The sequence below is a fragment of the Otolemur garnettii genome, unplaced genomic scaffold, assembly GCF_000181295.1.
Source record: "Otolemur garnettii isolate 467f Iridium unplaced genomic scaffold, OtoGar3 scaffold00042, whole genome shotgun sequence".
NCBI classification, from domain to species: Eukaryota; Metazoa; Chordata; class Mammalia; order Primates; family Galagidae; genus Otolemur; species Otolemur garnettii.
The window spans coordinates 12,755,353-12,827,441 of record NW_003852437.1 but is presented as its reverse complement, the minus strand read 5'-3'; positions in this window follow the sequence as shown (position 1 = coordinate 12,827,441).

Here is a 72,089-nt window from a genome sequence, read left to right as displayed (position 1 = left end):
GGGACAGAAGTGGCACTTTAAGAGGGAGATAAAATTAGGAGATGTGAAGGCGCTAACACAGGGAATGGGATAACACTCCCATACTGTTCTATGATTTAGGGAGCTCAAGATTTTATTCAATCGTTTCCCCCATCTTTTCCTCGAGAGTGAATAATTTTGGTAAAAGAAAGCATCTAATGTAGTCTGGCTTTTCACATCCCCCTTCTATGTTTGGAAGAGGGAGACATGATGTCCAGTCCATTGTTTAGGCAAGTCCTAGAAATACACTACAGGAATGAAATAATGCCTGTGTTCTAGGACTGTACTGGATTCCTGACACGTAAAGTCTTTTAAAAAGTAACACGTAAAAGGTCACTGTTGACGTCATCTGAGGAGATGCATATAGTGTGCTTGAAGATCATTCAGTTAACTTGGAGAATCTGCCAGTGAATTAGGCCAATGAAATAATCCCACTATTAACTGTGGTTGTATGAAAGTCTTGTTTCTGTCTCCCTTTGTCTCCCACTCCAGAGATTAATCCGTCTAGGTGATCAGTCAAACAATACATCCTTGTGTTTCTAAAAAAAAAAGAAACCTGTATATTTTATATATTCAGCCATTACTTTATTCCTTCTGACATTCAATGTTTGATGTTCTTTGTTGTTGTTGTTTTTCAATTTAAGCTATAGAGATGTCTCTCTTTTTTTCTTTCAAAGGAAACTTCAGGGAAGCTGTGATATGAAACAGAGTAAGTACTCTGGTTGAAATGCAGTGGGGTGGGGAGACCCAGAGTCACCCTCCCCACTCCTTTTTGATGCCCTTGAACATCTCTAAGAAACTTCTAGAACTAAAGAATACAGTGAATGATAAAGCAATTGCTCTGCTTGTGGCTGTGGTATCTGCTTGGATGTCAGATTGGTGGCTCAAACTTTCATGTTCACGGAAGAACACCTGTCCTCTTCTCCCCTCCCAGCTCCTGTATTTCTCTTTTCCATAAACAGCACCCTACACCATCTTGGGAATAACGACCCATAATCCTGAAGTAGAGAAAATTTGGAAGACCATAGATCAAGTGCCTGTACTATTTCAAATGCTGTGTTATGGCCATACATCAAACTGATTTTCAACTTGATCCTTCTGATAAAATTTAAGCTGATTGAGTAGCCTAAAGTAAAAGAAGAGTAGTTTATAAAATCCCCTCTTATGATAATGGTGAGATTTGGGTATAATTATGCTCCTATTGGCAGGAGAGGGGAGGAAAATCTTAAAGACACTATGAAGAAAATAAAGAACTTTAATGCATTTAAAAAAAAAGTGTCCCCTTGTCTTCTAAAAATAATTCTTCTATCAGATTTTAAAAGCAAATGTGGAATTTACTTTAAATATTTGGTTGGTCCATCAAAGTCTAAAAGAGCCATCACAACGTTCTAAACCACAGGTCTTTTTGTCAGTGCCATGTCAAGTCTGGTGTGATTGTTTTGGCTAAACAATGACAACAGTGGGTATCATTTTATATTACTATCCCCATTTTACAGAGGAAGAAACTGAGGCTTGAACATGTCCATGATCTTCCCCAAGCCCACTAGCCAGCAAGTGACAGAGCCTGGCAACCCCACGGAGATGGGTCCTGGTTGCTCTGCACCCCCCGTGCTTACTCACATCATATTCTCCATGGTTACCCTCTGGGTTGAGCTGGATCTGCACCTATTTAATTAGTTTTTATTTCTTAATCCTCCCTTCTAGAAAACTACAGAAAATTGGTATTTTTCCACTATTCAGTCTTTGTATTGCTGGCCCCCTTACAAGGATTTGGCCAGTGACAGGAAATTGACAAGTTATAAAGGAATAAATCTGAGATGGAGCCCATGAAACATGTACATTTCAAGTTATTCGTTCTATGATTTCTTTAAAAAAAAAATAAGAGGAGTAATAGTGGCCTAATAACATCCTCTGGATTAAAGGATTTAAAGTCATGCTGAACCGAGATGTTTTTCTCTGCTAATTCTGGCAAAAATTTTTATTTGATAATAGGAGGGACATAGAAGAGCTATTCCTGTCTCATCAGGCAGGGGCATTTGGGGGGATGTATTTGTGACTCAATAGTGGCCTGATTAACATTTCTATCTAAGGATATCTTGGAGCATTAAATTAAAAAAAAGGATAAACCACTTTGGCTCTAGCAAAGTGGGTGAGGGAGGAAATAGTTGAATTACATCAAATTGCTGGTTGGTTTTTTCCCCCCACTGAATTCAACCATCTATGGCTTTTACTTCCCTAAATCTGTTCCTGTGCATCGTCAGAGCCATATTTAGGAATTGAATCCATTTTTCATCTTGAGGCTCTTGATTCCTGATTCATCTCAGTCCACACAGGCTGGCAGGAAGCCACTTACACACACAGGCCGTGCTGCAAATGTTGCTGAGTAAATTAGATGTTTGGAGCGCCAAACACGTTTTCCCCATACAAATTGCATTACAGATGATGATTTGTTATCCAGTCCAGTGAGCAACTGGCTGTGTAGACACCATCCAGGTGAATGATGATATTAAGAGACTGATAGACATGAAGCCACCTGTCTAACTGTCTCCATGGAAAAGCGAATGGGAGGTGAAGGACCTGGAGCACGTTGCCCAGCACAGGCTGACAGAGCCCCCCGATTCTCACTGTGTGGGGCTTCAGGCACCTGCAGGAGCTGTGCCAGCGGAAACAACATGCTCCTTTGAAGTTTCTGCACTTGGCAACAAGAGCACCAGTCTGTCCCAAAGCACTGAAGTTACTACAGGGGTGATGCTCACTCCAGGCCCAGACAGAGGGAGGGTGTCGTGGCAGAGATGCTGAGGATGTGGCTTTTCATCCAGGCAGGCTGCCCATATCCCAGTGATGGCAGGGGAGAGGCCACCTCAGGTCAACTCAGGATTCTGCCCCTGATGAGGAGGGGATGCCAATATGGAAAGCAACCAGCAGTCGCCAACCCTACACGTGGATTAAAATTACACACACTTAACTCAGGGGGCAACTAAAGTTCTAACGAAGAAAACTGAACACCTTACGGATATTTCCTTTTAATAGTGGTGGGACGCGAACAGGACATATACGTGTCTGCCACTTGTATTAGGAAAGGCCCTCCACTGCCGCTCGGAACCGATTTGTTTAGGATTCAGCTCTTCCTCTACTCTCATTTAAAAACAAAAGAAAAGAGCTGGACTATTCCTAACTTGCAGGCATTTTCTGATGAAAATCACTTCATGTTCTTGGTGCAAGCAAACCAGACCTGACAGATGACCTCAACAGAACTTGTCACCCCCCACCCCACCATTTGGGCCTGGAAGGGAAGGGGTAAATTGACTTATTACAAAATAGGAGCATTTAATTTTTAATTTTCCCATGACATTCTCTGTAGCTGATGTTTCCATATTAGAATATTCTACCACTGGGAGAATATTCTAGTGGGAGAAGTGGGGGTGAGAGGTAAGAAATAATAGTAGGTTTCTGGCTTGAGCATTTGGGCAGATAGAGGAGAAAGTGGAAATTAGTCCAATGGTAGACATTTAGCTCATGGTACCTATTGGCCTTCTGATTTTTAAATTGTTCTTTCCTAAGTGCCCAAGGAAGCAAGAAAAGCCTCATCTTTCTCTGCTGACTTCTAATAAAATGATTTGTTTTGTAAAATTTGAATTTGGTCAAAGTCTATAATCAGAAGGCCACATATGGCCCCAAGGCTGCAGGTTCCCCACTGACTGTCAAGATAACTGGAGTTACTTTGCAAGTCATAGAAGATAAACTTCAAAGTCTGGTGCAGATACGATTGCCCAGAAAAAGAGAGTAAAGGGCAGAGGACAGAACCTGGACATATTATGTACTTTAAGCATTGTTCCTGCCAATGAATCACCTGAGGATCTTACTACAGTACAGAGGCTGCTTCAGTACAAGCGGGTAAGGCCCAAATTCTGCTTTTACACTAGGAGCTCCCAGGGCTCTGATGCAGCTTGGGACCCTGGGAGCCCCTGGACTACACTTCAAGCCATATGAATTTGGGGAACAGTAAATACAAAAAAAACAGGGAACCTGACTTAGGGAAGAATTAGAGATGTAAGAAGGAAAAACAATGAAAGCCAACCCAGAGACTGGGGATGCGGAAGATGAAGAAGTTTTCAGTAAGGACGTGCTCACCCGGGGAGTCCATCATTATCACAGAAACCACACAAACGCCATAATCAAGAATGTGGAAATCCCAACAGATCAAAATCCTGAAAATTTAATTCTGAAAAAAAAAATGATTTAATATCACAGGGACCCTTGTAAGATACACTGATTTACTAGGCGTAGAGTATAAATGTCTTAACACGATAACTAAGAAAATGCCGTGAAGGCTATGTTAACCAGTTTGATGAAAACATTTCAAATTGTATATGAAACCAGCACATTGGACCCCATGATTGCATTAATGTACACAGCTATGATTTAATAAAAGAAAATTATTTAGTAAACCTTTATTTATATTTTAAAAGGAAATTTATTTGAGCAACATATAAAAACATGACAGAACCCTCCACAGGTCACTTTACACAATAACATTGATATTTTTGTGACCGTGGTCATGTGGCTGTAACAGTTACAAGTTATAAGCAGATGAACATCATTCAGAAAGAGGTCAAAAAGGGAAAAGTATTAACACATACCACTGCTTGGTAACTGTGCCCACCCAGCCTTATAACTGTGCTCTTCTGGAACACTGTAACGAGAAACCTAAATTCTCTGATGATATTGATCAAAGATCAAGGTAACTCACTAATACATATAGCAAAGAGCCAAGACCTCGAGAAATTTTATTTTTCAATGCAGATGTACCAAAAGGCCATCTGTTCGTTACTGAGGACGTTTCAACATTCTTTACGTCTATGCACAATGCTTACATACAAAGTCAGTGTTGTATCATAGTAATGCACTTTTGCGGATTCAAATTTGCAAATGCTACATAAAGCAAACTAGAACTTTCTGAAAGGCTCTGCACAATTTCTACCTCCAGTATTAGAATTCATGCAAAAATGAAATATACAGCAAACTATAAAAAATAATGCTGACAATTTATCATCTGTAACTTCACTGGCAGCTTCAGGCAAACACGGCCTTAATGCATTCAAAGTTCCTGGAATGTCATCAGCTAGAAGGAATGCCAAGGCAGGCGAAGGATGCATTTTAAACTGAAGTGCTTATCGTTGTCATATTACAGGGCCAATCCACTCATCTGAATTATCTGCAAAATGCATTAGACTAAATAGAAAAAACAAACTTTTTTGATAACACCTTAAAATTTACTTTTAGAAGCCTTGATTTATACCTAATTCCAAATCTGTCATTATTTGGCAATTCAATTGAAATCCATTTTCTTCCACAAAATCCATCAATTTTTTTTTTTTTTTTTGAGACAGAGTCTTGCTTGGTTGTCCTTGGCAGAGGGTCATAGCGTCATAGCTCACAGCAACCTCAAACTCTTGGACTCAAGCAATTCTCTTGCCTCAGCCTCCTAAGTAGCTGGGACTACAGGCGCCCACCACAACACCCAGCTATTTTTAGAGACAAGGTCTCGCTCTGCCTCAGGCTGGTCTCCAACCCATGAGCTCAAGCAATCCATCCACCTTGGTCTCCCACAGTACTGGGATTACCGGCGTGAGCCAACTACACCTGGCCCTCCACAAACTTTTGAAGCACTTATAAAGTGCTTCACTTTTTTCCAGTCATTCCTATAGAAACAGGTAAACAAATTCTAGAATTTTCTAATTCCACAGGGCTATAGTTGGTTTGGAAAAAAAAAAAAAAGGACACTTTTGAAGTTTTATCCATTAGCCAAAGTGAATCATGTGCTAGTTTTTCTATGTTAGATTTATTGATAAATGTAAACAGTCTCTCTCTCTTTCTTTCTCTATATATATTCTAGTTAAATCATAGCTGTGTACATTAATGCAATCATGGGGTTCAATGTGCTGGTTTTATATACAATTTGAAATGCTTTCATCAAACTGGTCAACATAGCCTTCATGGCATTTTCTTAGTTACTGGGTTAAGACATTTATTTTTTGACAGCCCAATCCCTAATCAAGAATAGTTCACCACTTAATATGTTTTGTTAACATGAGAGAAACCTCAGTACTAGCAAGTGTGCTGGTTCAGAAGGTCGGGCATTGAGCCTGTCAAATTCTTTTCATTCTCTGACAAGGGGCATTTTTTGAAGACAACATAGCACTATAAAAAGGCAGAAGTTGGACATGATTGAATAATTTGGCAGGAGAGATTTTCTTGTATTTTTTTCCTTGTGTTTTTACTGTTATCTTCAAAATACTGGCTGCCCTTGAATTTGGAGAGTAGTTGTAGCCTACAATTTCATAAGTGTATCCTGCCCGGTTGAAAGTCTGGCTATTGCTTGGCCATCAGAATTGATTTTCTGCTCTCACAGCACCAATAAAACTTAGCTTTAAAATTTTTGTCTTTTACTATTAAGTAGCCTCATGTGGTTAACTCACCACAGCCGTTTTGAGAGGGAACAATTTCATAGATCTCTTCCATTGTGTTGTAAGAAATACACAGAGAAAGTGTGAAAGCTGTCGGGATCAAATGGAGTCACTAACGCTAAGAAATCCTGATAAACAGAGCCAGGAAAGGCCATGAAGAAAGTATTCTCATGCTTGTATGTCTGATACTGAAAAAGAGTGTATACAAATCTTGAGCAAAGACTATCACAACCTTGCACAAAAAATACTTCTCCAGTACATTTGTCCAGAAACTACTTGTTTGACCTTCACACTTGTTATTGATCACTGTAGCCAAGGGTTAATATTTTAAAACAATTATGCAATCCTCCTCATTTTTTTTCCTTGAAAAACCTTTGTATTCCTTTACTTTCCTGCTATGCCTACAGATTATGATGGCATGCATATTCCTGTTGAGATGGTCTATTCCTGAGAAAGCATCTTTGCTTTAGGGAGTCTCTCTCTGTTATCTAGGTTGACAAAGGAATAATACTTGGCTTCCCCATCAGGGTTCTCCAGAGAGACACAACAAATAGACATATGAGAGAGGATTTATTAGGGGAACTGGTTCACCTGATTATGGTGGCTGAGCAGTCCCATGCCAGGCTATCTAAAAGCTCGAGATCCTAGAATGACACCAGTACAGCTTAGGCCAAAAGCCTCAGGACCTAGAAGGCCACTGGTGTTAAATTCCATAATTCAAAGCCTGGCAAGCCTAGAATTCTGATGCCCAAGGTAACAGAGATCATGTTCCATTTCTCAGAGATCAATTCCCCCATCTGTATTTGTGCTGATTGATTATGCCCACCAACACTGAAGGCAGACCTTTCCCACCTAACCTACTCAGACTCAAACGTCGCCTCTGGAAACACCCTCACAGACATACCCAACATCAAGCTTTCCCGGGTTTCTAGGTATTCCTTAATCCAGTTAGGATGACAACTAAAATTATGTAATAATCCACAAGTCCTCTTGGCAAACTGATAGCCATTGCATCTCCTTAAACCATAATTAATTTCTAAACAAAGACAAAACAAGGTGATATTTCCACCTAACATGATGCAACTATCCTATGGTTATGATTCTTGGAATTTTAGACCTTAAAGATTTTGATCTTTCAGGATTTCAAAATTTGAGATTATGGCATTTGGAATTGTATCCTTCAGGGAATGATCTAAACCCAATCACATGCCTCAAAGAGGGTTGAGACTAAAGAAAACTGAGCTTGGCAATTTAAAAAGCCATGTGGGGCAGGACCTGTGGCTCAGTGGGTAGGGCACTGGCCCCATATACCGAAGGTGGCAGGTTCGAACTCAGCCCCGGCCAAACTGCAACAAAAACATAGCCGGGTGTTGTGGTGGGCACCTGTAGACCCAACTACTCCAGAGGCTGAGGCAAGAGAATCGTCTAAGCCCAAGAGCTGGAGGTTGTTGTGAGCTGTGATGCCACAGCATTCTACTGAGGGTGACAAAGTGAGACTCAGTTTCTGGAAAAAAAAAAAGCCATGTGATGATCTTTATAAGTGTAGTTTGAAAATCTGAAGGCAGACTTTAATCTTTTGAAGAATTAGGGAAGTGAAGATAGTGAATCTGGATCTGATATGTCTTTAAGAAGGAGAAATGCAGTAGGGGCCTCAGCATCACCGCAGAGGTTCCTCAAAACCTAGTCTTCTATTGGTAAGGTCCCAAGTGGCACTTTGCAATTGTCCTTATTAAAGGGTGTTTGTACCTTGAACAAAAAGGTTTAAGAGTATCAAAGCACTTAACTTCTTTAATGCACACTTCTCAGGTTTTAAGGTGAAGGTTCAAACCAAAAGAATCATGATAAATCTTTATGAAGTCGAAACCTACGTGTCATGCTCATAAAATTACAACTAATTTGTGTACATACGTCTATAAAATGAAGGAAATGTAAAAATGAAAACAGCTGCATTATTATTATGAGACTAAAGTGAATTTCAAAATTTTCTTAATTAAAAGAAAGAAATCATATATCCATATGTATTCTTCATTTTAAAAATATTTAACAAATATTTTGATATACAGTAAAAAGAACCTAAGAAACTCACTGGCTTCTCAACTACTTGATACCAACTATCTTGGTACACCAATGATTCCTTTCCTCTTCCAAGTAAACATGGGAATCATAGAATACTAAGCATATTCTGGGATGATATATATGGACTCATTTGTTTCAGACAATATTATTTCTTTCTATATTTATTTATTGCCAAGAAAATAAAGTTAAAGGCTATATTTATAAAAGAGTGAATGTCCTTACTTGATAAATGCAGACAACTCACATTACAATTTGCTCTTGGAGTCCTTCCCTTCCCCATCCAGTTATTAAAATATAATGCATTTCTGATTTTCTCCCACTCAGAAAGCCATATTTGGAATTCAATTAATGAACCAAGCAAATCTGCAAAACTGGTTTCAAGTGCATAAGGAAAAAACACTTTGGCACCATTATATTCACAACGGATACTATTTTTATTCAGACACAATGGGACAAATGTTTCTCTCTGAATTATATCTGAAGGTAAATTATTTAAGTAATTTTCTTAATGATTGGAAAATGGTATTTGTGAAGCCGTTTATTTAATCACTGACAATTTAATGGAGGCCACCGCAATCTCTATCTACTCTGTTCTGTTAAAACTAAAAGCCTAAAGAGACATGTGTTCCTGAGATCCTAAATGTCTTCGAGAAATTGAATCTGACTCAGAGTGCCTTCCACAGAGAAGTGGAAGAAGCACACAGCACCTTCGCCTACAGCCTGTTTCTCCCAGCTACAGACATGTCATTGTTCATAAAGTACCGTTAAATATGGCAAAAGGTCAAAACAAAAGTGCCTGCTTTGACAAGGTTCTGACCTAAATTTCTGCCCAGGACACTGCAGAGAGTACTATTTTACTTCCACTTTTCTATTATGTATAGAAAATTGTTATCAGTAAAAACTGAAGGAAAACACTGACAACAAAATAAAGCAATAAATCAGCTGTGAAACAGAGTTCCTCTTACCGTATACTTCCCCCAGTTTAGTTTTGTCATTTCTTGAATCTTTGTTAATTGGTAAGTGAATAATGGCATATCATCAATGCTTTTATGATTGGAGACCCAGAAATCATTGACTGCTGTCCCTGAGTCCCACCTTCAAGACATATCCAACTTTGCACTCCCTCTTGCTCTGTCCCCATCTCAAGCACCCTCCTCCCAGGCAGCCCTAGCTTAGTGTTCTAAGATTAATTTTTTTTTTTGCATTTTTTGGCTGGGGCTGGATTTGAACCCACCACCTCCAGTATATGGGGTCAGTGCCCTACTCCTTTGAGCCATAGGCACTGCCCTATGTTCCCATTATTTCCTTGGTCTTTCACAAGGCATTATTGCAAAATTTTCTCCTCCCTCTCTGTCATGTGTTTTACCACTATTCAGAGTTCTCAACATCTTTTTTCTTCTATATCTATTCTTATATAGGGAAGGGGCTTCCAATTATATATATGTTGTGCTCCCCAGTGAGTTTCAGACACATCTTGCATGTCTGTGAACTGGGAAGAAGGGTATGCCTAAAATTTATGCAGATGAAGACCTGAGAAACCTCCAGCCTCCAGGAGAAGAGTTAAGAGTGACAATGATTTCATTGTTGGAGAAGAGAGACAGTTTAACATAGCATTTATCTCTCAGCCTAATCTCCTGTAGACCTGTTCCTGTTTGAGCCTTATGGTGGAAAGTAATACTCAAGATAAGAATCCAAAAAGATATTTTGCTGAGAGTTTTGCTAGGGAACAAGCAGCAGTGGTTTTGTACTTATTTAACATCCAATGGGTGTCTCTTAATCTATTTAGATTGCTTTTACAAATTACATAGACAGAGTGACTTATAAACAACAGAAATTTATTTCTCACAGTTCTAGAGGTTGGAAGTCCAAGATCAGGGTGCCAGCATGTCAGGTTCTGGTGAGAACCCTCCTTTGGCTTGTAGGCTGCCAACTTCTTGTATCCTTACATGACAGAAAGAGTGCTAGCTAGCTCTCTGGCCTCTTCTCTTATAATAGCACTAATCTCATTCATAAGGGCTCCACCATTATGACCTAATCACCTCCCAAAGGCCCGTCCTCCAAATACCATCATATTGAGATTAGGGTTGGGAACACAAACAGACAGAGGTACTCTCCAACATGTCACACCAGAACATCATCTCCTGCAGCATTTATGGGCTCCAGTATTTCCACAAAGGCAGTTCTCAATAGAAGAGGGTCACCCTCCTGTGAGTAGCAAAAATGCCTGACAAGTCATACAATACTAAGTGCAGGGGATCTTGATAGAGAGAGAAATACCTGGCACAATGAAGTTGTAGAAAAAGAAGATAAGAATCAAGGAGGACACATGGAAACTGGGCAGTACCTATGCAATTCCCCTTGAGGACTACCAGAAATAGTTGGAAGGACAGGGAATCAACTTCACAGAGGTTTAAAACCAAGGGGGAAAAAGCCAGGAAAGTTATATATTTCAGTTCTCATAAGAGTGATTTTCATCTTGTACAATTAATATATTTTGGAACCAAAATTCGCTTGGGTTCTGAAAAGGTATGTAGAAGTAAATTTCATCATACTTGGATTTTAAGTACAGCACATTTGCAATTCTAGGAAAAAATGCTGGATTCCCAATTGCTATATTTACCAAACTCAAAGACAGCAAAAGTAACAGGAATATTATCTAGAGTGATAAATAAGGTTTAGATATAAGCAAATAGTATATTTACTTCATTTTAGGTAACTACTCAAATTTGCATTTGTGCCTAACAATAAATCTATTATTTATCTGATAAATATCAACTATATGTGTATCTATCTTTCTGACTTAAATTCTCATTGGCACCCCAAATTTCCTAATATTCTTAGTATGGTAGTTTTCATCAAAAGTTAGGTCTATTTACATTTGAATATTTATGCTTTGGATCCCATCTGAAATGAGAAATTATAGCAAAATAAATATTAACATGCAATATCATCTCTGAGAGAAAAGTGATATTTTCTTGAAAATATTAATAGTTTCTTCAAATATGCCACTTTATTGGCTAGAAAAACAATATGGATTCATCACGCCTATGTAGACTACAAATCTGAAAATATTGTAGCTTTATTTACCATATAGCCAGATGATTGTACTAAAAAACAAAAGTCACAGGAATCATAAAGATCCTTCCCATTGTACCTCCTTATTTCACAAACAGAAAGCTAGGAGGGCTCATAATTAACCAGCAGCAGATCCACTGTTAGAATCTTGGCTTCCTAAATGCCAACTCAAAGCAGTTCCCACCCAACTAGAAAGTCTTTGGACTTTTCCAACACCAGTCTCTGGTATGACATTTTAAATGTTTTTCCCTAGACTCAAAGAAGGAACTAGGTTATCCTTCTAAAAGTCCATCTCCTTCTTACTATTCTGCCCAATATTAAACACTATCTTAAGGCTCTTCTTAGCTACTAAGTACCTCTTCTTAGCTACTAAGATAATACCAGGAATAACTATATTCAAATATGCAGGAAAGTGAAGCACACACTACAACTCTTCATGGGAACTGGGTGCTCATTCTTTCCCATCACTACTGTCCATGTTTGAGGTTCTATCTTAACTGCATATGGCCCCCAACTTACAATGGATCCACTTGGGATTTTTCAACTTTATGATGGTGCAGATGTGAAGACCTTTCAGTAGAAACTGTACTTTGAGAACCCATACAACCATACTGATTTTTCTTTCAGTATAGTATTTAATCAGTTATAAGATATGCAAAGCTTTATTACAAAATAAGCTTTGCATTAGATGGTCACCCTTGCCATACTCTGTTCTTGCCATAGTAACCAAGTTAAGCCAACCATGTATCATTCAAGAAAAAATTCCTTCCATTCCTCTACTCAGAAAAAAATGGACCTTCTTCACCTTCATTCTAAAACTCTACTTCATAGGTAAGTCAAGTCTGCAAATCTCTAATGTTACATAGTAAGTAGGAAGGGATTTCCGTATGTTAACACGAAGAGTGTAGAAAACTAACTTCTAGTTTTGATCATCATGCCCACACCAAATGTCTAGGAAAGTGACCAAGTACATGATTTCAAAATCATTAGTTGTAAAGAGGGGAAATTAGAGAAGCAAAGCATAAAGCAGCTAATAATATGACAGCAGGGGAGGAAGAGCCCAAGGAAAGGCTAGGATGAATTTTGACAAAGCCTCCCCATATGGCTGGTGAGCAAGTGCTTACATGGGAAACCCATATCAGATTCCACACATACTCCATGGAGCACTAGGAGTGAGTCCTTGCTGGCTTGGAAAAGCTTCCATTGCTTTTCTTTTCATTCTACAACAGAAAGGGAAGAAGACACTGCCACAGAGTGCCTCGGGCATCTCTGAGTTGGTACAGGAGATTTATCAGATGGTTTATTACTGTGGCCGAACTTCCCACCAAGACCAGTTCTGCAGGTGGTATTTCCAACACAGCAAACACTGAGGTTGGTTGACATTCCAAGCTCAATTCTCACTCAAGCAGGCACAGCCTTCTGCATTGTCTATGAGCCAGAGTTCAATTTCCTACTACTCAGAGATGTCTGAATTCTTATTTTTGACATTTGCTACTTCCTTCCAAACTTTACATATGTGGATGCCATTTTAATTCTTTCGGCAGTTTATTGGCTTCTGAAAATTGGTACTTAAGGTAATTTCCTCATTTTAAGAGCAACAAACAACAAAAAAAAGGTACTCTCAAATGAATACTTCGTAGCCAGATTCAGTCAAATGGGCTTTGAGAACTCCATGATGCCAGATGCCTTATCACTTGGAGAATATGGATATGTATGATTTATAAGCTCTGCTATCTGTGAATTGTGGTTATCCCCTGGCAGAGACATCACAATGATATTTTTTAGTGGAGTAGTCAAGGAAAGCTATAAAGAATAAAGGAAGGTATCTATCTGAAGATCACAGCAGAGAGAGTGCTGGAAAGGACTTTTAGAGGTCAAACCATGAAGGTAATAAGGGAAACCCAGATTACATAGGTCCTTATTCTTAGAGCCTTCCTGCCCATCATCCTTTAAACACATGCAACAGCCAACAGGCCGTGGAGGGAACCTCAGAAACACACACAGACACTAATGTGTGGAAGTCCTGGCAGCAGCAAGACCAGGTTAGGCTTTAGTCAGACCATTTTAATCTCAATGGAAAAGGTCTTTACTGTTTTTTGGATTTTTTTTTCCTTCTCAGTAACATAACATATTCACACCAACTGAACAGGAAACAGACAAGTTCAGTACAAGTTCGGCTTCCACCCCACCTCTTCCCACTGCAGTTTGTTTTAAGACAGGCTGTAGTACCTAAAGTTAGTTTCACATTACAACCCCACACACTTCGGCCTAATCATCAAGTAAGGTCAGCAGACAGTGTATAAAACATGAAATACAAATCAGAATTCTTTTGTATGCATTGCCAGGAGCTCTAATCATAGCAAATTATACCTCTTGGGATGGTAATCTCTGCCTCACCTCTGCTGCCTGCCCCAGATGGCCGGTAGGTGGAGAGCACAGGCCCAGACCTTCTACATCACGGTGTGAGTATGCTCATCACATCCTCAGTGACAAACAGTCCCAAGTGACAGTGTGACAGCAAAAGCAGATGGGAGTCATAGTTTTAGTCATTTCTCATATTTTTCCATTTTTTTAAACAAGCCAAGAAGACTGGTGACATTTGAAATAAGATGTCAGTGGCCAGCAGGGATCTCACTTGAAAGGAAGTAAGCATCTTAGTGCGTCTACTGAGTCATCTATTGAGGAAGGATGTCATTCCAGTGAGCGAACAAGGGTGAGGGAGTCCAGCTGGACACGACAAATGTCAGACTAGACTAGTCATACACGCAGGAATCAGAAATGGCAGTGATGTACAAGGAAGACTGCGGATATTTATACTTAATGAGACCACAGCAGCATTTCCAAGTTTCCTGGTGCAAAAATGGATTTCCATGATCAATTACATTTGAGGAAAACTGGTTAGCTGCAGATTGATTTCTTTGTGCAGGATTTCTTAGAGTCTTTGGTATGCTCTTACACATTTGAAAAAACCAAGAGGCAATTTTACCTTGAAACTCTTTTATTATGGATATTTATTAACAACTCTGGGTCATGTGCTCTATTTGATAAATTTTAGACTAGATAAGATAATTTGTACCTTGCATGCTTTCTATTCAAGGTGAGGCTTTAAGAAAATAATTCATGACTTTTTTTTTTCAGTTCCATTATTTTTAGCTACAACTACTTAGTTGTTAATAATAATATGTACTAAATGACAAAGCAGGTTGCATTAGAAAAACTGAACAAAAAATGGAAAATTATATGAAGCCACTAAACTTTGGTTTTAATAATTGACCAGGAAACTATCATCTAAGTGAGGTCAATACTTCCAAAAACAGTAATGTCTGGAAAGTACTGCAGTTAGTTAGGTAAAGATTTGTAGATATGAGAGAACCTACAAAAAATTGAGATTTTAATTTGTCTAATCAACTTACATGTACCTTCAGAAAAATTAAGTATTTGATAAACGATTACAAACAAGAATGTATTTGCTTTATTCTACTAGTCCCAATAATAGCTCCCTCCTCATTAGTTCATATGTCAAGTCATTTAGGTGGTCACTGGTACCTCATTTCAAGTATCAGCAGATCCAGTCTTCTTGGTTTATTTTTAAAAATGTAACAACGCAGGAAGAAAAATATGAGGTTCCATGAATACCCTGGGTAACGTGAATTTTAAATCTTGAAATCCACAAAAGGAAATTTGAAAAAAAAGCAAACTTTAAATGATAATTAATTTTTCTCTTGCAAAAAAATAAGAAATATTTTTAACTTTCTTAGCAAAGAAATATTTTCTTTTTTTTTTTTTGAGACAGAGCCTCAAGCTATCCCCCTAGGTAGAGTGCCATGGCATCACAGCTCATAGCAACCTCCAACTCCTAGGCTCAAGCGAGTCTCCTGCCTCAGCCTCCCAAGTAGGCTGCCACAAGCCTCCCAAGTAGGCACCTGCCACAATGCCCAGCCATCTTTTAGTTGCAGCCATCATTGTTGTTTGGCGGGCCCGGGCTGGATTCGAACCCGCCACCTTAGGTGTATGTGGCTGGCGCCTCAGCCACCTGAGCCACAGGCACCGAGCCGCAAAGAAATATTTTCAGAAATATTTCTGAACTGGACACAGTGGCTCACATCTGTAAACCCAGCACTTTGGGGGACTGAGGCAGGAGGATCACTCGAGGCTAGGAATTTGAGACCAGAAACGGAGAGCAAATATTTTTCAGAAGTCTTTTACTATTTGATGGATGCTGCAGACTGAGATTAAATAAGCCTTTAATGTAAGCATTGTTCCCTGAAAAACTTATGTACACTTTTAAATTTTTGATTAGGCAAATTTGCTGCATCTCTTTGAAATATAAATATGCTTATACATATAGTTACCAGTTCAAAGGTGTGGAATTAAGGGTAGAGAACAAGAATAGCTGCTATGAATTAGAGGCTTTTGCTATTGGCATCAAAGAAAATCTTTAAGAATGTTTCCAATTCATTTCATGGTAACTTGGAATGGCAAGGCCTAGCTATCTTAAATGTACACGTATGTACAGTACATTTAGATTTGGTTGGCTTTTATGTTTGTTTTTGCGATTTTGCTATTACAGAAATGTTTTAACAAATATATCTGTACATACTGCACCTATTTCAATGTTTCTGAGTATGTCTACATGATAAATTCCTAAAAGAACTACTAGTTCAGCGTATGTGCCATTTTAAGTTAGCTAGCTATCATTAAAAACTATCTTTTGAAAAGGTTGTACCAATTTGCACCAGGACCAGCTTCACTTAAAAGGGTTTGATTTTCTCCACATATATCTATTTCTGGACTCCTGTCTGTTCCACCCGCAAATGCCATGTTATTAAATTACTGTGGCACTGCGGCTGGTTTTGTATTTTCTAGGGCTAGTTTTCTTTCCTTATTTCTTTTTCTTCTGAATTATCCTAGCAATTCTTTTTTTTTTTTTTTTTTTTTTTTGACAGAGCCTCAAGCTGTCCCCCTGGGTAGAGTTACGTGGCATTACAGCTCACAGCAACCTCCAATTCCTGGGCTCAAGCGAGTCTCCCGCCTCCGCCTCCTAAGTAGCTGGGACCACAGGCACCCGCCACAATGCCCAGCTATTTTTTGGTTGCAGCCATCATTGTTGTTTGACGGGCCCGGGCTGGATTCAAACCCGCCACCTTAGGTGTATGTGGCTGGCACCTTAGCAACCTGAGCCACAGGCACTGAACCTATCCTAGCAATTCTTGAAAGCCTTTTTTTTTTCATATAAACATTACAATTCGTTTGAATAGATCTAAAAATTTAGGAAGAACTTATGTTTTTATGATATGGAAGTTCTACTCTTTATTATCTTACCTTTCAGGAGAAAAGGAACAGAAAAGCAACTCTTTCCCATGTAGCAGTTTGGCCTTAATTGTTTAGCCAGACAGCTTTGGCAGATTACATTGAAAACTCACATTTCAATGGTACAAATCTTAGAGTCCCGGGATGCAAGAGGAACTACTGGCCCTTTTGAATCATTCTGTGGGATTTTAGTGGATTTCTTTTAGTCTTTAATTGCTTGAATTCCAACGTGAAGCACTGAGAAGGCGTCGAGTGCAGCAAGATGATGGAGGGAGAGATTATTTTCTATTGCACTCTCAGAGATAGAAGTATTTTTTTTCCTTCTCCATCCTAAGACAATAGTCAAGCTTGAGATCCAAGTCTGATCTGCTCTATCACAAGACTGTAATTCATGACTTTGGTGCTCAGGGGTGAAAACAGATGATGTGAAGGCCCCTGGTAACAAGTCTTCACTCAGGCTTTGTTTGGAAATCTAAACTGGTTAAAAAAGGCTAGTGCTGAGGGTTTAGGTAGCCAGGAAAGAACCTGCCCTACCATGGAAAGGATGCGTATTATTAGGCAGTGAAGGGATCAATGTGGGGAGGGTTTTTCCTTCTGTAACAAAGATTCCCCCCATTTCCATGTTTCACTTGATAGGAGAACAGTTGTCGGATATCTTAGCCCCCCATTTTCTGTAAAGCAGAGACCAGGGCAAAGATTAAGGTGGTAAAACTTTATTTGGGAGATGCAAGCTTAGGCCAGTGCAGGTAAGGTCTGATAATTAAGTTCATGAACTCATCCGAGAAAAAGTGCTGCGTCCCGCATTGCTGAACATCACTACTGCCAGGGGATGGCAAGGGGACTACTTCCAAGGGAACTGCAGTAATAATTCAGCAAGGAGGTGTGCGGCATTTTTTCTAGGATGAGTTCACAAACTTAATTGTCTAACCTGGTACATTCACTTGGTGTGATGATGTTCTCCAGTATGACTGGTGAGCAGGAACCGTACCTTAGAGCAGTTCACAAGAGTAAAAGAGACAAAAGCTAAAAAAAGAAAACAAAACAGGTGCTTTATCCTGTTCACCCCACTTGGACCCAACGCTGCTGAACATCTGCATCTACCACCATCCAGCCAGCTGGTGGCACTCAGGAAATCAAACCCCACATCCTGTCAGATGGTGCATCATTCAAGCCTGAAACCGAGGGGCAATGAGGCTCAGGCCAGGCACCAGCCAAGCAAAGCAAAGGAGGAGGCAATGGAGAGAACCTGAAAAGTTAGGCAAGGTTTAGGTCCCATAAAGTGAATGCAAAACCTGAAAACAGCAATGCTAAAGACAGTTACTTCCAACCTTCAAAGTCCCATGTTTTCTACAGGTCCTTGTACGATCTTCCAGATCCCAAACCTGACATCTTAGAGAACGGAGACCCAGAGCCATAGCTAACTTGGTATTTTGAAAGTAAAGCAATGTAGCATCTCTTCCTATTAAGAGTTAGGAAGGAAAATCCTACCTGCTATACTATGGAGAATAGAGTGTAATCATACAGCACATAGCAACTGCTCACTTTAAATTTCTTTCAAATTCTCATTAACTTTCCTAAAATTGTGTACGAACAGTAACAATTTTGTTGACATTTCTCCCTTTGAATTTGGAGGAAGGGAGTAAAAATATCACGAAAAGAACTTGACTGATGTCAGCTGTCCTCCCCACCTTCATGTAACTTTGAGCTGTTACCTCTGCTGTGTACAGAGAAGTGACTTAGATCATACTCCACGGAGACTTTAATATATGCCAGATATTGTGTAAAACACTCTCACTTATATTACCTTATTTGCCCTTCATAACAATCTCCTGTGGTAGGATTACTTGCCTACCCTTGATAGAATCTAAATGTAGAAACTGGGCTCCGAGAGAAATTGAGTAGCTCAAAGTCATCCCGCTGGTAAATGGTGCAGACAGATCATAGAGAAAAGGGAGAAGGAAGAGGAGGAGAAAAAGGGCCAAAAGTAAGAAGTCTTCACTGGCTACAAAAATATTAAAGAATAAGACCTCCATAGCTTACTTTTATTTACCCACTATGAACCTAAGGAGAGCTTCACTGATTTAATAATAATTTTGCATCCATTATAGGGTTAATTGGATGGGACTCTTTCCTGTCAGTGAGATATCAGCATTTAAGAAAAATAGAATTAGCATTAACTCACCAATTTTCCTAATACTCTGGAGTCATGAAGAAGTGTGTCATCCGGAGAGGTCAAATAAAGATCACAACCAGTCTCAGGAATTACAATCTTGGATCAAATTCATTTGATCAAGTTGAATGTTCTCTCTTTGCTGCAGATAAATCGGGTAAGTGAAAAAAGTCTCATCTTTTCAGCATGCCTCCCAATTGTTCGATATTTCTTGTACACGTACTTTGCATCATATTGTGAACGCTATTGCAGAGATTCATCATTATTGGCTATGATGCTGAACGGGGGTGTTTTCTTCTTCTACATTTGTCTAAGAAGGGCAGTCACAAACATATGAATGGATCTGAGCACAAAATGGAACCATTATTAATATTTAGCACGACTAGAGAAGCCCCATCTGCTTAATTACCTGCCATCATTTTTGTGTCACAACTTTAATGTGGCACAGTCGCTAGAGTGGTTTTTTTTATAATTTTAGAAAAAATGTCTTCCACTGTGATAAAAATGTCTTAGAATGCACTTAGAGAGATGATCTTAAGGGTAGTGCCTTTGACCTTTCAGAAAGAGCAAAAAAGCCTTTCCATTTTTATAAGTCTGGAAAAAGAAGTGCATTATTTGTCTGCACAAACTGTATTCCACTTCCTGCTCAGCCGTGGAAGGTTTTGAAGAAACACAGGCAGATGTGCACGAATGCGGCAAATACAACAGACTGCTCTGTCCTGAATCCATAGGAAGTGTAGTTCTTATTCGCTTGAAACGGTTTTCACCAAATGTCAAGCGTATATAGAAAACTCAACTCCGATCTGGTTCCTGGATCCTGGTGTGTTTGTGATAAATCAAGGCATCTGTTTTCTCCTCTCTAAATTTTCTGAGGACAATTTATTATGAATGGTATGAAAGCAGAGAATGTGAAAAAACAAAGACAGTGAAAATTTGAAAAAACAGATTCAAAAATCTCTCTTTAATATTTCCTCTATGGGCTAGCCAGAGAGATTCTTCTACAATACAAATCCAATCACAGTGCTCTCCTGGCTCAAGCCATTGGACGAGTGCCCATTGCTCCTGTCTCATCAGCACCCAAGCTTAGTTTGGGCCACGTGGTCTCAATATTCCAGCCACCCAGCTTACCCGACACTCCCGAATGCACTGTGTTCTTTCTTCCCTATGCTATTTCCCCCTCTTGCCTTCACTTGTTGAATCTTGCTTCTCCTGCAAGAGCTCACATATTTCAGTCTCCAGAATGTCCTGCCTGAAGTTCCTTCCTACATGCTTTGATGGGATCCTCTGTGAAACGACCACTCTCTTAACTGTTTACTTCTCACTCTTCTATAACGTCTCTTGAAGCCAAGAACCAGAACTCATACCAGGTTATATTCCTAGGGCCTGGGTTACTGCTTGAAATACAATGCCCTTCCGTTTGTTAAGTAAATGAACGAAAAAAAACCCCTTACTATCCTCAAACTACCTGTAAGTGATTATTATGTGACAGAATAATTTGTTGAATTTTTATTGGTCTGGGACAGACTAATGATAGGTGATTTTCCATCTCCTTTCTGGCAGATGCTATAGATTGATTGGCTTGATGTCCACATCATGATGAAGGCTGAGTATGTCATTGGCCAGACTCCCCTGGAGTGAAGCACAGCTAGGTACGTGACCTTGAGAAGTTACTATACTTTTCTGTGCTGAGGTCCCTCATCTGTCTGTACAATGAAGATGCTAATAAATCCTTCCTCATGGTGTTGTTGTGAGGATGAAACGTTCATAAAGCATAAATGATGCTTAGCACCAGGCCTGGTGTGTAGTAAAACACCATAAATGTTTACCACTGTAATTTGTGTTCCTCACACACAATTGACTGTCAATAAGTCTTATTTTATTTGGATGTTTTTATCTGGGCAAATACTACCTTTTCTCCTTGCTTCCTCTCCAGTGAGATGAGTTTGCTCTAAAATAGATTGTAAAAGGTGTCCAGAGAGCTACGCACTTGTGCTCACCCATAATGAAAGAAAGCAGGTGGGAGATGGGTGTTGAGGATGGCACACAGTGGATACGAAGAGCAGGGAAGGAGCATGTGCCAAAACATTTTCCAAAAGAGCAGCTGAGGGGTACTGAAGGTGGGCAAGGGAACTAAATGGAAAACAAGCTGACACAAAGCATTGCATGCTCTTCCCTTTTGCCAACGGTTTCAGCTCCCGGAGAGGAGCTACCCCTCAAGAAGACTTAAACCTTTGTTTCTTTTCTTTTCTTTTCTTTTTTTTTTTTTGTTTATAAACACAGGATCTCACTCTTGCTCAGGCTGCTCTCAAATTCTTGAGCTCAAGCAATCCACCTGCCTCAGCCTCCCAAAGTGCTAGGAATATAGGTGTGAGCCACCATGCCCAGCTAAGCCTTTTTATATTGCCAAGCCAATTCCAGGCATGGATAGAAGCAAACCAGAGTAACAGCTGGCCTCCAATCTCACCATGGAAGTAGCTAAAAGAATCCTATCAAGGGACCCAGTGCACCACTGTCTAATTAAGCTGAGCCACTTAGGGGTGCACTTGGCTGCATGGGAACAAAAACTACCTAGACTGGCCGGAACCCACAGTAGACTATGAATCTCATGTCACAAGGATGCTCAGAGTGAACAGCCCAGGGATGAGATAACAGTTCAGGGAACCAAGCACCTTCTGTGTCGTGTTTTAGCACCTTTAACACAGGGCCTTTTCTTTATGATCACAAGATGGCTCTAGCACCTTCAGACGTAGGTTATAATTCCAGACAGTTAACAGGGGAAAAGGAGGAAGAGCAAAAAACAAAAGACATATGCCAGCTGAGCTTCCCCCCTTTCATTAGAAAAAGGAGGGCTTTATTTCTTGGAAACTCCACCTACTAGATTTCCTCTTACATTTTATTGGCTACAATTAGGTTACTTAGTCATTCTTAGCTACAAGTAATTCTAGGCACATTGCCCCTTAAAGGCATGACAATCTTTTACTAAAAAATAGGGGGGGTAATAGATATAGCATAGGAAACTAGCCTGTTCACCACCTGCCTCCCAGTCAATAAAGTAAATCAAGCTTTACCAGCACATGCTGAAACATATAACGTATGTTTTGTTTGGTGATAGCTGAAGTTAGATTAATTAGATTAAGATCTATAGGCTGACAGCAAGACAAAAAATTGTATATTGCTTAGAAAGTAGTTCAGTCTAACCTTTCTTTCCCTTCTATTCTTTGGTCTCACTTCCATCTCTTGTTCTTTACCCCCAAAGAATGCCATAATTAGCACTCAAAAACTCTACTACCTCTGAGTCATAAATACTTTCCACATCCATTTCTATGTTGTGCTGTTTTTCAAGTCAGCAACTGTCAAGTTTTTCTACTAATCTTATCAGATGTTATTCACAACACATTTCTATGTTAAATTTATCACATTATTTCACAATTTCTCTTTCCTTTCCACCATTACTATTTTGATTGGGTAAATTTGCCCAATCTTTAGGTCCCTGGAGATTCTAGATTACAGCCTATCACAATTACTCCTTTGTCCTCCCAAGAGCTCTAGAATACAAGACGGCTTGGTATAGAGGATGCACAGATTATATTGAGGAAATCTCCAAAAGTAAAAATACTGTGTCGATTTGAAAAGAAGCGAAAAAACATGAAAGCCAGCAAGTTTCCTATGTATAGACCTGTATCTAATTCAAAATATTTGTACAAAGCCATCTAAGAGATATTCAAAATATAAGCAAAAGAAATAGCCTTAGATATCCAAGGCTCTAAATTGTTTAAAACGAGAAAATATCCAGAACGTTCAAAGCCAGGATTCTTACAATAAAAATTGCCCTTGGAATTGGAAAGTCAAGACAACATCTTGAAAACAGGAGAAAGGCGTGATGCAATCTGCTGCGGTAAGAGAAAGATCTAGTAGTTAACCCTTGTAACATGGGCCACTGATCAGTTCCCCAAATCATTAACTTCTGCCGAGTTTCCCATTCAAATTAGATTTTCTCAATTTCAGGGATCATCCAGTGGGCTCCAAGGGCTTCTTTATACAATCATTAAAATTATTCATTAGGTAAAGGAGTGATGGCCCCATAGTAATTTGATCAGGATTTTAGCTTAGATGAGGGAATATATTTAATCATTGTTCCAAGTTAGTTCGATTAATACAGAAAATAAATTGTTGATAAAAAGGCAAAGCAGCCAGGCCCCATGGCTCATGCTTGTACTCCCAGCATGAGTACAGGGAGGCTGAGGCGGGTGGATTGCCTGAGCTTACAGGTTTGAGACCTGCCTGAGCCACAGTGAGACCTCATCTCTAAAAACAGTCGGGCTTCGTGGCGGGCACCTGTAGTCCCAGCTACTCAAGAGGCTGAGGCAAGAGAATCACTTAAGCCCGGGATTTTGAGGTTGCTATGAGCTATGACCCCACAGCACTCTACCAAGGTGGCAAAGAGAGACTTTGTTTAAAAAAAAAGACAAAGCAACCTATATAAGCATAGTTTGAGACTCAGACAGAAATGATGAAACCACTCGCACCACTTTATTCAGTATCTAACACAATAAGCAGGTCCTACAGCACCAGCAAAGGTGTGTCTGCCCTCGTGCCTCTGTGAACAAAGAATTAGTTATTCTTTCAGCTGCTGCTGTTGTTTATTAACCTCTGAATATTCTTTTGAATTGCTGAGTACAATGTTCTTAGTTTCTCATTCCAGAATCTGCAGGCAAAGTATATCTACTTTGAAAACATAATGAGTCTATTTCCAGGACCAGTTAAAGAAAACTAATGACACATTTGTCCAGACTGCACACCAGTATGGCTGGTTGAAACCAGCAAGGAGGAAATCAAAGAGCTTACTCTGTTAATAAAAGCAGAGGGGAATGGTGAGAACTGCTAATGTGCCATGAACTCATTGGAAAGAATACATTGAACGGGATCAAAGAAAAGCCCATCAGCAGGAATAAAACTCCAGAATCCTTTTTAACTGGCTGAAAAAAATAAGCATACTAGTAGATGCAAATGATAGAAATTCTTCTTGCCCACTACCAGATTTTCTTTCTAAAAAGCAACAAGCCAGGCACAATGGCTCAGGCCTGTAGTCCTAGCACTCTGGGAGGCTGAGGCGGGTGGATTGCTTGAACTCAGAAGTTTGAGACCAGCCTGAGCAAGAGCAACACCACTCGATCTCTATTAAAAATAGAAAAAATAGACCATTGTGATGGATGCCTGTAGTCCTACCTACTCAGGAGGCTGAGGCAAGAGGATCACTTGAGCCGGAGAGACTGAGGTTGCTGTGAACTCAGATAATACCATAGCATTCTACTTTCAGACTCTGTTGCAAAAATTAAAAAATAAAAAGCAACAGTTTACACCGTAAACCACATATCAACATCAGGTCTGTGCCGCCATGCTACTGATGTGCTCACGTGGTAACAGAGATAATGTTGGCTGCGTTTCTCAGCCTCCCTCCTAGTAAGGCAGAACCTGGTGGCTGAGTCCTCACCAGTGGGGCCGTGAGTTGCAGGGGTGCGTCCCTGCTGGTCCAAGGCAATTAAAGTGCTTGTGAGCTCTCCATCCTCCCTGCTGTCTGTGTGGCTAGAAACAGAGGTCTCCAAGATGACAGAGTTTGAAGGAAAGGCCCCGAGGAGACCTGCCCGACTTCTCTCTCATGTACCAAGTGTAGGACAGAACTGAGCATTTAGGCTTAAACTTATCTGAGTGCGTCCTCACATTTCTCTTCATTTAGAGTAATGAATGTTGGGTCACAGGGGTAAAAGTGGAAATCCCCCCCTCCTTTTTAGAAAAAGATTAAAAGAGTCTATCAATTTGACTAGTGAGAAAATAGACTAAATGCTCTTTGCCTTAAGATGATTAAACAATAATAAATTTTCCATATGACTGGTCATATAGAAAACATTGGTACATAAGTTCACTCAGCAAGTATCAATTAAGTGCCTTCTGGGTGTCAACCATTGTTCTAGGCATTTGAGCACATATCAGAGAACAAAGCCAATTAAAGAGCCTTGCCCTCATGGACTATACATTTTCTCCAATCACCGAATTATCTTAAATTAATTCCCTTATTTTTTCTCCTGATTAAATATTTCTAAAGACAAGCTATTTTTCCAATAATTCCAGTGTTTGGGCTTAGCATGATCTTTATCAGATGACATTAACCTCCCCTTCCCTAGCTCTAAAAAGAAAACTTGCTAAATATGTGTGCCTCTTGATTTTCTATGGACTCAGAGCTTTGGTGGCTAGAATTGTTTACGTTCAGTGACCCAAAAGCCTTTGAAAGAGAGTCTTATACATGGATCACTGGGTCCCCTTAGGGATTCTTGTTCCCAAAGGTGAGGTTCTCATACATTAACATGACTAAGAAAATGAAAACACCAAAGGAGTAAGTCTCTGGTTGCACTATGTAAAGAAAGTCCAAACTATTAGTTTGGACTAATGCCTCACAATAGCAAGGGTGTTGCCAGTCACTGGTTTTGTTTTGAAACCTTTGATACCTCCAGGAAACCTGGACAAGCTGAAGTGGCTTGAGGTTTCCTTGTTCAGCTCTGACCCCTCGAGCATCCTCCCTCGCTTTCCCAAGTCCTCCCTGGTAGGAGGTCTACAGTTGCAGTGAAGAGTCCTGGGCTAATCCGTAATCTCCTAAAGGATCCCAGAATTCCCTAATCAGATGAGGCTCTGAACTCATCTTGAAATAGCACCTGCTATCCATGTTTTCAAGATCTGGGGTAAAAACTCTGGGGAGATACTCATCTGAGTGGTTTCAAGGTAATGAGGCTCTTTTGAGCAGCGCTGACCTAAACCTGGCTCCTGGAACTGGAAGGGAGTTGCTTCCGCGCTGACCATGAGGCCCTTTTGCATAAGAGACAATGGGAGCAAGGTCTGGGGTCTTCACCAGCATCCCTTAGCACAGGGGTTGCTCAGGGGACTCAGTGATGTGATATCTCATTTTAAATGAGGGATAAAGAATCACTATCAGGCTTTCCAATTGGAAAAGCTCTGTAGGAAATTGAAACAAGAGTGTGGTGGACCAGTTTTGTGATTTCCTTATGGGTGTTTTAAAGCAAGAAAAGGAAGCTCTTTCTTATTGTAAAATACTACTCTGCATATTACTATCAAACCTGTCAGGTCACATTTTAATGTTCTCAATACCGTCCTCATGTTTCCTATAGTAAGAAGTAACATACTGTTACCAAGCTTGTAACATCCTGTTACCAAGCTTGAGTGTCTGTTCTGTTACAATATGGAAGGATTAACATTATTTGGTGGGTGAGTTCACTCATATGAAATGGGGCTGCTTATTAAGCTTCAGATTCGTAGGCCTCCTCTGGACCTCCAATGCCAAGTCCTCAGAGGCGTCTGATTGTGTATTTACTCTACATTAAAGATCACGAGAATGGAAGAGAGCATCAGAGCTGTCACCACAACAGATAACCGTGAGTTGGGGACATGATGTTCTGAGGCATGGTGACTTTATATTTGTAAGCTTAATATTAAAATTAGTAGGCATTTGAGTGCGTGTGTGTGTGTGCATGCACTTTCCTGGGGATTGGGAGAAAGTGAATGTTAAAGGCCATGCTTTCCCAAACCGTGCAGAATAGCTAGAATTAAAGGTGAAGTATGCTATGCTGTATTAGTAAGCATATTATATGAGATGGCATAAGTAAGACTCCCGGCTGAATAAATGATTGCAGCCGTCATTTGGATAGTAGCCATCATTTTTATTAATGATGATAGTAGCCATCATTTATTCAGCCAGGAGTCTTATTTACCCTATCTCATTTAAACATTTTTCTCACTTCTTAGATAAATAAACAGAAGCTCAGAGGTCATATAAGCCATCAACCCTGAAGGACCTATTGACAGGGCTGACAATTGGCCGGGCTGGTAATTGAATGTTGGTCTTTCTGACATTATAGCCAATACGCTTTCAAATATACTACAAATCCCCCCATTCCAAGCTCATGAGAGTCGAGATAATTCCTATTAAAAAGAACACAAAATCGGGCAATTGGATGGTTGCTTTAGGTCTCGACTTTTGGTGAGAAGTTGAAGGCAATGGTCACCATGTGAGGCTGAGTGCCTGGCAAAGGGCCCAGCTAGTAGGAAAGGGGTAAGTAGACACTACATTATAAGGTATCCAGACAGGAGAGCCAAAGTGACTGAAATAAATGAAACTTGAGGCATTGGCGCTGTGGCCTAACTCACCAAAAGTCAAGGATGCCAACCTGAGGCCCTTCTAACCATCTTAGGAAAGCATCTTGTTCTCTCCTGAGGAGAAGCCTGTACTCACAGACCTTCCCTGGGAATGCACGGGTGTAACAGGGCGCCTCTGGTCTGGATTCCAGCACTCTAAGTGGAACCTAAACCTGCCAACAGGCCCTGACAATGAAGGACTCCTAGCAACAAAGTAGCACAGCTGACTCCATTTATAAAGCCCTATTTAAAGTAACCCTTCCCCTTCCCTTCTCCTTGGCTTCAAGGTGAAAAGAGAGCCAAGATCCCACACAGAAGATATCTATTATTTCCCAGAGGCCATGAGGAGCTCGGATGTCAGCAGGGGTTTCAACAGAACAAATTAATTATCCTCATCTCCCTGCTGGGTTCAGAACAAACTAGGAACCGTACCCAGGGTTCAAATGAAGGATCAGAAGATCAGGTTCATGGCTAGTGGAGCTGGAAAAATATTTAGACCCAGCCCCCAAGTAGCTTCCAAATATGCAGCCGCCCCAAGTCCACTGATTTCCAGACCCGTCTGTCATAGGTCCAGCTGTAGGTTTCTGTCCCCACCAGGCAGAAACTGCTCGGAAGGTTTGCCAAATGGATCTGAGGACCACCACCTCTAGGCAGGGAAGCTGCAAAGGATGAGGGCAAGAGAGGTGGCCGCATGCAAAAGGGGGCCTCTGCCTCCCTCACTCCCTCCATGGGAGAGTCACAGATGAAGAGATGTCACATTCTTGCTATCTCATCACTGAGACAAACCAGTCTTCCTCCTGTGGTGTGGAGTAAGTGGTGGTAGAAGGAGCTGAGGTTCAGTGTCTTGTTTACCGTATACCCCTGGGCAACATGATCACCTATAAACTTCTTAGAAATATGGAATCTCAGGCCTCAGCCTTACTGAATCACAATCAGCATCTAACAAAAATCCCCAAGTGCTGGGTGTGCACGTGGACGTTTGGGAAGCAATGCTTTAGTGGAAGTCCCGTCACTGAAATCCCAGGACAAAGCCAAAAAATTTCCCCAAAAGAACCGTGAATAAGGTTGTCTGTGGGGACTAAAGGCTGTCTGCAACGTTCCATACAGAAGTTTCCCTCAATATGAGTGGTGCAGGATTTTAGCAAACATTGGTATGTAAAACCACAGCTATAATAATTATATCAAACCAAGTAAATTAGATAAATTTATGGTCTGCTTTTAGTGAGCCTTTGTCAAGGTGAATACAAAATTGATACATATATAAAAATAAAACAGGAAGAACGCAATTAGAATGTGACTCAGATTATACTTTGTCACTTCAAAGGCCTCAGTTCCAAACATTCCAAGAAATGAGAATCACCATTCAATGAAGGGATTTCAATGACAAATCCCTTGTGGTATTTTATCACATTCAGAATTCTTGTTGTCCACTTCTAGCCTCAGGGAATGGTCACCACATGGTCTTTGTTTTATAGGTGGTTTCGAGTTCAAAATACAAGTCCAGAAAGAACTCTCTTGATGACAAGTTCAGTGCTTATTGACAGATTTTTTTCATGTGTTAAACTCCAGTTATTTACACAATTCGTTGATAACCCAAGTACAATATTTAATTTTTTATCCCACAGAATGACCAGAGATGTTATCAGTTTTGTGATTCTTACATACAATCACGACCAAAAAAAATGTGGGGTTTTTGTCACCAAAGCTATAGTACCGTGGCCTCAGCCTAGCTTGCGGCAACCTCAAATTCCGGGTTCAAGTGATCCTCCTTCCTCAGCCTCCTGAGTTACTGAGACAACAGGTGCCCTCCCCAACACTTGGCTAATTTTTCTGTTCTTAGTAGAATAGGGTCTCGCCCTTGCTCACGCTGACCTTGAACTCTTTGAGCTCAAGCAATCCACCCACTTTGGCCTCCCAGAGTGCTAGGATTATAAGCACAAGCCACCAGGGCCAGGCAAAAGAGTATTTTTAATCACATTTGATTCTTCTTTCAGATGCCAGTGACAAATTATTGCCAACAAGCAACTTTCACCCCATGACAGTGGTCAACTTTGTGTTTGAGACATTCCAATCTCAAGGGGCCAGGACTGTTGCTCTGACTCCTTTTAGGGCTTGGAGAAGACATCCTGCTTTGCAATAGCATGCTCTGCTCTCTCTCCTGAAGTCTGAGCTAGTTGTGAACTGATGCCTGACCACAGATGGCACAGCAGGGAGGACTGAGTCTCCATAAGCGCCTGCCTATTGAAGGACAAGAGTGAAAAGAGCGTTTGGTTGGTAAGAAGGGTAGTCACTAGCTGTTGCCGCCCGCACTGAGCTGGTATAAACTTGCACATTCGGAATGAGCCCTTGAGTTTACTTAACATTCCACCTGGGGTTTTTTTGTTTGTTTGTTTTTGTTTTTGGCAGGGGCTGGGTTTGAACCCGCCACCTCCAGCATATGGGGCCAGCACCCTACTCCTTTGAGCCACAGGGGCCGCCCTAACATTCCACTTGGTTTCCTGTTAAGTGTTCCAAACATTCTGATGTTGTTGTGGCTTTTTCTCCCAAGTTGAATAAAAAAGATTCAATAACAAGGTGCCCGATATCATATGACATACAGCTTTTGGGGGTAACAGTATTTGATTCCATGGAGCCTGTCAGCATTTCACCTCAAGGCATTTTAGCAGTAAACGATTTTAGAAGCACATAGAGGAGAAAAGAAGAATACGTAAAATTTTGATTTACTAAATGCAATTTCTTTTAGAAATGGAAATGTTAAATGTTAGATTATTTGGGGAAAAATTATTTTCCTTATATGCTATTCCTTCTGGATGTCTCTTTCTTTGCTCCAAAAGTTATACAGTCAGTTACTATGTAATTCACCTTTGAAGCTATAATACCACAGCAGCAAGAAAATTTGATATTTGCTTGCCAGGTATCTGATTTATTGGATCAATATAGGCTGTTTGGATAAAGGAAAGCTCAAAGAACCTTTTGAATTATGATTTCATTGTCTGCCATGAACTTGCCTGGGTGGAGTACAGTGTTATATTATTTGGAGTAATTGTCTGATTTTCTGGGGAATCGTTTCTTTTCCATTTCATCTTAGATTGTATAAAACAAAGTTACCTACACCAAATCATTTCAAAGTTTGAAACTCCCTGCTTATGATACTAAACATCTACCCAGAGATCACTTTTTTATACATAGAAAATTATTTTTAGCAATAATAATCAAACAGCTAATGATCCCTCTTTTAATACTTTGAAATAACTGTACTAAACACATTATATATTTTAATACCCTTCTTTGCTGGCCTTTGTGTGTAAATATTGATAGAATGGTTTCACTTAACTGTACATTTGAAAAAAATATGCTCAAAAAATGAAAAGTTATTGTTTTTGTTGTCAAGTTCATTTAAAATATAACCAGACTATTCTTAGTGGTAATGTCAGAGGAATAATGTCTTATGGTTGAGCTTACTAAGTGGTTTATGTACATCTTCTCATTGGCTTTCCATGATAATTGTGTGAGACAAGCGAATTGGGTGGCACTATTACTTTTTCGATTGTTTGGGAAATAGGCTCAGATAGGACCTGTCCAAAGCCACACCGTGGATGATGAGTTTGGACACAGACTCGGGTCTTCTGGCTCCTTGTCCAGTTCTATGGGATTGTGACAAAGGTCGGAGGGAAAGATTTCTCACACAATAATTCTAAAAGCTTAACAGAAATGAAAACATTCTAGTTCTACTCTAAAAGTGCCTAACCAGATTCCCAAAGAATCTTATTTAAGTCAAGTAGATGTGTCAAAAAAAAAGAGGAAACTTATTTTGTTTTTAATTTGGTAAAACTTCTTACATAGCCTTGCCACAGATATATGAAATAAGATTCACTATAACTTAGAGGGGAAAATAACATAACACCAGACACTTCTACAATCATTTGTATTTTACAGACGATTGTGTACAGTTTATCACATTTAATGTTCATGATAATCCAATGGGTATATAGGGCAGATGGAGAAACTGAGTCTCAGAGTACCTAGGTGACTTTCCTAAGATTTTCACAACTAGGGAGGGACCCTGATCCTCTAATTTCCAGGACATGTTCTTTCTACTCACCTTATGTAAGGTAAGACCTAACAGAATTAATTTGACTCACGGTCCTGTTCTGTGACTCATCTAATCCCCTCTACCCAGATGGCTGAGCCACCAGGAGACAGTTGATAAACACCTTGTGGCAAGTCTGATAGTATAAAAAAGTTCAGCAAAGGAAATTCAGCTGCAGCAGGCACTGATGCCAAGAGCGGGAGGACCAGCCATAGTTTCAGTACTTTGATGTGAGAGGGAATCGTCAAGGCTTTCCTCTTTAACAAGTTCTTCCGTGACGCAGACCCTAATAGACATAAGCTCTTCTGTTTGGGGAGCTACACAAACTTCATACCCATTTGACAGGAGGGATTCATAACCACAGAAATGTTTTTAAAATTGTTTTTTTCTCTGAGAAACCCTCCACAAATGCCTGACTTGAAAGATACTTAAGAGAGATTCTCCTCAGTCTATATTTAAGCTTAATTTGCTTTCCCTTAGTCCTGAAATGTAGCCTGTGATGATTTGCGGTTGCCATCAGTCTGCAAAGGGACTGGAGAAGAGAAACTTATTCAAAATAATTTACACAGTTCCCTGCAATGTTGCTAACTTAGACCGTATCTGTATTCAAGATATAGAAGGGGACATTTCCAGACGTTATCTTAGTCGCATATGAGGATTAGAGGTAAACAAGACGTCATTAAAGAATGTGAAAAAGAACATGCCTTAAATGTCTTTTCCATGGCGTTTTCTAGTGGCTGCAGGACACGGGAAGAATATGTACTCTACAGACGATAAACTTGTTAATCACTTCTCTGCAATAAAGCTTATCTTTGTGAGTGTGCTACTCATTCAAAAGGTTCTAATGGAATAACCCTACATGTGAATTTTATTCTCCCAGCAATCTTAATTATGGATTTTAGTGCTGTGTGTTCAACCGTCAGTATACAATGTAGAAACAAAACTTTTAAAAAATTGTAATATTCTTGAAAGGAGTGAATAAACTAGATGGAAAATTTGAATTTGATTGTTAAATTTCTTTAAAGCTTCTCCCCACCAGTTGTGCTTACTGGCTTTTAACTGTGTTGGTATTTAGTCTCAGATAGTGTTCACTGACTGCCTCCGACTGCATTCACAAGCAATTTCGACATGAGATGACCGGGCCAGGCACAGCGTAAGCTTCTACTAGCCTTACCCAAACCAACCATAAAACAGATTATATTTTAGGGAATAGAAAGGAAAAAATCAGAGCATGTTGCTTTTCATTTCAAAAACAAGATATCCTTCACTCAATCAATGCTTAAATTATTCATTTAAGCATTCACTGGGCACCAACTATATGCCAAGCCAGACTCAGCTCAGGAAACACAATAATGAATTAACTACAAGTTTACCACTCATGCCTCCCAAACTCTCCTGTACTCATTTGCAAAAAGCTTGCAGGCCAATGGAGAGAAAACATGATGAAATTCATTATGATGTAATTTGATAAATACCAATGGAGATATGGGCAGCAAATGACTAGGATGGATGGATAGATAGATAGATAGATAGATTCCTCCCTGAAGCATCCAGAAAATGAACACTGTAGGCTCACTCAATACTCTTCCTGAGCCTCCATTTCTCCATCCACCACCATGGAGCTGGTGCTTACATTTGAGGGCTTCTCAGAAAAAGATACTACTGGAAATCTCCTCAATTTATGCATAACTTAACACTTTTGTAACATTTCACCTGCAAAAATTTTATCGATTTTGTATATTGATGCAGAAAACAGTCAAAGGCCCAGGTGATGTGTTAATTATATTACATGTTTTTCTGTCTTTGCAGGATGTTTGAATTGCTCTAAATATGGCAGTCTCGTTCATTACTTTAAAAAAATGATAAATAAATATAATTTAAAATCAAAATATTATCCAGAGTTTATAAAAACAAAGAAGGCACTTTGTAACATCTAATTCAGTACCTTGAAGAAAATGCCTTCCTCTGAGTAGGGAGTCAGGTTCATCCAAAGTTTAGGGACAAGCTAGCCCTAGCCAATGCTTGGTTCCTTTAATCTCCCCCTTCTACTCCTCCTTTTCATCATCATCCCTATCATTATAAAACTTTGCTGATCCCAGTCACCGTGCTGGGTACTTTTTGCCTAGCCCTCACAACAACCCGTCTTGGAAATTGATCCACAGGTTAAGTGAATCACCTGTGCAGCTGGCCAAAGGGACAGAGCTAGAATTAGAGGGAAGTAAGGCCAAGATCTGGCCCTTCCCACTAGTTTCTTAGGGGAGGTGGAGGCCTTGCTACCTCACCCAGTGGAAGGAGGGTCTGAGAGCAGAGCTTCAGTGCGAGGCCAAGATCTGGCCCTTCCCACCTCCCTTAGGGGAGGTGGGGCCTTGCTACCTCAGCCCAGTGGAAGGAGGGTCTGAGAGCAGAGCTTCAGTGCGTGGTGCACACTTCCATGACTGCACTGGCCAGCAGGCCCCACAAGCCGGCCCTCACATCACCTGGACCTCATGCCCTGCTCCTGATTCTGCAGGGGTGGTGTGACAGAGTCTAAAGAGGAACATGTCCTCAGAGAAGGTCATTTTTAATCCCTCAATAGCTTCTCTGTGCCTCTCAGATTTGAAGGCTGATCTTGCAGCGAGCCTTCATTTTCCCTCTCACTGGGTCTTTCTTCCTCTTGCTCTCTTCTTAAAAGAAAAGTTAATTTTGCAGATAAACTCCTGTAATTGAATAAGAGTCCAGGAGGTAACTGCAGATGGTCAGGAGGTGCCAGGAGTGGTTTCTACTGGCCCCTTTCCTGCCAATCCTGTAACGATTGTCGCTACCTGTTATCAGGGAGCAGCTCAATAACAAATTCCATGATTGGAATTAAATTGCTTTAGCTTCCCTACAATCACTTCTTTTGTTTGGAAAGGTGCATTCATGTCATGCGGTTTCCTGGCTTTATGCCAGTTCTTCAACCCGCAGGTAACTTTGTAGCATGTGTGCTCCAGTTGGAGGGAAAATGTGCTCATTTTTTTTAGTCAGATAGTGCCACTAAAATTACCAGCAATTTCCTTGAACATAAATCATGATGCAAAAAGAAGTAAAAAGAAATCTTATGAGACTTTTCATCAAGTCACATATCTATTCCAGATATGTTAACTAACCTTAAGATTGGAAACATCACATTCTGAATATTTACCCATCCAAAATGATCCTACCATAATAGGTATTCTTATAGTGCCAGAAGATACCAACTAGGTTTATCTGCTGTGAAAAGTGATTTTTCTACAGTTAGCAACCTTAGCAGTTTTTCCTAGAGGAAAATACTTTAGAATTTTATAAATGAGTGGGATTTACATGGCTACTTCAGTGCTTGCTGGTTCTTACTTTTGCTTTCTCTGATTGATACAGTGAGCCTATAAGTAGACTGCTTCCAGATTTCTAAAATAGCCAGTCCCCAGGGAAGTGAGGAGGACATTTGATCTGATCACAGTTCTGACATTTTACGTTAAAATAATTTTATAATTGTATTCTATGAACTTTCAATCATCTATTCAATTGGAAGATTCAAATTTTTTGATTTTAAGGAGTCAATAAACATGAACCTCAATGCCCTTGAGAATATGAGCTCAGATGGCACAGCAGGGATGACTCCAAATCAGTGATCATCTCAGCAAAATGTAGCATCACAGGGTCATCCACATTGCCAAGAATGCTGACAATAAAATTCTATCAGTTTAATCTAAAAACTGGAGAAAAATGATTATTTTTATTGGAATTACCAGGCAGATCAGGAAAGTAAAGTATTAGGAAATATAGTAAGTAAGGGGTATTGATTGTATAAATAAGCAAAGGGTGATATAAAGGTGATAATGCTACTAATAAATACATAAAGCTAAAATGAAATAGCCAAAGTTTCATATTATTAAAACTTTTATCAAAAAATATAACACATTAGGTGTTTTTACTGATAATATCATATTTCCTTTTTCATGAAATCCATTCATCCAAGCATTTGTTAGGCACTTAAAATATGTCATATTAGGTGCTAAGTATTCAAGGTCGGACAATTAAGCTTGTGAACTTGCCACCATCCACTTATGTTGGCAGCACTATACAGACAACTTGGAGAGGTTTCATAACCTCAGTATATTGGTGTCTCACAGTTGTGTTCATGTTGACATGCGGTGGTGTCTTGCTGAGTGGCATCCATTATTGTTATTGTGTATGGGAATGAAACTGAAAATCTTGGCCAACAACTCATGGCTCTTGCATCACAACAATGCACCAGTTTACACAGCACTGTCTATAAGGGAGTTTTTAACCAGTTAACAAATAGCTGTATTGGAACACCCTTCCTACTCACCTGCTCTGGTCCCCAGTGACTTTTTTCTTCATTTGAAGAATAAAAGCCTTTTTGGCACTTCCAAATAGTAAACTTGGTTAATTATTTGTCCAATTGGTACAAATTCATGATGAACAAACCCTCTAATATCAAAAAAGTTTAGCAATATTGTTTTGACTCTTGGACTGAAAGAACTTTTCTGATGGAGAATTAGTTGCTTCTATTGTGTATTTTGATGCTTTGTTACAGGATTATATTGATAGACCCATATTTCATCACCAGTTATAACACAGCCCAAAACATCATCTTGCCTCTCCAAAAGGTCTTGGCAAATTTCAGCTCTCCTTTGCTTTTGTTCATCTGTGAGCTCCTTTGGGACCATTTCTCCAGACACCTTTCTCATGTCAAGATTTTCTTAACTATTTCTCTACTGATGCTTACTTTGTCTGCTATGCTTTCTATTGTTAGCCGAAATTTTTGATTCACAATTCAATGTATTTTTGCAACATTTTCCTCAGTCCTGCTCATTACTGGCCCCCCATCCTCTCTCCATCAGTGACACTTTCTCTTTCCCCAGAAAAATATTTAATCCATTTGTACACTGCTGTTTTCTTCATAACATTATCCCCACGAACATGGACTAACATGTCCTTGATTTCATTTCCAGTCTTGCCAAGTTTAACAAGAAATTTAATGTTTGTTCATTGCTCTAGTTCAGGCTCTGACATTCTTGTGGCAGCATGCAACAATAATGAATGCAACTCAACAAGATTTCGCCACATGTCAACACAAACATAGCTGTGAGACACTGGTATACCAAGATTATGAAGCCTTGCTGAGCTGTTTGTACAGTGCTGCAAACATAAGCACACAGTAACAAGTCTGTGAACTTAATTATCAGACCTCGTATCTTCCCACTGGTGTTCAGTGTGCTTTTCCATAGTTCTGAAAGGCCAGGCATAGCTAAGAGATGGGTACATAAGGCCAGTGAAACTCATGGACAGAAGCCTTGCATCTTTTTCTATAAAGTGAATTTCTGGATCCGAAGCAATGTTGTGTGGGACATGAAGAATATATAGAAAGAAAAATCTATTGCATAAACCCAAAAGACAAATCCAAATCCAGAATAATTACCTATTATAGTAAGGTTAAACTAACATCCTTTCTATGATGAAACTTCCACTGAGTTTGGCTTTCCAGGGTAACTTCTCACCAAAAGTTTTTTCTAAGGTGTGGTATCAAGTTGGGGGTGGGAGTAGAAGGGACACTCATTTGCTGCTGCTGCCACCACTTAGAAGGCCTGGCTGAGTCCCAGCACATGCCACCAAGCATCTTCCTCCCTTTTAGTGAGACAGAAAACTGACTGATGTGGCAACTCACTTTCAGTTTTCTTTATTTTGGAAGGGACATCCCAGCATGTCACCTAGACCACTGGGATGCTAGAGGCATCAGGCTCTAAGATATTTTCTCAAGTTTATCTCCTACCCTGTCATCTGTAACTTTTACCTAGATTATATAGAGAGGACCAGTTACCTCTGCTCTCCAGTCCTATTGTAAAGAAATAACTGGCATAACAAATCAGCCTGGCACCCTATGGAACTGTGAGACAATTCATGTTCCCCAAACTAAAACATGACGCATATGCAAACTGATGTATCTTGGAGACAAGACACATAGTAAAGAGACACTTCTTATCAGGCCAGATGGAATAAAATAACTTCTGGTGCCTCTTATTTATTGGAATAAAGAAAAAAAACTTTGCCATATTAATAACTACATGGCAGACATGTTTCAGAGCATTAATTTGAAGTCGTAATGAGACTATTTCTGGAACGACAGTAGGACTTAGAGTTACCTCTTGACCATGCTTATAATCCATTGTTATTATCCTAGAGCCATCCATCTTCTGAATTCTGATTTGGAGAATTAAATGGGCAAGCATTAGAAAACACCATCCCAGAATTTTGTATTTGCTTGGAATGAGAGCCCCAGTTCCTTCGAGGCCAATTCTTGCTTCTGGTTTATTATATTAACAAGGATAGAGAGATCCATGACGTTGCCCTGACCCTCCCTTCCACACAAACCATATTCATCAGGGCAGAACCCGAGTGGGCATTCTCTCAATCACAGGAGACGTCTCTTCTGTCCAAACCAGGGGCAGGATAATAGGTGTTGCTAAGGCTCTAAGAAACTTCAGTGCAAGGGAAGCCCAATATAAGGTATGGGATGGGGAGAATTTTGAGAAGAGAATCCTGAGGCTAAGAGAATAAACCAGTAGTTTTTAACTAGTAGCAAATTTCAACAGGTCAGCCAGAAGGGACATCTCAAACAAGCCCGGAGGAGGCCTAGACAGAAGCATAAAGACCAACAGGTAACAAGTCCACCTCCTGTGGCCAAGAAGACAAAGAGCTCCTAACCCAGACACTATTTTGGAGAAGAGGGTAATGGCCCAGGAAGGAAGTTCAAAGTGTGAACTTGACAGAGTATTTATCTAAAATAGAATATACTCATCTGAAAGAGAATATTTTTTGACTTATATAGCCTTTAGTTGGGAAGCTGAAGGGCACCCTCACCTTTCTACCATTGAGAGGGAGATTTGAGAGCAAAATCAAATCACTTCTAGAATATCAGGAATGTTTGTTTTTTTCCTATACATCCCCCTGGTGTGTAACACTGAGCACGCTGCTTCTCATTGTGTGTTACGAGTAGTGCTAAGTTAGAGCTCCAATTGTTTTAGCCCCTTTCCCCACTACACGAAGCCCAATACATGTTCTTTGTCTGTCCTGCTATGGTTCCCGTCCCAGCCCCCACAGATCATTCTAGATTTATCGTCACAATTTACTCTATTCTCTCTTCATTCAACCCATATTGGCCAGTGTTTTTACCCTTACACACAACTGGCTTTCCCGTCTTCGTGCAAACAAGAAACAAGACATCAAGAACTAGAACTTGGTGGGTCTAGAGATAAGGGACAATAAAGCTGCCATCTTAGCCTTGTTGCAAAGAAGTAAGCTTACCTTGCATTTCAGTGTCTGATGGAGTTTGGCACGCCCCGCAGGAGGCGCCGGCACCGCGACTCCGAGTCCTCTGGGCCTGGCAGTGGGCGGCAGCAGGCAAACCTGTTGGGAGAAACACGTTCAGAAGACGAGTGGGAAGAAACATGGAGTCCCAGGGGCCTGTCCCGTTTTTTTCCAGAGATCTGACAACTACCGAGTATTCAGTGAACACAGTCATACCCTCAGAAAAGGGGCTAGGTCCTGCAGAGAAATCACGAGTCCAGTGAGGAGCTCAGATCCAGGAGTAACTATGCACTCTGAAGGACTGGACCTCAGCCTACTTCAGGGGATAAGAGTTTTTCAACCCATACCTGTTGGTGAGGCAAAGGCTACTATGGCCAAGCAGAGCTAGGGAAAAGATGGACACTATTTTTTAACATATAGGTCCCTTGTACTTCGTAAATTCTTCCTTACTTGTACGTTATTCTTCTATTCCTCTGTTCTTATTCCACTGTATTTTCTGTAAGAGAACCTCACCTCCCTGCACTATGGAACAGAGAGCCTGTTGATACTCATTTTCAGCCTCAGTTATCTTTGCATCCTCAAAAGGGTCTAACAATGTAACTTGCCCACAGTGATGTTCACTACTTACTGAAATGTATTATTTTTATGCTATTACGACAAAGTAACAAGGATTTACTTTCTAGAACCACGGACAATCGGTCTGATACAAAGTACTACTGTAAAGTTTGCCTGATTCAACCTGAATGTGACAGCTTGAACCCGCTCAGAAAACATTTTTTATATATGGAGTGGTGTTGCAATTGTTAAGACAGCTGCATTCTTTCTAGAAAATAGCAAGGGTTCTTTGAAGCATTCAAAAACTATATAGTCACTGTGTATTTAGCCCTGTCCTTGAAATAACAAAAGACCTATTGATAAGAGCTCTAAGCTACAAGTGTTTCCACCAGTGCTTGAGGATAATGAGCACAGATTCACCCTCCTGAATTTACAGTTGACTCATCTCTTTTGTGACTCTTCCTGATGAACAAAGAAAAATGAAAGTAGGTATGAAATGAACATACGCTGAGTCATGATGGGGGGCATTTTTGCTTAGTTTTCAAAGAAATGTTTTAGTGCACAGAGTTCTAATACAAGGACTTGTGGGAGTAAAATGGATTCAGAAAGTACTCATAGATGTATTCAACCCAAGTTTTGAGTCAAAGAATCCAACCAATTCATAGTGTACTTTTGTTTTTAGCTGGAGAGGATCAAATTATAGCTTTGTGGATTTCTGAGAGCTTTGTAAATTGTCACGTATTTCTTATGAAAAGTTGAATAAATGCCAAAGACAAATCATGGTCCAATAAAAAACATCTTAATAACAAGTAAAGCAAACAACAATTTCTAAGCTTCTGCTGATTGCTGTTTATCTAAACTGCTCAGAAGGGCATCTGGGTTTTGACTCACACACCAACCTCCCTTCTGTCCCTTTTCCTGCCACACCAACCACTTTTCAGCTTCTTGATTTTGCTACGCCTTTCTATACTTTGGGTCTTTGTACATGATATTCTCTTTGTTTGAGATAATTCTCCAACCCCCACCCCACTTCCAACATAACTATCTCCTTCTGTTCCTTTAGGGCTAAGCCTAAATGGGACCTCCGAAGAGAGATCTTCCCAAAATTTGGATTCAAAGCAATACCAAGACCAGGAGTTTTTTTGCGGAAATTGACAAGCCAACTTCACAATGTGCACGGAGAGGCAAAGGGCCAAAAATACCCAAGGGATTCTTGAAGAAGATGTACAAAGTGCTCAGGATAAAATAAAAGAGTGAGAAATTGAAAACAATGAGAAATTCTCTTCATTCAATGATATCATTAAAAATGTGAAAAAGCAAGGCATAAATATGTGTATGTATGTTTAGGTGTATGTGTGTGTGTGTGGTCTTGTGTCCAGAATCTATAACTAATTCCTACAAAGCTGTAAGAAAAAGAAAAGAAAACCAAGTAGAAAAATGAACCAAAGACTTGAACATATACTCCACAGAATAAAATAAAGAAAAGGCTTATTAACACAGGAAGGATGTTCCACTACATTAATTATCAGGAAAATGCAAATTTAAAACACAATAAAGAGACACCAGCATACCTTCTAAAATAACTAAAACTTAAAACTATGACAATACCAGTGTTAGCAAAAATGTCAAAACATCTAGAATTTTCATTAATTTCTGAGAGGAGTGTAAACTAGCACAACCACTTTAGAATCTGATTTGGCTCATCCACTGAAGCTGCGTATACACAGACAACATGAACTAGCAACTTCTCTCCTAGGTGTATAAACATGAGAGATGTGTACAAAGGCTTGCCAAGCCACGTGTAAAAATGGACAGCGCAGCACTTTCACAGCAGTCCCAAATCGGAAACAACTCAAATTGTTTTCTATCAACAACAATGAGAATGGTTAAATAAAATGTGATCCATTCATACAATAGAATACCAAAGGGTAATGATAAGGAGCAAACTACACTTAACAACATTAACAAATCTTACAAACATCCTGCTGAGTGAAGTAAGTCAAACACAAAAAAGTACCTACTCTACGCTTCCATTTACATAAGTCGAGAATATAGGCCAAACTAATCTATGGTGTCAGAAGTCAGGACAGGCCTTACCTTGGGAAAAAAGGGGAGAGATTTCTAGAGCACTGGCTATATTCCACTTACTGATCTATATCCGTGTGTTCATATTGTAAAAATTTATTTTTATTCTTTGATTGCTTTTTTGTACTCTTCAGAGCACTTATTATACTTCAATAAAAGATTCATTTAAAAACATATATATCACATATACATAGTATTTTTATAGCAACAAACTTGTGTGTTTCAGGAATAGAACTACTTTCATTTTATATAACTCCGTTTCTATTTTGAGCTCTATTCTGTCTTTCAAATTTAAGGATTCCCTGCTCAATTGCCTCTGGAGGTGCAGCTAATTCTGAACAAGTATGTAGGAGTAGGGCTGAGGCGTGTGAGCACCTGACTTTTGTCTATCATCTATCCATCTATCTATTCTGAGACACCAGAATAGAAACCAGAATACCGTTCTGGTTTTCAGCTCACACACAGATCACTCCCGAGTCATCCCATAACTCTGTATAGGAATTTTGATACTGCCTCCTACAATTCCTACTGGCAACCCAGAGGAAGGGGACTTGAGGTTCTAGTCAAGTAATCTACAAGCATCTCTCCCGCCTGGATGACCTTACGTTTAGACATATTCCCTCAGAACTATATACTCTGAGTTCTTTCCATTTTCCTCAGTAGATAGGCCCATTAAACTCAAAAGCCAGAGCATGAATAGGGCTGGGGGGAGGAGGATGTAATATTGAACATGATATCACTTCATTTTGTTTAAAGGCTTTTCGTTGTTTTTCTTCTAATACTTATAAAAGCCATACATCTTTTTATCATTTTTAAAAATTTCAGAATATTAAGGGGTACATATGTTTCACTTACATACTTTGATTTTGTATAGACTGAGTCAAAGTAGTAAGTGTGCCCTTCACCCAGCTAGTGTGCATTGTACCCAATAAATGTGAATTTACCCACCCCCTCAAGCTTGACTTCCACTGAGATGTACTTCCCTTCATGCACTTAAGTGTTGATCGGTTAGTTCCAATTTAGTATCCAGTATATGTGTTTGTTTCTCCACTCTTGGAATGTTTCACTTAGAAGAATGTTTTCACTTCCAGCCAGAGTGTCACAAAAGATACTAGATCACTACTTTTCCATATGGCTCAATAGTATTCTATAGGGTGTGTATACATACTTCATCAATCCATTCATGTATCAGTGAGCACTTGGGTCATTTCCACGTCTATGTGACTGTGAATTGTGCAGCTATAAATATTTGAATTCAGGTGTTCTTTTTTCCTTTGGGTACATACCCAGCAGTCGGATTTCTTGATCAAATGATAGGTCTATTTTAAGTTCCTTGAGGTATCTCCACGCAATTTTCCACAGAGGTTGCACTAGGTTGCAGTCCCACCCTCAGTGTGTTAAGTGTTCCTTTCTCTCAGCATCCACACCAGCATCTGTCGTTTGGGGACTTTTAAGACAAGCCATTTTCAATGGAGTTAGGTGTTATCTCAATATGGTTTGATTTGCATTTCCCTGATAATTAGAGACTCTGAGCGTTTTTTCCATGAGTTTGTTAGTTATTAGTATATCTTCCTTTGAAACGTTTCAGTTCATGTCTTTTAACCAAATAGTGTCATTAAATACATCTTAACAATTGCCATTCCTTCCATCAGGAAGTGTAATCTATTTCCCTACTGCTTGAACCTGGACTGGCCCCATGACATTTTTTGACCAGTAGAATTAAGTTCTTCTTAAGTAGACTTAAGAAGTCTTGCAGCCTTTGCTCTGGTCCTGTTACTGTCCTGAGATTGCCACATGTCAAGAAGCCCAGTCTAGCTTCCTAAGGGAATGAAAAATGATACTGAGAAGGAGGCCTAGTCCACAGACAGGGAGGAGGCCTCTTGGCCCCCAGGTATTACAGTCACCAGGTAATACAATAAAGAGACACCTGCATAGACAACTATATGACTGGACCTGGGTGAGACCAGCAGAAAGCCATCCAGCTGAACTCAGCCCAACCTGCTGACCTATAGAATCATGAGCAAGTAAACAGTTACTCTTCTAAGCTAGTAAGTTTTAGGGTGGCTTTTTACACAGTAGTAGACCACTGACACCACACAATGCAGCACACATATCCATGCATAATCTGGCCCCACCAGCCTCTCATCCTTGTCTAACTGTAGCAGGCATGCTACTGGCTTCCTACACCCCAGGACTACTTTGAGTTTCTTAAAAACTCTTAACTGTTTCCTGCCTAGCACATTTGCACATTTTGTTCTCTGTCAGGAATGAACTCCCCTAAACCATTTTCCTAGTTAAATTTTTCTCGTCTTTCAAGTCTCAGTGTGAATGTCCAAGAGGCCTTCTCTGATGAGCTAATGTAAACTGATTCATATGTAATAAGTACCAATAAATTTGTTGAAGAACTGTATAAATGCATTTTCCTATGGCTACATACTTTAAAGAATATTGCAGAAACATCCTGATTAAATAGTCCAATGAGAATAGTTCCTCATAATCAATTTACTAAGCAAGGCACACAGTTGGGAATCAGAAATACTGGAGGCTTCAGTTTTGCTGCCATATTGAAAGTGAGTAGCTGATGGGTAAGCCCAAAGTTATAACTAAATGAAATGATTCTACTATCAGGTGAATGTGGCAAAGTAATGACTTATTTTGAAGTCCATCTAAATCACTTCTTAGGATTTTTATTTCAGTAGAAAATAGAAACTACTCAAATACTGTTTCTGAAAAATAAACATATTTGCTGATTTGAAAATGGCTTTAAAGTCCAGAGTATCTAACTTTTCTTTTCACTATGAAAATAAACCAAATTATAGTAGCCTTTCCTAAGAAGGCTTGCTTTTCTTAAAACTATGTGTATGCCATTTAAGTAAAAGCGTAAGTCCAAGCATGTAAGACTTTTCTAGTCAAGTAAAGAGATCCAAAGCTGCATCAAAATTAAAACATAAAAACAGAATTCAAGGAGAGATTGGTAGCAGTGGGGAACAAATATCACCAAATACATAGGATAGAGCTGAACCAGCTGCAGACAATTGGAGGAAGTCCAGGTAAGCACGTATTTATTCACGCATACATTCAAAAATTAATGAGCATCTATTATGTAACTGAGCTATTATAAATCCTGGGGATTCAGAAGTGATCAGTCATCTTTAGCTGCCTCGTGGTCACCAGAGACCCAGGCCTCTTCCATCTTGTCAGTTCTCAATCATCCGAGTATCTTCCATCTTCAAGCTTTCCTAATCATCACAAATGGAGACTGGAGTTCCAGTGATCACATCGAAGCTCCTAGTTAAAAGAAAGGAAAAGAAGAGATGGACAAAGGTGGCCCTCAGGTATGTGAGCCTCTTTAAAGGCTTCCCAGAAACCCTACCCAAGGACTTGTACTTACTCTCATCGGCTATCTGTAATTTCAGTGTAGACTAGAAAATGCAGTCTTCTAGTTGGGCATGTTTCCTCTGGGTAAAGTTGATTCTTTTACTTAGAAAGAGGAAGAAAATGGATATTGGGTTAACAATTAGCAGGCCCTGTCACAGAGATCAGAGCTGAAGTCTTGTTCCAGAAAAGGGGATCTGGGTTCTAGACAGGGCCACCAGGATTAAATAGAAGAGAAACACGTCTTCCTTCCTCGAGGACAGAAGCAAATAAATCTTCATAAACAGACTTTTTATGTCACTGAGTTTTCTTTCTTTCTTTCTTTTTATTAAATCATAGCTGTGCACATTAATGCAATCATGGGGTACAATGTGCTAGTTTTACACGCAATCTGAAATACTTTTGTCAAACGGGTCAACATAGCCTTTATGGCATTTTCTTAGTTATTGTGTTAAGACATTTATATTCTACACCTAGTAAATTTCACATGTACTCTTATAAGATGCACTGTAGGTGTGGTCCACCCATCACCCTCCCTCCACCCATCCTCCCCTCTTCCCTCCCCTCCCTCTTCCCTTTCTCCTTCTTCTTGGGCTATAATTGGGTTATAGCTTTCATAAGTTTTCAACAGACTTGTTGGTTCAATACCCTGTCTCCAATTTTTCAAGTTTTCTTCTATTTTGTAGAAAGTGACCAGTGTAGATTTATTCTCCATCCTCTGGATTGTTTCTCAAAAGAGTTTCTGTTGATCTACTGAGATCATTTTAAAGTTTGGGAACAAATAACGTATACACAAATTTTTAAAAATTAGGTTTGCCCTTTCAATACTTTATTTTAAAAGCGTTTTTCTTTGTTTTACAATAAAACCTGAGATTATGTTCCTGGTGTAAGTTCTTCTACGCACTTTGGCACCGTCATGAACAAGCACAGCATTGTGTTGTGACCCTCTCCACCCTTCCTATGTGTCCCCATTGTCCCACAGTTCCTCTATCCCCGCCACATGAGCACACAGCATACACAAGGTCATTGAGCTCCCTCTCTTTTTTATTTGTATTCCACAAATATTTCTTTCTAAGGCTAATAAAATACATTCAGGACATGCAATTGTGTATCATATTGTGAGTTACTTATATGAGCTCAATGGAGTTTAACTTGAACGTTCAAGCAGGGGTTCTTTTAATTATTGTTATTTTATTCGATTTCAAGCCAAACACCCTGGGTGTTCCCTGGTCTCACTATATAATCTCACTTCATGTTTGCCACTGCTAGGCTGGCAAAGAAGCCCCTTCCCCAAAGGACAAGCTATTTTCAGGATTTTATCACTTACAGACTCTTCATCCTAGTTTTTCCACCTCCATTATCAGAGAGGTTTAGTTATGGAACCATCATAATGCATTTGGGGCTGCCTATGAAACGTACCTTCCTAAGCATCCCAGACTGTCTGCAGGTACCCCCCCCAAAAAAAAACCTTCTGTAGTGATTATCAAGATTGCTTATATACTTTGGTTAAAAAAAATAGTCTATATCTCAATTTTTGGCAGTAGTAGAGAATAATAATTAGCCTACAATTCGGGCTTTTTTAAAGTCAGTGTAGTAAAACAGACCATTAGCTTTCCCCTTTGCACACTGTGTCTCCACTTCTTTCTTCTCCATTGCCACAAGGATATTAACCAGATTATTTCCAATTTAGAGCATCCAAAGTAGTATCAAGGACAAATTCTAGGGACATGCTGGGTTCGGGACTTGGAGAAATGTATTTCCTCTGTAAAAACTGAACTTTCCTTTAAAAAATGCAACCATAGATCTAAAACAAAATGAAACTAAACTAAAAACATGTATGCACCCAAAACCCTATGTAGAAATCACTCAACAGACAAGACAGATTTGCCACTCAAGTTATGGCTTATGAAAACAACAATAAAATGACCACATAGAGGATATCACCTGTATTTTCTGCACCCAGAATCCCCCTCGGTTCTGGGACAGGCACTCCTCTTTCCTAACAGGAGTACAGTTTATGTGGTTTCAGTGAGGCTGACTCTACCCTGTCTTGATTTCCAGTAAGGGAGACCTGAGCATGCGGGGATCAGCCCGGGTCTTGGCTTGGGTTTCTTACATGGAAGTAGTGAAAGAAACGGTAAGTTGCAAGAAAAATGGAATCAATGGAATGTGGAACTACTTACAGTCATGGTTCCTAACCCGTGAAGTAAGCCATCTACAATGGGTAAAAACGAGGCCGGTAATATAAAGAGAAGTCAAGAGAAGCCAAATGGAAAGGAGGCCTTGAAAAAAATAGCTGGGCCACTGGATTCAACTTACTTTTTTTCCTGCCTTAAAGAGTTTCTATGGGGTTCCTGTTATTTACACCTAAGTGTGCCTGACTACTGCAAACCAGAAGTAAAATACCCGAAAAAATATTCTGGGAAAAACTAAGGATATCAGCTGGTGTGTGTAGTTACATAGATTTTAAAGATTTTCTATATTATTTTAGCAGACTTGTTTTACTCATGGATTATTTACATTGAATAATATAAATTGATTTGATGATGTCCGCCAAGTCGTTCACACTCGACTCTCTTTCTGATAAACTCTAAATTATGTTTCCATAACTATTAAAGTTATGAAATATTTTGCTGATCAATAGTATCTTAATCATTTTGCTGATCAATACTATCTTAATCAATTAAAGTTTAGGGATGAAAAGAAGGATAAAATTCAAACCCATCATTTCCACAGTTCTTATTAACTTTGTGAAACAGCGTCAGGAGAGAATACTACAAGTTAAAATCGGTTTTTTTCTGTGTTAATATTTAGGGATTTCATTTACCCGTGATATTAAGGAAGATAAATTTTGTGCATGACTTCATGAGCATTTATTTTAGATTCCCAAATTAATTTAGTTTCCTCTGTATCACTAATATTTGAAAAAGCTGGGTATTTTAAAACATCTTCTATTTCATGGGTTGTCACAAGAAGGGAATATTTGTTTCCTATCGTTTTAAGGAATGTGGTTAAAATTATCAGCGTACAGACTTTGATACTTTGATTTAAAAGATTGATTTCTGTCATCCAATATCCTACCATTCGGTTCAAGAGCTATCTTCTCAATGTGTTGTAAGTCAGAAGTCCCCAACAGTTTTGACACCAGGGACCAGTTTCATGCAAGACAATTTTTCCATAGACCCAGAAGAAAGGGTTTTGGAAATGAGTTAAGGACATTAGCTTTATTGTGCATTCTATTTCTGTTATTATTACATTGTAATATATAATGAAATAATTATAAAACTTACCATAATGCAAAATCAGTGGAGTCCTGAGCTTGCTTTCCTGCACCTGGATAGTCCCAGGGCTGCCATCACTACCTCGTCTCCACCACAGGTCATCAGGCGTTAGATTTTCATAGGAGAGTAACCACCTCTCTCCCTTGAGTGCTCAGTTTACAGTAGGGTTCAGGCTCCCATGAGAATCTAATGCCACTGCTGATCTGACAGGAGGTGGTGCTCTGATAGTGACATGAGCAATGGGGAGCTGCTAAATACAAATAAAGCTTCCTTGGCTCCCCCATTGCTCATCTCCTGTTGCACAGCCTGGTTCCTAACACACCATAGACCATTACCAGTCTTCTAGTCCAGAGATTGGGGACCCCTCTTGTAAGAAATCCTCAAGGTAAAAGATGGTCATTGTTCCAAATAACAAAGTCATAAACAGCCCCACAGCTACAGCAGGTATGCCTAGCTCAAAGTCTCCATCTCTGGCTCCACTGCCATAGCTCAGTGGTTAGGGTGCCAGCCACATATACCAAGGCAGGCGGGTTCAAACCCGGCCCAGGCCTGCTAAACGACAATGACAACTGCAACAAAAAAATAGCTGGGCATTCTGGCGGGCACCTGTAGTCCCAGCTACTTGGGAGGCTGAGGCTAGAGAATCCCTTAAGCCCAAGAGTTAAAGGTTGCTGTGAGCTGTGACATCACAGCACTCTATGAAGGTGACATAGTGAGACTCTTTGTCACAAAAAAAAAAAAAGTCTCCATCTCACCTCTGCTAGAAAGAATGGCAGGCAATGGAATACTGTGATATTAAATTTAGAACCAGGAAACATAAAACTTAGTATTAATGTAAGAGAGAAGGGGAAATAATGAAAAGCCCTTAAACATTGAAAATTAGTATAACCCTTACTATCAAAGCCAAACTCAAGAAATAAACTTAAGGCTCGGTGCCCATAGCTCAGTAGTTAGGGTGCCGGCCACATGGCAGGTTCGAACCCAGCTGGGGACTAGTAAGCAACCATAACAACTAACAACAAAAACATATCTGGGTGTTGCAGTGGGCACCTGTAGTCCCAGCTACTTGGGAGGCTGGCAAGAGAATCGCTTAAGTCCAAGAGTTAGAGGTTGCTGTGATCTGTGATGCCACAGCACTCTACCTAGGGTGACATAGTGAGACTCTGTCTCAAAAAACAAATAAACAAAAGAAATAAACTTAAGAAATTTGAACAGCCAAAAAATGCTTACATTCTTAAACTTCAGAGTCACCTTGAGAATGACAGGTGTCCAAAAAAGCAGGGAGAAATGAATTGTCATTCAAATTTATCCAGACTATTGAGCAACAACTCAAAATACACGTTCTGGGGATGGTTATCCATGTATATCAATCACATTTGTTGAGAAACAAAACACATTTGTTATTGATCTAGTCGAGACAAAGGGCTCACGTGACCTTAAGTAAACCTTAACTGTTGTAACCCTAAGAACTATAGCCTTTTTTTCTCTGCCAAAGTTAGAGCATACGTGCATGCTATAGCAATATGTGTTAACCATTTGCATTGCCATTTTGATTTTTATAAACCATAATAATGGTTTTCAAACATTAGGAAGAAAATGCAGCACCTCCACAAGCCACAGGAATCCATCTTCAAACAACATAAATTCAATAAGACATGAGTCACACCCTCAGTGAGTCAGCCAAATCAAGGGCTATGCTGAGCCTATGACTCATCATTAAAATAAATTGATATTCCTATTTTCCTAGGCTTGAAGGCAAACACAAGAGATTAAATTATTTCTAAGATGCATCTTCTTGACAAACACAACAGACTTGCAAGTAAAAAGTGTAATTTCATTTGATACCAAGCTTTCCTGAAGTCAGTCAGACAGCCGTGCACAGAACGCACATGAAGACATATGTTTTGAGAGCTGTCAAGAGGGTGTGAACCACACAGGTCCAGACAAGAAAGAGCCCTGAAGTGCCCAGGTCTTGACCTTTTTGCACATCAGGGGCTTATCAGGGATGTTTGAAAGTAAGGAGGAGAGAGCACTGAGCCCTCGTTATCTTCCTGTGCAATGTGGGCAAATCATTGTGTTTTCCTAAACCTCAGCTCCATTGTTGGTAAAATTAAAATAGTGCAAATCCCCCTACTAATCCCACCAAGGTTATGGGGAAGATTGAACATACAGTTCACCTTTCAAACCCTCTAAGAAAAAGAAAAAAGAAAGCATCTCTACTCTGGCCTTGTCTCAAAACCTGCAATTCCTACTTAATTGCTTTTGAATTATTTATTTACAACCCTCCTGCATGATAGGGTCACCCAGGGAGCTTTGTCAAATGTCCTTCCCCAAGCTACATCTTAAACTAAATTACAGTCTTCGGAGGTGGGGCTTAGGCACTCACAGGTAATTTTTTGAAGCTACCCAGGTGATCAGTTGATGGTGATATGAAGTCACAGTTGAGAGCCGCGAGAACTGTGGGTCTCACAGTGTGAGTCCCCAACCAGCATCAGCTGGGAACTTGGTGGAAATGAACTTCTTGGGTCCTGCCTTAGACTGATGGAGTCAGACACTTGGGGTCTGATATGCGTTTTAACAAGCCCTCCAGGGGATGCTGATGTCAGCTAAACTTAAAGAATGTGGCAATAGAATAAGGTATTAAAGATCCCAGTTGAAATTCAGAACCTAGAAACGGTAATATGATGAATTACTAGGTTGATGCTGGTACTTTATGTTGAATTAATTTGCCATTTTCATCGATTTATCACTTCCACTATGCCTGAAAGGATGGGACAGAAGATAATAAGTTTAGATAGAAAAATAAGTAGAAAAGGGGTCGATTCAATGCTGCTCAACACAAGTATAATGAGAGGCACAAAAAAGAAACAGGGAAAATTACATTTAATAATAAGTTTATTTAACTTAATATATCCAAAATGTTATTATTTTTGAATTAACCAATATAAAACTATCAATGCAACATACTACTTTTTCTTTGTACAAAATCTTCGCAATCTGATGTATACTTAGTACACATCTCAATTTGGGCTATCCATGGTTCAAGTCCTCCAGGGACACATGGGGACAACTCACATCTAGGTCTGTACTTTTCAAACTTTTATGTGCACATGAATTACCTAGAAACATTGGAAATGCACGGTTTGATGTAGTACACCTAGAATAAAGCTAGAGACACTATTTTCTTTTAGGTTCCCAGGCCTGGCCAGCTGCATAATTTGTGGGGCACAAGAAAAAATAAAAATGCAAGGCCTCTTGTTTGGGGAGCAAAAAAGCACCTTCCAGGTTACTAAAATATAAAACTTTCTCCTTTTTTCTGTAGTCTCTTTTCAACCTACTATAGTATTTTTATTTGCTATTTGACACCGGGCAGTCTAAGAATGGAGGAGTGGGAGGGTCCAAGGAAAGAGATTCAAGGTTGAGTGGAGACCGCCACCGGCAAGGGGGAAACTCCTGAAATTTGGCATGCGTCACTTAACCCAATATACATCTAGTTGTTGTGTTTTTTATGTTGTAAAACCTGGAACAGGAGATATGAAACTATGAAAATAAATCTCATCTGATCTTCAAATAAAACATGCTTTGTAAATTCAATTGCCTGTAGAAACAGGAAAATAAAATAATCCTAAAATCTTTCCAGATTTTATAATTAAGGTGGTTATGTCTTTCCTGCTTCCCTATGAGAGATAAATTGCCTCTTTCAAACCTGAGTCCCTTTACTTCCAAGAGAAAGAGAAATGACGCTGAGGATCCCAGCAGTTTGGCTCAGAGACAAATGAGCTGCCTCTTTGAACAGTGGGAGGTGTCAGGAGCAACCAACTTCAAGGAAATCCAACTTTTTCTTCCTAGCCTCCCCCTCCTGACATGCTGATCCAAAAACACATAAAGCCTGACCATTTGTAAGAAATGGTGTCAGAAAACAGGAGGTAAGAGAATGATTCGAAACTCCTAACCTGGCTTTCTGATTGATTGATTGATTGATTGATAATCTTTCCTAAATAACAAAGGTTCTGAGGTGACTTTAAAAGGAATATACACCATAAAAGAATAAAGTAAAAATAAATACTGAGAAACATAAAAATCAGAATACATTGTTAGAAATCAGGGAGAAAATAGGACCCACAATTTGCAGGCCAAAATGTCCAGCAGGGTAACAATGGTTGGTTTGTAAATTGTTTCTGTATTACTTGTAACCAAGGTATAAATGAAAGTACCCTCAATTACATTGTTTTCCCACATTATTCATCAAAAGAAAAGCACCAATTTCCCAAAGAAAACAAAAATTTTCAGGACTTAAGTCTAAAAGAAATTAATCATCTGAAGGCTGAGAATTATGACAGACAGTATCCTCACTAATAATGGGATAATTTACAAAGAGGTGGCCAACATGTAGAGAATATTTTGTAAATAAACGTACATTTAGCTACAACTTCCCATTTCTCTATGATGGCCACTCTAGAGGCAACTTTTTGACACCCTGTAATATATTCCCTATTAAATACATCCTTTTGCCACAGCTGAGAACAGGTAGGAAACCGATTCCTACATTAACAGTTTGAAGTTCAAAATCAATTTATACAGATGAGTGTGAGGAAGTAACAAAAGGACAGAAAACGGTAAAGACGTCGTGGTAGGCAAGGGGGTCTCATGATCAGAAGAGAGAGAAAGTGAAGTTTTTACCTGAAAATCAACATGGCCTAACAATTAATTACAAGTACAAACACTTCCAAATTAAAGTTCTAAAATTCTATGAGAATATGATTACAAAATAATCTATTTTAGACTTCAAATTAACTTTCTCATGTCTGTTTTCAAGTATGAAAAATTCTAGATGACTACTTCAATTTATAGTGAAGTTGTATAAACTCTGGAATCTAAACAAACTAGTTCATCACTTATATATATTTAAAATGTATAATTTGGCCATAAAATTGGAAATCTAATTTCCTGAGGATTTATTGAAAACATCTTTAAAATCCCATTGAAGAGTCAAAATACATATTTATAGTCACTCTTATTTTAATTAGATATTTTTATTTACACTATTATTTTCATCAAATTTTTTATTGCTAGCACTCATTTTAATACATTAATCATTATTTGTAACAAACAAGAAGCAATTTGATATCATCTGATATTCTGTAGAGGCTCCGTAAAGTTCGTTTTTCTCCAGGGATGAATCTTTAACATGCCTCCGCCTCATAGATCTGGAGCCAAAGTCACGTCAGTTCAACGTGAACGCTCAGTGACCCAAGGAAAGGATTATGAGCAGGTTTATTGAGCAAAAGAATATTGCCTGGAGTCTAATAAAATTCTTACTGTCCAATCAAGTTTTCAGCAATTCATTTCATCCTCATTCTCTTCTTTCCAATGTTGCAGCAGAAAAAACAATCAGTAGATGTAGGTCTCATAGGGGCCCAGCCTGTCTCATCTGGGGCTTGGCATTGCTGTGACATCGGCACCCTCTTTCTCATCCTCTTTGGGGTAGGTGCACACACAGCACCTTTCCCTCCAAGTTCACACCCTCATTTATTAACATAGACGAGGGTGTTTATTTCATTCATGTCTTTCTTTTCCAAAAGGTCTAGTTTGCCCACTTCTATGCCCTTCAGTGTACCAGGCCCCTACCTGGCACATGATGAATTATTTGTTGACTGAATAAATAAATTTGAGCTGAGAAGATGACAGTATGCTTCACGATGTCTATCTCACCCTTAATTCAGACAGTGGACGCTCAGAGAGAACTGGCCCCAATTTTCATCTATTTTAGGTAAACTCTTTTCATGACATTCTGTTCCATATTTTAGTTAGAATAATTTAGCAAGAAAAATGTGCTTTGATTTTATAAGCAGTGTGTGACCACTAGTTGGTAGACAGGGACTATGGACAAGGCACTGTACGACCTTAATGCATGACACTGCTTAACGCGAAGGAGTAACAAGGCCATTGTCTAAGCTCAACCTAGAGTTGCTGTGAGACTTTGCAAGATAATAGGCCTCCTGCCAATTCATACCCAAGACGGGGAGAACTGCACTTTCTAAGTCTGTGACCACTTTCATGTTTGCCATGGACCTCTTCCTCTGATCTTCTTCTCTCATCTCCTGAAAACTTCTCTCTCCTCATTATTCGTCTCTGGGCCCTTAAAACTGTGGCAAGCTTGGGATAGCGTAAAATGTGCCTTTAGATAACAGATCTGTCATATTTTCCAATTTCTGCCTTCATTTTTTGGTGGAGAACCTTGATAGTTTTCCCCTTGGGTTCTTTTTCAGGTATAAATAAATCAGAATCCCCCTTAAATGAAGCCACTTATTAGTTACAACCTTTTAAGTAATACAGAATGTCCCAAAAGTCGCTCCTAAAGTCACCATCCATAGGGGAAAATGGGAAATTATAACTAAATGTACCCTTATTTACAAAATATTCATTACAAAATTTTACAGAGAGGCCAACGCATGGAGAGTATTTTTTCAAATGCTGTATTTTGTGAAATTTTCCCATTTTCCTTATGGGAACTTTTGGGACACCATGTATATTTTTGAAAACAACTAAAGTGGTCAAAGGCATGAGAACAGACCAGCCAGCTAGGTAGTCAGACTGGCAATATTCACTTAGCCCTTCCTAATCTAAAGAAGAAGGGCTATCCACAGTGGACGCAGTGAGGTAGGCTGGTCTTGCTGGTTGGCCCACATTTCCACTCTCAGTGCTGTTTGGCGAAGCTGCATGTCCCTCTCGTACTCAATTCTTACGCTGATCACAACACCTGCTACCCACTTTGCCCTGCATAGGAAGGGCAATGAAATTCTTACCATAGGAAGAATTTCAGGTTCTGAAGTCACTTTCTCCTTCTCTTTCCCCCACACTCTTTCTCTGTGTACCCACATCTGGATAATCCAGCAAGCCAGTCCCAGTGATGATGACCTGGGACGAGCTAAAGGGGTTGGTCACTGGGAGTATGAGCATTAGAACCCAGACATAAGGCCTGATACACAGAAACGCAGATCTCTAGAGGTGGCATCTCCAGGAGCACAGGGCAGGAAAACAGCATCAGAGCGGCTGGGGAAATAACAGTGACTGGGACTGGAGTGCCCCTTCCCTGGAATACACAAGCACACAGAAGGTCGGTTTACTTCTTCGTGCACTTGTAAAATTGGTGAGATGACACAACACCGTCAGAAGCAAGCACAAAGGGAAACACAGTGAAGAAAGCTGAGAACAGGCTGTTGGAGGCAAACAGGAAGAACTTTCATGCAGAAATGCGCCTACGGAGGCAGGGATATCAGGAAGTTCTAGCCTTAGGCATCGGTTCGGTCAGAAGAGAAATCCAGCCCAGTGAGCAAATGGCTACTGGAGTGTTCATCGGCCAGAGTAGCAACGTGTTAAAGAAGAACAAGGACAGGACACAGACCACCACAGCTGCACTTGCTCTAGGAATTTCACAAGCATCAGTTCAATTCTGTCCCACAAACAGCAGGAGCCAATAACGCCAGGCGCTGCAACAGGTGAGAGATAAGACCGATCTGTTTCCTTCCTGTCTTTACAGAGCTTACAGTTTATTTTATTTATTTATTTATTTATTTATTTTCTTTGAGACAAAGTCTTAGTGTGTCACCTTCGGTAGAGTGCTGTGGCATTACAGCTCACAGCAGCCTCCAATTCTTGAGCTCAAGCGATCCTCTTGCCTCGGCCTCCCGAGTAACTACAGGTGTGCACCCCCACATCTGGCTAATTTCCCTATGTTTAGTAGAGACAGGGTAATCTCAAACTCCTGAGCTCAAGCAATCCATACCCACCTCGGCCTCGCAGGGTGCTAGGATTACAAGCCTCAGAGTTCACAGTTTAGTGAGCTAGACGCAGGACGTGTGTGGTATGGCCTGAAAAGAGAAGAGTGAAGATGGGGACCATGGGAAGGGTTCCAATCCAGACAGTCCGAAGGACTTCTGGAGGAAGTGACATCTCAGCTGGGGAGTTGGAGTTAGCCGAGCAAAGACGGGGATTGGAGAGGAAGTAGAAGTTGAATCATGACCACAATCCTGTGAGGTGTGTGTGACTGGTCCACTCTTCCAGGAATGTGACCCAACCTCGTGGGGGTTAAAAAAGTCACGCTAAGTGACAGGTCCTGTCAGTGGCCCATGAGGGCTTAGTTCTGAAGACAGCTGGAGGCTGCCGTGGGGCTGGCTCCTTAGACTGCTACCCCAGGTTTCTGGCTACACCTCACCTCTTCACCTGTTCTAGGTACTCAGAGAAGCACTTGCCAGGATGGAAACGTCTGGTCAGGAAAGAAGGCAGGAAAATGCTGCCATCAGACCCTCAGGGATCTCATCACTAAGCCACACTGCCCTCAGCGAGCATGGCCTTAAATTCACCAAAGATTCTTGTACATGAGATCTCGTCTCAGGGCAAGTTCTAGTGGCCAAGCAGCACACAGTAAGTAAACATATTTATGGAAAAGTGTATGCAAATGATCTATAAAGCAAAAAAATAGCTTTATAACAGCTTTAAAGCGAGGATGTCTTTCACGCACACAAATGCACAGATCTCCTTTCTGTGAACGTGAGGCACACCCTGGGGACTGAGAGTTGACTCTTCATATCGCAGCAAACCTCAGGAGCTCGGAGAGGGTTGGAGACAGGAGGAGAAGCAGGACCTCGATAAAGAGCTGCCTGTCATTCCGCCCCCTCCACAGGCGCGATCCACTCTAGGGGAAAACTAAATGACTGACGTCAACGTCCACCACTAAGTATATTTATTTAAAACCTGAATGGCAAGATGCAAACATTGTAGATATTAATGAAGGAATAAAACAAACATTTGACTGTTTTTCTTTACTCAGTGATATGAAGCTTGTTTGGAGACCTGCCTGCCCAGTGTGAGGCCAGCCTCTCAGGACTCACGTAGGTCCTTCCGGGCAGTGACAATTTCCCTTTTTACATGAAGGCGAGAGGCAGTGGGATAGCAGTCCTATCTCTTCGAGGCCTGCTTATACTATGCAGGTAACTAAAAGTATCACAGCTAAAGCTTTATTTTTCCTTCACCCTGAGTATAAATGCAAACCCCTGCCAGCCAGGCAGGGTGATGAAATCGCCAGCGGGGAGAGGTTGTGCCTGGAAGGGGATTAATGTGATGGGCGCTCACAAAGCTGCCGTCTGGCATGGGTATTTCAGGAAGCCACGAAGAAGCCTCATTTTGGTGACGGACTTTTCTTAGCATCCCTGTTCCTCCTCTGTCCACAGCCAAGCTGAAAATGCCCTCCGATGGGGTGGGGGGGACCATTTCTGACTACAGTCCTTTGAGCCGTTTGCAGGTTACTGATAGCAACTTGGTTCCAACAACCCCCAAAGCCATGCCTCTGACCTCAGGCCCCCTGCACACATTTCTATTTCTACAGAAACAAGGATTATCTAAAGCCTCACTCACAACTAATTCCAACTCTCCTAAGTTTGAAAAAATGACCTTTCATTCTGCCATTTAACCTAGATTTCCCATATCTCTTAGAGATAGGGGAGAGGTGTCTGACCTGAATTCCACCCAACACCAGCTGTCTCTCTCTCAGCGTGTCCTTGCCCCACTTCCACCGCTAGGGTAAAGTCTCAGGGAAGTTGGAGATAAGTCAACGAGCTACGAGCCAGGGCAGTTATTTATTAAATTTTCGGGCTCACATTTATGTCATTATATTCCGGAGCTGGCATCTGACCTAAATAGCATCATGTTCCCTCTCCCGGCCCCTGACACACAGACTAGGGCCTTTGACCAAGGAGTGGAAAGAACACTGGGTGTTGTTCGAGTTCTTATATCTTGATTTGCTTCGCATTTTCAACGAGGCAGAGACAGTGACTGGAAATAAATGAAGACATGAGAGTAGGAAGAGATTGAGTACAAAACCACCACCTATTTTGCACTCATTGCTTCTCCAGGCCTATCGTCAGGATTATGAGTACCCATTCTGGAGTCAGGTCGTCCAAGTGCATTCCCAGATTTGCACTTGCTATCAGCACTGAGACTTCAGCCACATTGCCTGGCTCTGCACCTCTATTTCCTCACCTGTAAACTAGGGGAAAGCTCTAGTATCAATCTCATAGTGTTGCTAGGAGGATTAACATGTCAGGCACTTAGTACATCATAAGCTACGATTAACACTACCGATTGTTACACCGGGAAAAGACCAGTTCTGATCTCAGGCAGAATTTAAACAAGTCTTTATTTCTTCTTCCACTTGCAAGTTTTCTCTTAGTTTAACATTGCATTGGAAGCATGGAAAGTATTTTAAGGTTTGTGCTGTAAAAAAGCTATGCATGGCTGAGAGACATTTACAAGGTAAATATAGAGTCAGATGGATCATCCCATTGTGAACATGAATAGATTAGAAATCAGGCAGATTCTCCTGGAATTTCTTTGTGAAAAGATAAATCGTCCAGCCAGAGCATGAGCTCTGGTACCCTATAAATAAATCTCTTTCTTCAAATCATGTTGATAGAAGATAGCCTTTTATGTTGCGGCTTTCGTAGAAATAATTGATGTTATTTTATCTCTAGTCATTCATCCTAAGAAGAATTCCTCTATAATTTGCCCCCAAATTTACATTCTCTGTCTAAATAGTATTAAGTGTGCAGTCACAGGGCAAAAATCAGCACAAATACAATCTGCATAGACACGAGAAACACCAAGCCTGCTAGACGGTGAATGGCCAGTTATCAGTCGAATGAATGAATAAAACAATTCAACAGTGAAACAATGAGCTATTGCCGCAGAAATCATATTTTGCTTGGGAATAATAAGAGATGATGTTCCAGGCAATGCTCGATCTAAGAGTCATGTCCACACATAAAGATAGGAAGTTATAGAAAGCCTGTCCCTCTCTGCTCTCCCACCAGCCATCATGCAATTTCACAGACAAGCATGGGCTTTGTATAGCAGACATCTGAGCAACGAAAGGCACCCATGGTCCTAATATGCCTTGTTAAAGAGTTGCATCTGCAGCATTCCCAGTATTTGCTCACTTCAGATGGCAAGACAACTATGACCTTGTTTAATCAGCAATTCCATTTTTCTAAAATCAAGAGAATTAAGCCCTAACTTTTCTAAGCCAGGGAGTCACTAAAAGCAGAATTCTAGGACCTGGTCCTGGAAAACAATTTTCTTTCATCTCCAATCTGTACCATCAACCTTGGGGATGCAGGTAAGTGCAAGGATCTCGGCTTGCTCATTCCATATCTGAGCCTGACCTTGAAAAGTTCTCTGCCTCTGCTGTTCTGCCCACTGGTCAGATCAACAATCAGATCAGCAAATACTTATTCTATTACTTTATGATGGGCTCAGGATCCTCATGCTCTGTTCTTTATGGTCTCTCTGAGAAGCATTGACTTTAACCCTTTCCCACTGAAAGACAAGTATCAGGCCACTTGGTCAACCCAGGAACCTCATCCTTGACCTCACAGGGTCAAGGTCTTCAGTGATCAACTTTCTCTTCCCTGTTGGTGATACTCCAAATTCTGGCTGAAATGCATGGATAACATACATTGATCTGTTTCATCTCAAAACCTACCTCACGTTGGTTGTTACTTTCTGACAACTCCGATCTTCAATGTTATAGTAATTGATAAGGGCTTTTTCCAGACTCTATGCCCTAATAACCTATTTAATTCTTCCTAGCACATTGAGAGGTGATACTACCTTCCCTCCTGCCCCCCCCACCCCCACCCTCTGTGGATTTAAAAGAGAAAAAAATGCTTCAGTTCAGCCTCTTCTTGCAAAGATCATCCACCTGGAAGCAGCAGTCTTCTTTCACTTTGGTTTTAATTATTTATTTCTTCATTTGTGTGTTTGTTTCCTTTACAAAACTTATCTCTTTGTATTTATCTGCCAGTGAGGAGATCATCACAGAAAATCCTCTGCAAGTGGAGAAAAACCTGATGACTTTTAATATCCACTAACATAATGCTACCACGTCTGTTATCATGAAGATGAAACAGTAATTTCTGAAATACACACTTAAAAGCACTCAATAAAAATGGAAGCTTCTACAGTGTTTGAGATTTTCCAGCCCCATTGTGATTAAGTCATGATCACTAGTGAAGTAGTTTTTTAGTCTGTGTTCTGGGAGGGCTTCCTATTGGCTTATGCAGGAATAAGGAATACCTTCAGAAGCAGAAAAATCTTCTGAAGAGAGGCTTTGGAATAGAAATAGGTGCTAACATGTGTCTTCAATATGCATAGAAGGGAACTGAAATCAAATAGATTTTCTTTAGAATTTCAGATTGGGTGTCTCAAAATGTACCTGGACTAATTGGGAAAGAAAATAATAGATTCAGCAACTAAAAGGTTGATGGCTCTGTCTCAAGGACCCAACCAATTGTGAACAAACTTTGAACTTTCCTTGTTTTCCACTATTTAATTTCCAACATCGAAAACTCTTGGCACACCAATGACATTGTTGGAAGATCAACAACATGGAGATTCTAAGGGATTAATAATGGTGACTTGCTAAAATCCAGATGCTTACTTCAAACATTCCACGAGCATGCTATGGAGACCTCTCCTGTACCCGAGCAGGGTTTAATGCTTAACCACACTACGGTCCAGTGCCTTCAGTTCTGTCCTGCCCTGCAGCATGTACCCAAGCCTCGAGTAAGTTAATGGGTCATTCATCACACTAGATTTTTCTCAGCTCACCCACTTCTCTAGAATTCAGGACTCGCTGCCAACATTCTCACGTTTCCATAAAATTAATACAGCTCTATTAGGACCCAGTGTACTCTGAAAACATCCAGCAATCAAAATTCCACACTTAAACTTTTAAAGCTAAGAACTATTAATCAGAAAAAGATAAAAGGAAGAACAAAACGGAGTGTTGTGCTGTGTTCTAGTTAATCAGTTTTAACTGTTTCCTACTTCCAGAAATTTAGAGACAGTGGCTCAAAATAAATGAAAGTATTAGATGAGTGAGAAGGAATGATTTTTTTTAATGAAAACTTGTTTAAGTCCAGTGATTTTTCTCATAAGCTATCCAATTTAATTCTCTCAATGACCCTGCAAGGTAGACATTTTTAGCCTCAGATAATGAAAGTGAGATAATGAAATTAAGTCCCATAGAAGTTACTGGCCTCAAATTACATTTACTAAATGGATATAGAAGCATTATGCATTATATAAACATCAGGATTCAAGTCCAGGAGCACCCTACCTGGACCTTTTCCACTAAACCCACACTGCCTTCCTAAAACCAGTTGATAATGCCATTCCTGGAACCGTCAATCAGGTTTTTCCCTGTCATGTGGGTATTCTAGCCAAATAGACAGTATTGACCATACTCATTCTTAAAGGAGAGACTCTCTTAAAGGAGAATTCTGGCTAATCACCAGAATTACTTGGAAAACACTTTAAAAACTACTTCTTAGGCCTCATTCCAGATCTACTAAATCAGAATCTGTGGGGATGGGCCCAGAATCTTTATAAACACAAAGCTCTCCATGCAATTTTCACAATGAATTAATTAGGTGATGACTGACTCTTAACCACTGACTCCTATGATAATAGAATGAACACTATCACCTAGAGAAACACAGCATTATATATTGTTAACGTATGGTTAAAATAAAAGGATAAAACAAAGGATATGGCAACATCCTTTCTTTCATTGGCTCTTCATAGACACCTGCGAGGCAGAATGTGGGATAGATATTTTTTGTCCTCCTTAGATGCAAGCAGAAAACAAGTTCAAGGGGAAGAAAAACTTGAAATATCCTTTTTTATCTATTAGGTGAAAACGAGCTAAGAAAACCAAACTGAGTTTGGATATACAGCATTAAGAATAGAAACTTCACTTTCTAGGTTTCCCACCCTCCCTTACACTCTATGGGAGCACTGAAGGGACAGTGTTAGGGGTTGAATTTTATCCTCACAAAGTTCATGTGTGGACAACCTTATCCCAAGCAAGAATCTCTGAATGTGACCTTATCTGGAAATAGGATTGTTTCAGGTGTAATTACTTGAGGTGAGGTCATACTGGAGTGGAGTGGGCCCCTAATTGAATATGATTGGGGGGTGACCTTATATAAAAGGGGAATTTGGACACAGACACACACAGGAAGAACTCCATGCAAAGATGAAGGCTAAGATTGGGGAGACTCTACAAGCCAAGGGATCCCAAAGATTGCAGAAACACCCCCACCCAGAAACTAGGGCAGAGGCCTGGAGCAGATTCTCCTTCACAGCCCTTAAAAGGAACCAACCCAGCTGAGCTCTTGCCTCAGACTTCCAACCTCCAGAACTGAGAGCCAGTTCAGTTCCATTCTTTAAACTACTCACCGGTGTGTGGTACTTTGTTATAACAGCCCTAGAAAACTAAAACAAACAGGAAACATTTCACACCTGGATGTGGGGGAAAAGATTAATAAATAGGTGGATTTATCTACAGGTTTCTGAAAGACAAATTTGATAGTCCTAGCTCTTAGGAATGACAACTGTCTCTACAATGAATTAACTCAGAGAGACAGTTTGCTACGTGAAAATAATTTTGTTGTTGTTCTGGATGAAGAAAAAAAAGTACTAGAAAAAGTAAGAAAAAAATAGGGGAAAATCCTCATACATCCTACCCTTACCCTTTTTCTCAGTACTATTTAGTAGAAAAATGTCAATCTATATGTCTCTAATGTGATTAAGGAAGTTGCATATTATAGCTAGACAAGGACAAAAACTTTATTCCACCTACGCCCAATGTTGTCTCCTGGAACCCCCAGGCTTCTGAGATGAGGGTGCTTCCTGGTTGTTCTCATCTCCTAATCTGAAGGCAGAAGTAGCTACATCTCAACTATATGGTAAACATCACACCACGGGTCCCAATGTCCATGGAGATGCTTCAAAAAAATGATGTCTCAAGACACAAATCATTTTATGAATAAAATGCCCCTAACATGCCTGGGTTTTTCAAACAAAAATACTTTGGACTGAGAGTGTGAGGGCTCTGTCAAGGGCATTTGTCAAGTTCTCTCGGCATCCTTGCAGGCGCACCCGTTATTTTGGTTGACAAGTTCTTCGGACTGATTTCTCTTGAAATAATAAGCATATTTTCTAAGGTTTAAAGGATTTTGTAGGGCCAGCATTTTATGCATATTTTGGTTATTCACATTACATAAGCTGTTCTGAGGGCACATCTCATGGGTGATTTGTATGATGGAAAGATAAGCTACGTGGCCAATTAAAAACACCTGCAAGTACACAAAGATTATGTCAATATAACTGCTATTCAGTCAGTTATGCAACATTTCCAAATATCTGAATGTTTGGCAATATGTCAACCAAACACGTCTGTGTATCTTCTCTCAGACTAATATATCATGGCCATGCGGTATTTTAAAGGAACTCATCATGAATTACTAAATCAAAAACATAGTCCACACAATTCAGTGCTTGGTCTCTAATGGTGGTACTGGAGGCAGGTTGTACACATATAGAACTTTAGAGCCTGGCTTGAGTCTAAGGTTGCCTCCATTATCTCATGCTATGGTTGAAATTTAGTCCCCAATGTGGTGATGATGGGAGGTGGGACTTAGCGGGAGGTGTGTTTGAGTTTGGGGGGCAGATCCTTCTCTAATGGCTTGGTGCCATTCTAGTGGCATTGAGTGATTTCTTTCTTTCACAAGACTGGATTGATTCTTGCCAAAATGTTTCTATAAGAGTGGGCTGTTAAGAAGTCTAGACAGCCCTCTGGTTTTGCCCCTTTTCATGTGTCCACTTCCCCTTTGACCTTCTGCTATGCTGTGATGAAGCACAAAACCCCTCACCAGAAACCATCCAGATGCCAGTGCCATGCTTCTTGAACGTTCCAGTCTGCAGAACTGTGAGCCAAATAATCCTCTTTTATTTATAAACTACCCAATCTTGGGTATTCTGTTATCACCACACTAAACAGACAAGACAGAGCACTGCAGCCCAAAGTGCACTGATGGTATTTCATGCTCTATGCTTACTTGTGCAATCACAGCTCGAGCTAAATTAAGAGGCCATGTAGAGGAAAAAGCCAAAGAAATAATGTGGAGTTATGCCACAGATGCAACACGCAGTTCACTGAACAAAGTAAAACTTTCCCATGGAGGAACGTAGGCCATGTGTATACAAGTGCAGTTAAATCAAACAGAATTACATTTTTTGGTCCTGGCTGATTCACTGCTGCTTATCTACAAAGCCACAGGATGGCAATAGAGAAATTCCTGTTGTGCAACTATTGTCCAAATGATTTTATGGAAAAAAAATTGTGGCCAAATGCTTTGGTTCTAGTCCAGTTTGCCTAATCTAGTCACATTCTTGCACTCTCTTTTCAGCTTCAACTCTCACAATGCCTATATCTTCTACCTTCCCCCAGTCTATGGACTTAAAACAATAAAATAAAATAAAATAAAGACATAATCAAAGAATCCCTACCATGAACCAGAAACTACTCTACATTCTAGAGTTATAAGAGGGACAGAAATAGAAAGAAGATCACTTCTTCATGGAGTTTTGATTCTAATGAAGAAACATCATAACTGGACATGTAAAGGTATAGTGTGTGTGTGGCAGAAACAGCCTTCTCTGCATCATCTCCAGAGTAGAGTTGTCACTGGCAGGCAGTGGCCCAGATAGGAACTACACATCCCAGCTTTTTTTGTACCCAATTATGTCATATAACTAATTCTTACCAATGAAATGGGAGCAGAAGTGATATGTGTCCATCTAGGACAGGGTTTTTAAGAACCTGGTGTGACTTCCTCACTTACTATTCTTTCCCTTATTCCTGCTGGGTACATAGGACACTAAAGTCTCGAGAAGAATGGATCTTGGTTTCTGAATCCCAGGTAAAGGAAAGCCACCCACCAACTAAGAACATTGTTATTGAACTGTAAAGGGAGGACATAATATACCTCAACTGTGTGAAACTGCAGACACATTGTGGCTAATGTGTGTAGGCTCTACCACTAACCTAATACAGTATGTCAAGTGGCCATAAGCCACAGGGGAAAAGTAACATTTAGATGAGGGATGACAAGTGCGATGGGAGGGAAGAGTTGCTGATCTAAACAGAGAAGGAGCAGTAGACCTCACTGATCAAGTAACATGAGTAGACGGGAAGGAAGTGAGGGGGCAGGCTGAATAAAGTTCTTGGGGGAACCTTTGCAGAAAGAAGGAACAGTGAGCTCAAGGGTCCTGAAAAGGGAACATACCTATTATATCTAAGGATCGTCAAGGAGGCCAGGATGCCCGGAATGCAGGGAACAGTGAGTGGGGTGACTGGTAGGAGATGAGGCCAGTGAAGAAACAGGGGGGCTGATCCATCGCAAAGAATCTCATAGGCCATTGCAAGATCTTTGGATGCTATTCTGACTAAGATGGAATGTAGTTGGGAGATTTTGAGTAGAAGATGGATGAGATATTATTTGCATTGTAAGAAAGTGACTGCAAATGTTGAATTGAGACTCTGCTGTGTAAGGATGGAGATGCAGAAGCAGAAGCAGTTAGGACATTACAAGAATTCAAGTGAAAGACACTGGTGGCTGAGACTAGGGGCATGGCAGTGTAAGTCACAGAAAATGATCAGACCATGCATATTTACTGAGTATGTAGTTGATGAGCTTTGGTGATGGATTAGATATGAGGTGTGGGAAAAAGAGAGGGACAGACTTTAACAACCAGGAATCCTGAGTTTGATGTGCCTCTTAAAACGCCAGAGAAACATCAAGTAGGCAGATTTTTTTGAGCCTAGAGTTCAGTTCAGTGGAGATATGTAGGCTAGAGAAGAGAGAAAAAGAAAGAAGCCATCAGTGTGCTGTGGTATTGAAATCCACGAGACTCGGTGAGGTGAACTAGGAAACAAATATAAATTGAGAAAAGACAGGTCCAGAGACTTCCATCACCCCTTGGAGGTTGATGAGTGAAGGATTGGGGAAGAGCAGCCCATGCAGAAGGAGAAACACTAGAGGAATTTGAAGTCTCAGAAGGAAACCAAAGATGTGTTTCAAGCAAGAGGAATGACCGATTACATCAAATACTGTTGATGTTTCGGTTAAACAAAGACTGAAATCTACAAAGACTGATTTCACAACACATAGGACTTGCTTATGAAAAGAAGAATTTCAGGGAAAGAATTAGAGGAGATAACCAATCAGATAAGTTCAAGAAAGAATGAAAATAAGAATAACTAGAATCAACAAATAAAGATATACCTTTAGTAAAGTTTTGCTATGAAGGGGAGCAGAGTAACAGGGAAGTCTCTAGGGGAGTGGGGTCAAAAGAGTGCTAATTTTTTTAGATGGGAGATATTATAATATAATCTAAAAAAAATTTTTGTAGAAGGGTAAATTAATGATGGAGGAAATGAACAGAAAAAAATGGCTAAGAACCATGCCCTAGAAGCGGGGTAAGGCATTGTGCACAGGCAAAGAGAAGACAGCAGGTGGCCTGGCTGCTCTGAGAGCTCCCTGTGTGTGGTGGTGCCAAACAAGACCAGACCATGTGGATGTGTGTTTTCCTCCAGCCAAAAGCAGCTATTCAAATGCAGGGTGGAGTAGGCAGAGTTGGAACAAACCAGAACTAAGGATTGAGTCTTTAGGACAGTTAGAGAAGGGTGGAAGTTTGGAAGGTCTATACCAGAAAATGATGGGAGTGATGGTTCACAGGATTTAGTCTGAGTAATCAAGGTCACAAAGGTAGTGAGGTGAAGTCAAAAGCTGGAGGGTGTGATGGATTCTTTGCCCTGGTGTGGTCAACAGATTATGGAAGTCAAGCGACTTAGAGACAGACATCCGGAAGCATCTCACCTGGGCTGGGGGAGCATGGATCGGCAGATCAGATCACTTACTATTCCCTGAGGCTCAGGGCATTTCAAACGTGCTCTGAAATTTAGTCTTGCTGTTCCTTTTGTTGGAATAATTTTGAATCTCCTCTTTGGCTGTTGCTCATCATTCTTCACGGCCCAGACCAGATGATGTGTCCTCGTGTTGCTTCCCCACTCCTCCAAGTCATAATTAATGGCCTTCTCTGCTGTGCTCACATCACGTGCTTTACTCACCTTGACAGTGACGTGCATAGCATTGTACCATCATCTGACTCGCCACAGCTCATGATCTTGATGAGGACGGGAGAATATTCTACTCCCTACACAGCACATTCCCAGCAAGTGGCCCAGAGGCTGGCTCACGGAACGTTCATCACTGCCCCACCCCAGGGGCCTGAGGTCTCACTTGCCCTCCTCCAATCCAGTCTCCAGACTCCAGTCAAGGTGGTTTCCTCAGAAGTGTAAATTAGACCAGGTTATGCTAGGCCTGAACCCTTAATAGACTTTCCAATTGCTCTAAAGATGAAGACCAAATTCTTTCCATGGGGGAAGAATTCTTTCCATGCAGCCCTGCAGGGTTCAGCTTGCAGGTTCCTGGCTAGCTCCCCTGCTCATAGGCTCCCACTGCCCTCTATTCTCAGCCTCCCTGGCCTCCTAGGACTTCCAGAGTGACACGTCCTCCCTGAAACCAGAGTCCTATCAAGAACATTCCCTCCATCTGTCACTCTTCTTACTCTTCAGATACCAGTTCAAGAATCATGTCCTCAGGGATGAAGATTTCTTATTACACACTTGAAAAGCATCCTTTACCATATACTGACTCACATGTGTAATCACCTGGGTTCAAGAGTGGTTATTTACATTTGTGTTTGCTCCCACACTCATCTGGAAGCCCCCTCAGGGCCATGACCACAGAGCTTTGCTCTTTCCCATGTTCCCAGCATCCAACGAAGCGCCTGACTCATTAAAGATCTTCAAAAATTTCTTCACTGAATGAATTCATTAGATCAGTAAACAAATGGCTCTATAGTTTTACTCCTTCGGTAAGATACAACCAATTGGGTTCCCAAAGTACTTCTATTTCCTACACTAGAAGAAAAGATAATCAGATACACACACGTACACACACACACCTGTCTTAGTTTTCACACAGATCTTTAACACTACATAATCAGACATGTCAGGCTGTAGTGTGTAACGTATAAGTTATGCCTAATTATTAAAATGAGGATGATGCATATGAGACTGAGTCAAGTGCCACGTGACTAAGTTGTCAGGAAAGCCTGTTGGTTGCACTGTGTATTTCAGAGCACACCTCAGTGCTAGAAGTGCTGCTCATTAGTTTTCCTGCATAAAAAAAAGGTCAATATAATGAAGGCAAGTGTATATTTTTGGTGTGGATTAAATAAGGAGGTCTTTCCTAAGCCTGTCCTATAACGTGGAAAGTGGGCTGAGTGGTCTATTTTCCATATCTTCGTTTGTGTGTGTATAACACGATTTATTTTTTAACTTAATTTTTATTAAATCATAACTGTATACATGTATGGGGTACAATATGATGATTTGATATACAATGGGGAATGTTTAAATCAGACTAATTACCATAACCAGCCCCTCACTTATTTTTGTGGTAAGACATTTATAACATACTCTTAGTTGTTTTGAAATGTACCCTTGGATTGTATACATTGGGCTATAAGCACTAGAATGATACGAAAAACAAATGGTCTCTTCAACGAAAATACATTGGCTCACTTTCTCTCTCTTATACACCATTAATATAAATAATAGGCATGTATAAATGTGCAAAATAATAGGCATTTATAATTAAACACATATATTTCTTTTTTGTTGGTTTTCAATTAAGAATGCCTATGAGAATAAGAGAATCTCATAATTCTTTTTATTAAAAAAGAAAGACTTTCTAGAAACTATTTTGAAGAAACATTTTAACTTTTTTATTTTTTTTGCAGTTTTTGGCCAGGCCTGGGTTTGAACCTGCCACCTCTGGCATATGGGGCTGGGGCCCTACTCCTTTGAGCCACAGGCACCGCCCTATTTTAGCTTTTATAATAGAAAACTTTTGACAGAAGTGAAGATGGTCTCATAAACTCCCTTTACCTACTACCAAGCTTCAATAATTGCCAATTTCTGCCACTGTTGTTTCCTCTCAAGAAATTCCAGAAGGGTGGAATACAGGGCCTTGTCCTGGATAGTTGCCCCAAACAATCTTCTCATCTCTGTTCTTCTTCCCCGCCACTAGCCTGGCTCTCTGTCCCTGTAGACATCAACTGCTCTTTGTGAAGCAGGGTCAACGGTGCTTGGTACCATCACCTGGCAGGGAGAAAAGGATTTCTCGTGACCCTAGTCAGGCCGTCTCCAAGGTAATCTTCTTCTGTAGCACAAGCCTCAAATCCAAAGCATCTTGAGATGACTCTGACATAAATATATTCAAGATCAATTTTAGAAATTGACGTACTACTCAGAGTCTGATACAGACATGCTCGTGACTCATAATCACTGTTTTTGCACAGGCTGCTTTATCAATCCATGCAAAATGTAGTTCAGTGCAGCTGTTAAAATCCACAATTATACTCTATTTTGTGATGCTGTGTTTGAGCTGATGTTGGTAATGTTACTTGATTTTAGGTTCGAGGAGCAGCCTAATAATTTTTATACTTCTTCTTATGAAGAATAAGAGTACAAATTACTCTGAACCTTGGCTATTACCCTGGTTTTTCAGTAACTTTTGGCCAAGCATATTACAAATTTGGCTTGACTGAAAAAAGACAGAAATGAATATCTGAAACACCCAGCATTTAAGTAACTTGAGGAGTAAACAGACTTTCTGCAATGTTCTGATGGAGAAGAGAAGACTTTGGCTTTATTTTGAACTTGGCCTAGTAACCTGGATAAAATTGGTTACTATGCTCTGACTTCAGAGTCCACAGCCACCAAGGGCTGGATGTTCCACCCTTGGACCATCAGTCCCCTAATGACTAAGTAAGTATCCAGTCTCACAGCTGAAAGACGGAGGGTTACACCTCAGACCCTGCTCTCTCCTCCCTGTGGAATGCCTCATTTTAACTGAAATTTGCCTGCAAAGATGAGTTGCACTGATTCCCATTTAGACGACATACCCTGATTTGGGCTATTACGTCCACTTTCCTTAAGGTATTTCTGTCCTTACCCCTTAGAAAGTATTCATCCACTTTCTTTAGTCACCATCCAAATTTTTCTTGTTTAAATCCCTAAAATGACATACCTCTTAAAGTCCCCCAGGACTTTGCAGATATAGCCCATCCTACAAACACCTTAGTCTTAGTTGATATAAGGCTCAGGATGTCAGAGGTCCTACTGAGGGTGCCTCCAGCTTCGGCTCATTCATTCATTCATTCCACTAATGGTAATATGTTGAAGACACTGGAAGCTGATACTGACCCACATACGTACAGCCCTGCAGAGAGAGGGAGAAAGGGACTTGGGCGGCAATGAAACACGTTGTTAGCTCTTTTCCTCCTGTCTCATCACTCGCGACACGCAGTAAACTTTCCCTTCACACCGAGGGAAAGCCCTTTCCTGTGTATGTACAGCATACTTCTTGCAGCCTTCTGAGTGAATCCCGGGTGGCACTGCTTTCTCCAGGAAGATCACTTCATAAACAGGCTGTTCCTATTTCCACACATCTCCAACTCATCGATGTGAAGCTCCAGAAACACCAGCCTTGGCAGCTGTTCCCTCCAAGCATCCCCCGAGGGTGTCATAAACGCCCACCCCAGCCCTTCCATCTCTCTTCTCAGAGGTTCAAAGGTCTGCCTAGTGCTGATAAACTCAGGCATGTGCTTCACCTGCCTGAACCTCGGGAAGGGAACACACATTTTCCAATGCACAAGGGACTGACAGGGGACATTAGTGGAGCAGCCAGCGCAGAGCACCTCATGCCACAGAGGGGCAGGGCGGCCACCTTCCTGACAATGAGCAGGACCTGGTGGGACTAAAGTCCCAGGGAAAATCAGGGGTGGACCTTGAGTAGCACCGTTTTCTTCCTTTTATCAAGACCATATGGAATGGACTAATCACACGGAACTCTATACCTAGAATTTGGGTCTAGACCAGCTGCAAAGCCCTCTCCTCTGACCTGGTTCTGACCCTTCCAATCACAGCAGCAGTTGTCTCCAAAACTATGAGCAATGCCTGTTTGGGGGAGGACCAGGGCAACAAGGTAGGTTTCTGGTTGTCTGGAGCTCCCCAGCACTGGCTGGAACAATCTCTGCCACCCAGCAAGCTCTAGCTGCACGCTTAGAAAAGAGCTGCCAAGTACAGATTTCTTGGATCATTTTCAGTTACTAGGGGAAGGTACCAATTGTTAAAGAAAACTAAAAAATACCCATGATGACTGTGAAATCTTTTCATTCCCCACTCTTAAGGTAATTGGTTCTGATTGCAACTATTTCAAAAGACAAGATTACACACTAGGGAAGCAGAAAGAAAAAAAAAAGGAAAAGCTGTTCCCTGCTGAGGCCGTATCAGAGCTCAACTCATGTTTGGAAGCAAAGGCAAATTTCTTTTCAGCCCTAATGAAACCCTGTTAACTAGGAGCACTGGGGCTGAAATGCCCTAGTGAGAGGAGTTGCTGAGTCTTGGGAGGGGTGTTTGGTACCTTCGGGGATTATTACCATTTTTGTCTTTCTTCTTAAAGCAAGAGAACTTAAATATTTACTAAGAACTGTCTTCCTTGGGGTTTAAGAAGACAGTGGAAGAACAAAATTAAAGCCCATCATATCTTTCAGCTAGAAATAGAGTAGAACTTCCACAGCTGACCACTTCCCTACATTGACCACTTCCTGAAGTTGACCTGATTCTCATGGACCGGACATGCATCACATGTATGTATCAGTACAGCCGGCCTAGTCCCTTATGCTGGCCACCTCTGTCTACTGACCTGTTTGTTATAGCCCCCTGGGTGGTCAACTTACAGAGGTTCTACTGTGTATGTGGCCCACATTTGTAAGCGAGAGATTAACCTTGCTTCTTTTTCTCTGTCTTGCCAATTCCCTTTAACAGTAAGCAACTCCCTTGTCCTACTGGGATAACGTTTTAACTGTGGTATGTAGGTTAAGAGTGTGTTATTTGTTTACAAGGGATAAATGGTTGTTACCATTACTGTAAGAAGCAGCAGACAGATGACCTTCAGGACTCGCCCGGAAAAGCTGTGAGACCCTCTATGTGTTGAAAAGATCTGGGCTCCACTAATGGGAAG